The 69040-nt window shown below is 60.0% G+C and overlaps 3 protein-coding genes across 6 annotated transcripts in view; 2 read left to right on the forward strand and 1 right to left on the reverse strand.

Annotated features, from left to right (window-relative positions):
* LOC117649049 (protein patched homolog 2-like) overlaps window positions 1-244 on the reverse strand; it is a 5325-nt gene extending 5081 nt beyond the window's left edge. The window contains exon 1 of the mRNA XM_034391428.1: window positions 1-244. This exon is cut by the window's left edge and continues 27 nt beyond it. The gene's annotated coding sequence lies outside the window, so the exon portion shown is untranslated.
* A 13276-nt stretch (window positions 245-13520) lies between these two features.
* On the forward strand, window positions 13521-39948 carry LOC117649409. 4 transcript variants are annotated; one of them, XM_034392181.1, is made up of 5 exons: window positions 13521-13798; window positions 27029-27184; window positions 38997-39067; window positions 39146-39218; window positions 39758-39948. In XM_034392181.1, exons 4-5 carry the CDS (start codon window positions 39161-39163, stop codon window positions 39901-39903), a joined length of 204 nt encoding a protein of 67 aa, XP_034248072.1. In that variant the 5' UTR covers window positions 13521-13798; window positions 27029-27184; window positions 38997-39067; window positions 39146-39160; the 3' UTR covers window positions 39904-39948. The 4 variants fall into 4 exon arrangements, with proteins under 4 accessions (XP_034248072.1, XP_034248073.1, XP_034248076.1 ...); XM_034392182.1 differs by having other exon boundaries at window positions 27029-27179; XM_034392184.1 differs by lacking the exon at window positions 13521-13798 and adding an exon at window positions 19687-19772.
* Window positions 39949-45206: 5258 nt separating this feature from the next.
* LOC117649550 overlaps window positions 45207-69040 on the forward strand; it is a 241660-nt gene continuing 217826 nt past the window's right edge. The window contains exon 1 of the mRNA XM_034392435.1: window positions 45207-45302. The gene's annotated coding sequence lies outside the window, so the exon portion shown is untranslated. The remainder of the gene's footprint in view (window positions 45303-69040) is intronic.

The following is a 69040-nucleotide window of genomic DNA, read 5'->3' on the forward strand; positions in this document are numbered from 1 at the left end:
ACAAGAGGAGAGCAGGGCCCGGCTGGCGACGGGCCGACGAGCGGTTTTCAGGACATAGCCGCCACAGGGTCCTTGCAGCAGCTCATCTGCCTGGCAACGGCAACCCTCTATCCTGCACCAGGACACCGATCCAGACTTGCCCGTCACTAAACGGCACACCCACACAAATCAGTTTCTATCGGTCGGTGTGTGATGCCTCCTTCCTCCTTCGCCTCCTCCTTGCTCCTTGTTTGTTGTTGTTTGTCCTGCTAGACAGCAGCGCTCTCTTGCGGCAGACAGCGGAAGGTCGCAGTACAGTGGGCGCCACTTTTGAATGTGTACGTACTATGACCGCGAGAGAGATAGTGCGATGAAAACTACTGTTGCACAGTGGGCCAGAAGACCGGTGGAGGCGGCCAAAACTCTAGACGCGTTTTGTGCTCCAGAGTCGCTAAACAGGACTCGAATGGAACGTGTGACGTGGATTCCTCGTACGGAGAGCAATCCATTGGTGGGGTCACACGTTCGGTTCGAGTCCTGTTTAGCGACTCTGGAGCTCAAAACGCGTCTAGAGTTTTGGCCGCCTCCACCGGTCTTCTGGCCCACTGTGTGCTGCTGCTGGCGCGGCCACCTCCGGCCCGATGCAGCCCGGCATGCAGGGAACGGAGGTACCCGACGATCACTCTGTTCATTCATGGATGAGACCCACTGCGTCCGGGAATCCCAGAGGCGCAATCGGATAGCGATACCGAGGTTGCGAGTTCGAGCCTGGTTTGGGGCAATATTTTTCATCCACGTTTTCTCTGTTTTTCGTACGAATGTACAACAACAGCATCACCGCCGCAGTTTATTTTTTGGCAGAGGGCCTGATGGCGTGCGGGCCGCGGGCGGCGTTGGCCCGTCATCACCACCTCGCACTCTCGTCGACTGGGCCCGCGCGGCCCCGCCGGCCCCGCCGGCCCCGCCCCGACGCCGATGGCCCATAATGCCCCGATGGCGCCGTAATGCCGTTTTTCGGCCGCCAAGCGTCCGGAATGAGCCCCGCGGAATGACACTGGCAGGCAATGGCGCTCGGTGTATCGCGGCATGAATGCCTGCCTCGCACAGTGGGTCAGAGGACCGGTGGAGGTCGCCAAAACTCTATTCACAGTTTGAGCTCCAGAGTTGCTAAACAGGACTCGAACCGAACGTGTGACCCCACCAATGAATTCCTCGTGCGGAGAGCAATTCCTTGGTGGGGTCACACGATCGGTTCGAGCACCATTTAGGGACTCTGGAGCCCGAAACGCGTCAAGAGTTTTGGCCGCCTCCGCGCCGGTCTTCTGGTCCACTGCGTGCGGCCCCGTGTCGAGTGCCGCCCCCCGTGTCGAGTGCCGCCGAGTGCGGGCCCACTGTGGCACACTGGCACACCCTGAAGGACGTCGGAATAATCGAATAAAGGGCCACTCGTCGGCACTTTGCGAGAATACGGCCGTGCCATTATTCTTTCATCATCATAATTTTGCCTGCTGTGCAATTAATGTTGTGGGCAGTAAAGCCCGCGGCCGGACCACGCAGTGCCGGACCGGCTCTCCCGCGCCACGAACCAAAGCCAAGTTTACATCCGGGAGGTCCGCGAGGTCCTATCCCGGTGGGATTACGTTTGGCGCGAAACCCGGTGATCCGCGCAACGAAGCGCGCTTGTTCCTGCAGTCTGATTCCGAGAGTCAGTTTCGTCGCTCCGTCTCTCTCGCACTCATGGGGCGTCCGGCTCGGGTGCGAGAGAGACAGAGCGATGAAACCGACGACGGCATTTGACTTTCAAAGCTGCCGTTGCGGCGAGGACGGCGAGGACGTCAGGAAGGCCGGCGAGGCCGCAATTAGCAGGCGGTTTTATTTCTCTGATGAAATTCATTTGGCCATCCGCCCCGGCACGCCACTGGTAGAGCGGGCGCCGCGCGGACCAAGGCCGACCAAAGGCCTCTCCGGCTCCAGCCAGGCTCCAGCCAGCCGGCAGACTTTGACTGGAGAGGCCTTCGCCTGGTCGACGACGTGCAGTTTCTCCGGGCGTTCCGGCCATTGGGTCTCGGCCAAGCGAACTTCGTCCTACAAGGGGGAGGGGGGGGGGGGAGGGGCTGGGGCTGGTCACCCCCCGGGGGACACGCTGCCCGGAACGAGGAGCGACCGAAGTCGCCGTCCTTCGAACCTCCCGCCTGACCCTTGCCCCGCCGAACCGCGTGCATCCAGGCGGAGGCGGTCTCGCGCCTCCACGCCACTCCTGACACTGTAGAGACCTGGAGCCTCTAGGTCTCTAACTCCTGACTGCTGCCTTCTGCGGGCGGCTTTGTGTTGGGGGGCAACATTTTTGTTGCTTTCCGCGCAGTTGTAGAGTACAGACTTCCCCTCCACCCTCCCCCTTTCTGTTCCACCCCAGCATGATAACCAAGTTTATTCTTCGCCTCATCGTGACCCACATTTAACGGGACACGCTGGGGCTCTGCCGGCCCTGTCGTCCGCCCTGCAGGCGGGCCGGGCCCTAAAAAGTATTGTAGAGGCAAGGGGGCGATACCGCCGAGGCCGAGTGCTTTTAAGCGCCCAACCGCGTGTGACAAGAAGCTTCCTTCCTCATTTCCATTAAAACGTTTTTGCCCGTCGACTATCCCACCGCCTCCTTGATCGCCGTGCTGCCGTGGAAGAGTCGTTTCGTCGCTCTGTCGCACTCGTGGGGCTCTCCGTAAGGCTGCGAGAGAGACAGAGCCACCAACCGATCTTGAATCGCTCGCCTGCCGAGGGATGCCTTGCCAAGGGGTACCCAACTCAAGATAATCATTGCACGTCTAGTTGGTAGTGAAATAATCAACATCATCCAATGAAATGACAATCATACTTTCGGGGATTCAATCACTTTTGACCATATTTGCGAGACCACTGCTCCCAAACTATCAGCGGTCAAAGCCTTCCCGAGGCGGAACATAAAAGAGTAGGGTCTTCAGAATAGTAAGGCGTCGAGGGAGACCTTTGACCGCAACTAAATTGGATGCAGTGACCGCTCAAAGTCAGCAAAAACGGTGATTTTCTGAAATTCATTCACTTTTTGACCATTTTTGCGAGACCACTGCTCCCAAACTATCAGCGGTCAAAGCCTGCCCGAGGCGGGGCATGAAAGAGTAGGGTCTTTAGAATAGTAAGGCGTCGAGGGAGACCTTTGACCGCAACTAAATTGGATGCAGCGACCGCTCAAAGTCAGCAAAAACGGTAATTTTCTGAAATTCATTCACTTTTTGACCATTTTTGCGAGACCACTGCTCCCAAACTATCAGCGGTCAAAGCCTGCCCGAGGCGGGGCATGGAAGAGTAGGGTCTTCAAAATAGTAAGGCGTCGAGGGAGGCCTATGACCGCAACTAAATTTGACGCAGTGGCTGCCCAAAGTCACTAATATTGCAAAACCCCAACCCCCACCCCGCCCCTCCTCCACCGGAGGCCGCTACGCGCCACGGCCCGTCCTCCGCTCGGCGCCGAGAAAGTAATCGATTGTAATTCTCATCGCTTTATGCTGCTTTCAAAACAACGGTAGCCGAGTGCTGCTTGCCGGAGTGCCTCGCAGCGCCCGGCAAGTCCCGTCACGGCCGTCACGCCGGCAGTCCCCTTTTATCGCCGAGGAAGCGTCTCGAGGCCGGGCGGGCAGGCAGGCAGGCAGGCAGGCCGGGCGGGCCGGGGCCGCGGGGGGTACTTGGCGGTACTCCGGCGGCCTCATGCCACGGCTTATGCGCTTAGTTTGCAGGCCGGCACCCCGTCAACCTTCCGTCCCCCTCCACTTGGCAGGCGGGTCACACCCCCAGTCTGCATTCTCTCTCTCCCTCCATCCCTGCTTCCCTCCCTGCCTCCCTGCCTCCGTCCCTCTCTCCGTTCCCCTCTCCCTCTCTCCCTCCGTCCCTCTCTATCTCCCTCCCTCTTACCTCCCTTCCCTCCCTCCCTGCCTCCCTGCCTCCCTCCCTGCCTCCCTGCCTCCCTCCCTGCCTCCCTCCCCCCTTTCCCCTCCCCCCGCGTGGGGAATTCAGCCTTGGGTCCGCGGGGAGCCATCATTCGCACCGAGGGCCCTGCGCTGCGCCGCCCTGCGCGCTATTAGCGCTGCAGCAGCCCGTCGGCGCCGCCACCTCGCCGCCTGAAATATCGGAGGCGCCCGTCAGAGGGCTGGCGCCAATTAGCGGTGCCGACAGGGCCGACACTGGCCGACAGCAACAAAACCAAGAAAATGACTAAAACACCCGCGCTCGCCCGGGTTCCCAAAATATGCGAGAAATGCTCCAGGTGATGGTCGACGCCCTCCTGGCGAGCGAATCGTTTTTGTGTCATGCTGTAGTGAGCCGAAACCAGATTAAAAAGTTGCGAGCAATTTGCGAGTTTCGAACCGCGGTCCTCACGGTTGCGGGACGGCGCCTCTACGACCTCGCCTACGGTGGCGCGCGCCCCGCTTCCGGGCGAAAACATGGCCGCTAATTGAGCTTGCGGGTCGGACCGCCGAAATTGGCAAACTCGCTCTCCGGATGCGGCGTGCCGGCGCGGTGGCGTGGAGGAGGCCGCGACCCCCTGGAACTTGGTCGGTCCTCGCCGCCGTTCTTTTGCATATTGCATGAGCGCCGCGCCGCCGCGCCGCCGCGCCCCGCGGAACAGCACCCCATATATGGAAAAAGAGTTTGGCAAAGGTCGCCGCCTCGCCCGCCTCGCCTTCTCAATCAAGTGGATCTCCTCCCGGAAGGACGTAGTCGCCTTCTACTACGACTTGGAAATCCACCGGGCGCGTTGGCGCCGAGCCCCGCCGCGCGCTGCTGCGGTACATTGCCTCGGCGTGCTTTATTATCTTGTCGACGGCCCGCCCCACCTCGCCGAGGGCCAAGGGCTCGACCAAGGGGCTGGCCGCAAAGGGCGCCGTTCGAGGTGCCTGGAAGTTGGAGGGCGGCCGGGGCCTTGGCCGGCCACATTCTCCGCACATCGTGCTTGTCGTGTTCCTCCTGCACGACGCGCACGGCCGCGCCGCCAGCCGCCTCGGGCGGGGACTGCTCGCTTCCCTCATGGACAAGGGCGGGTCCAGAGACGGGTTCAGAGGTGTGTTGTGTGGTGTGTGTGTGTGTGTGTGTGTGTGTGTGTGTGTGTGTGGCGTCTGTGTGTGTGTTTAGGTAGGTGTGGTTTATGAAGGTGTGTTCAGGTAGGTGTGTACAGGCAGGTGTGTTCAGGCAGGCCAGGTGTGTGTTCAGGTAGGTGTGTTCAGGTAGATGTGTTCAGGCAGGCGAGGGGGTAAACACTTCACGAAATCGTGTACAGACTACTCGGTATTACGCTGTATTACGGGTGTATTACACGTGTATTACGGCCCTAAAATGCCAAAATTTGGCACATTTGACCCAAAAATGGTATTACGATCACGTGTATTACGCGTAATACACGGTTTTTGTGTACAGGGTATTACGCGAGTGGTTACCCCCTCGCAGGCAGGTGTGTTCAGGCAGGTGTGTTCAGGTAGGTGTGTTCAGGTAGATGTGTTCAGGCAGGTGTGTTCAGGCAGGCGTGTTCAGGTAGGTGTGTTCAGGTAGGTGTGTTCAGGTAGGTGTGTTCAGGTAGGTGTGTTCAGGCAGGTGTGTTCAGGTAGGTGTGTTCAGGTAGTTTTGGGTGCGCCGCCTGCCTGGCGTGCCTGACCGGCCAGGCCTGCCCTCCTTCGCCCATCCTGAGACACAGAGAGGCGGCGGACGGCGGGGCGACGTCGACGGCGCCACTAGTGCCTCTCCCCCGGCACCGCTTTCGCTTTGCAAATTCAATTTGTCCCGGCGGATAATGCCAGCCAAATTGCCTGGCCTACCTCACAAACTTCGCCCGGCAGCTTGACTCCGATCCGAACGGTGCCCTCGTCACTCTGTCTCCCTCGCACTCATGGGGACGTCGCGTGGGGGTGCGAGAGAGACAGAGCGACGAGGTCACTGTTTGGAGAGTGGCGCCGGTCTGCCCCCGACCCGCCACGCGCCACGCGTGTGTCCCTTTGGTCCCCGCAGGCCACCGGGAAAGGGGGGGGGGAGAGGGATCCCGGAAGGAACAAGGAACCTCCCGGGGCCGCACGAAGAAACTACCGCCTGACGGAACCGCACTGAGCGGCTTGCCTCGGCTTGCCTGGCCGGGATCGCCAGGCCACTGCCATCCCTTGTCCCGCTGCAGGCGAAGCAGCACCCGCTCCAGCACTCCAGCCTGGCCGTCTCCTCCAGGGCCGACGCCGTCTCCAGCAGACTGATTCCGAGAGTCGTTTTCGTCGCGCTGTCTCTCTCGCACCTGACGCCACCGCGAGTGCGAGAGAGACAGCGCGACGAGGACAGACTCTCTGAATCCGTCTCCAGGGCTCCCAGGAGCATGCTGGCAGTGGGTCCCGGGGGACGGGATAAAAGCGCACCGCCCTCGGCGGCGAGTCTCGCCCAAAAATACACTTTCAGCGGGATTTGATTGAAAGGAGAGGGGAGGGGAGGGGGGGGGAATCCAGGCGGCAGAATGAAGAGGGAAGCTCGCGGTTCGCGAACCAGCCACGCCGGCAGCGGTCTTCTCCGAAAGGCTGTGTGTGTATGTGTGTGTTCGTGTGTTTGTGTGTGTGCGTGTGTGTCTACGCGTGTACGTGTGTGCGTGTTTGCGTGCGTGTGAGTGACAGGGCTTGTGTCGCTGTCACGTGGTCCGTCTGTCGGCTTGGGGAGTTAATAACAGGTGCGCGCGCCGGCGTGACTCGGGCCTGACCGAGAAGGGCACCGCGCACGTGTGTGTGTGTGTGTGTGTGTGTGAGAGAGAGAGAGAGAGAGAGAGAGAGAGAGAGAGAGAGAGAGAGAGAGAGAGAGAGAGAGAGAGAGAGAGAGAGAGAGAGAGAGAGAGAGAGAGAGAGTATTTGCGTGTTTGCGTGCGCGCGCGTACGTGTGTGTTTGTGCGTGCGCTCGCTAGCAAGTGCGTGTGTTTGTTTGTGTGTGTTTGTGCACACAGTCCGGGAACGGCGACAAACGCGCCTTCTCCACACCGGGCGGCTTTACACACATCGCTCCAGAAGCAAACTTCCCCAATCTCCGGTGCCTCCAGCCGCCGCAGGACGGCGACGCACCGCCAGGACGCTTCCGCCGACCCGTCAGGGCGGTTCGGAAGAGTCGTTTCGTCGCTCCGTCTCTCTCCCACCCGTGGCGCGTCCCGCGTCGGTGCGAGAGAGACAGAGCGACGATTTCGGACTCCGCCAGTTGTCGGATGAGTGGCAGCGGCGCCGAGTGAAAGTTGATATCGCCTTGATCCCATGCCGTTCCCGGGGCCTTCGCGATTCCCGACCGCCGTAGTTGGTATTTTTCTCCCCGCTCGGCTGCTCGGCTGCCCCTCTCGAGCGGACGATCGTGTTTTGCGTCCCCGATGGCCACTAGGCGCCGCTAGACCGGCACGCCGGAGCGTCCCATAAATTCAGGCCGCTGTCCCCAGTCCGCCGCCGGCCGGCCCAGTGCGGGCTCATGCCGGCCCGACTGCCTGACCGGTGCACACCTTTTTCTGCTTTCCCTCTTCCGGTTTCGTTTTTGATTGCTTTTGCAGTGTGGGCCAGAAAGAGCGCCCGACGAGCGGCGCATAGGCAACATGCTGGACTTGCGCGGATGGCGGGCTGGCCTATGCTCTGCACTGCAGGCGCTCTCCACGCGGCCGGTTACCATTGTTGCTATATTAGAAGGCAAACATTCCCATCATGCGCTGGAGTCGAAAGGGTTCCCAACCCTTTGCCTGTCTGAGGTACCAGGGAGGTACCGGCTAAGTATGGAACTAAGGTAAGTTAGTTACAAGGGTATGATCTCGGGAAGTTGCCTTGCAGGCCAGGTTGGCAACCCTTTCAGCACTGGTGCATTGTGGGAATTTTCGTCTCCTCATGTGGCAACACTGCCGGGAGCACGATCCCTGCAATCTGGCAAAGTCGCTTCGCGCCGCATCATTCGGTCCCGGATTTCGCCAGTCATTTCGTCCGTTTTCCAAATGAGCGAGTGCCTAGTGGCACCCCTATGATTGGACCTCTTTAAGCGGATCGCATGAAATCCCCCCTTTTGTTGCCCCCCCCCCCCGAGCTGATTGATGAACGAGCCTCATAATATTCAGAGCCAGATTTTATTCCGACAGAAATATGAATATAAAAAAAATGACTGCGCATAAAAGTCGGGTCCGTTTGTCGCCGTGGTGCGGGGCCTGGTGGCGAGGCGGCGTGGTGCGTGGCGGACTCGACGGAGGCGTTTTGTTTTATTCTCATTGCTGGCATTCTCGCCAGGATTGCCCCACCCTCGGCCACCGCACCGTGCCTAGCCAAAATGCAAAATCACAAAAAATAAAAAATAAAAGAAAAGAAAAAGGACGCGGCCAAATTGAACCATTTGTCAAAGTCTGCGATTCAATATAACGCCGAATAAATGTTGAATCGTTAGCACTGCCTCTATTACGTGGCAACCCCAGGCCGCGGCCCGCCCGGAGTCTGCGGAGGTACACCGCTAGCGGAGCGTCCTTGTTGATTCAACCGGCGCTCGTCTTTACACCAACACCCGGCCCTGTTTACATGGGCTGGGTGCAATAACAGAAACAGTAAGTACCCGCCGTGATCACGTAGAACAAACACGCTGAAATCACAGTTATTTTTGCTCGATAAAAACAGACGGTGCAATGGAGTTCCTGGCATTTTTAATTTTTAAAAAATAATTAATTGTTCTTGATTTTTCTTTTCTTAAAAAACACATTTTTCAGCGAGACCTGTACCTGTCGCTGTTAGAGGAGGACCCGTCCCGTCAGTCGGCTCTCTCGGGATCGTAAGAAGGTTTACGTGTTGGAGCCAGACGATGTGAAAAGAAGGGCAAAGAGACCTGTCGTTTCTGCGAGCCTTTTTCCTGCGACGCGGCGTGTGTAGTGTGTATGGGGACTCACCTGTCTAGCCTGTTTGCGCACTCCGCTCACCTCACTGTCTGCCTCACTGTCCGCCTCACTGTCTGTCTGCCTGCCCGACTATCTGCCCGACGGTGCACCCGAATGTCTGCTCGACAGTCTGCCCGAACAACAACAAACGCAATTAGTTGGTTAGTTTCGGCTGCACAGCCTTGTTTTCATGTATTCGAACGTTACCGCTACCGCTACCACCGCCGCCGCTTGCACTAAGTGAAAAGTTCCTGTTTTGTTTATTTTGGTCGTCTTTTCCAGCCATACATTATTGCTCTGTACCAGCGCACGCCGGCGGTTCGGGGTTCTAGATCTAGCTCGGCCGGGAGGGCATGGGGATTTTCCCCTCTCCGGGACGTGTGGTGCAGTGTGCTTCGGCCGGGCGTTACGCCCCCCCCCCTCTCTGCACGGTGTGCACACTGTGCAGTGCAGTGTGCAGCACACAACAGGTGCACGGTGCGATACTGGACCGTCGCCGCAAACAACCCCTTGCCGTTGCCGTCCTAGTGCCGCCCTGACGCTGGCACTAGGCGGTTTTAGAGCGCGGCGCGTCCTCGTGTTGTTGGGATGGCGGGGCGGGGCGGGGCGGGGCGTAAGCCCGTGGCGGGGCCGCCCCGCCCCTACCGCGGGGTTCGCTGCCTCGCTCGCCTAGCTGTTCTCCCTCGCTGTGCCTCACTATGCTTACTGTGCGCACAGACGCATGAAGCGTGCGGGGTGCTCCGCCCCGCCCCGCCCCGCCCCGCCCCGCCCCCCGCCCCGCCCCGCCACACCCCACCCCGCTCGGCGTGTTTGGAAAGGGCCTTGCTGCGCGCCCCGCGGGCAAGGACCAAGGACCACGAGGCGCGTGGCGTCGGCGTTGGCCTTGTGCCGATGGCCGTGCGAGATACCCGCCCCGCCCCGCCACGCCACGCCACCCTTCCGGTGGGATGAAAAATTGCTGCGTCTTCTGGGCGCAACTTTGATAATTGGGCAACGGCTTGACCACGGCCATGAACAGAACTAGGACAAAAACCAAGACCACGGTCGCGACCAAGACCATGACCGTCCATGACGATGACGGCGACCGTGAACATGAACATGACCGTGACCATGAACAAAAGACCAAGATCAGGACCGTCGCCGCGACCACGTTGACCACGACCACGGCGCGCATTGGGAACCGTGGCGGGTCTTTGCGGGACCAGCCTAAGTCTGAGTCAGCATCGTCTTGTCGTCGTTGAGCTCCCTGCGGTGTACACCATAAAGAGGGGGACTGTCCGGGGTGATGGGGCCAACAGCCCCGCGGGGCCGGCAGGGCGCAGGGCCGCACGGCGACAACGCCACCCGCCGCCACGCCTGCTTGGTGTCCCGGCGAAACCATCTGCATTTAAAGTGCGAGCGGACGGCGAGCTTGGCGGCGAAGAAGAACTGCGGACAGCAGAGCGATTCCGAGAGTCGTTTTCGTCGCTCTGTCTCTCTCGCGCCCATAGGGGGACGCGTCAAGAGCGCGAGGGAGACAGAGCGACGAAAAGGACTCTCGGAATCAGTCTGGTGCTGCGGCGCGCCGCGATGTATCGCCGCAGCCAACACGAACACGCACTTGGCGGGGTGATAAACGGGAGCTTCTTTCTCCTCGAGGGACGAGCTGCCTGGAGGTTTTCGAACTCCAGGGAATAAATTCATTTTTCTGCCACCCTGCCCGCTTCCCTGCGCACCGGGGGCACCTTCACGTGCATGTGTGGGTGAGTCTGAGCGGGTGTACTCGTGTCAGTACCTGTGTGAGTGTGTACGTGAGAATGTGTCTGTGTGTCTGTGAGTGCGCTAGGCCGGGCTTTCAACAGGTGCTTGGGGGCCAAGACGGAGCTACTCCCCCAGGCCCCCTCGAGTCCCACATCAAGGTAACGCTCATATGTCCCGAGTGCCCCGGCGGTTGGCCTCTAATCACCCTGTTAGAACGTTAGAATGTACTGGCTGCGGGGATAGCGGCACCGGGTTACACTGCAATTTCCGCGTTCGAATCCCTTCGAAACGTTTTTTTTTTCGTAAATACATTTTTGGGACTGTCCCCGCCTGATCCTGACAGTGTCCTGGTCTTGGCCACCGGCCCCAACCCATTCTATAGTTCCTGTTGTCCCGTCCCCGTCGGGCCCAGCCAGGTGGAAGAAAACTTGAGTCCAAGTTGTGGGTGTTGCGTGTTGGCAATGTTGGCGGCGCGCTCCAGCGCAGAGTGGGCCAGAAGACCGGCGGAGGCAGTCAAAATTTCGGACGCGTTTTGAGCTCCAGAGTCGCTCAACGGGACTCGACCTGAGCGTGTGACCCCACCAATGGATTGCTCTCCGAACAAGGAATCCATTGGTGGGGTCACACGCTCGGTTCTACTCCCGTTTAGTGACTCTGGAGCTCAAAACGCGTCTAGTATCGGCCGCCGGTCCTCTGACTCCTGTGCAGCGGTGCGTGGCAGTTGGCAGCGTGCAGTGCGAAGCCGGCTGAGATGAGATTACCAGTGGCGTGCAGTCTGACGCTCCGAGGACGCGATGCTGGACGTGAGCGAGGCCGGCGTGGATTAGGTACAATGGCGACGCTGCAAAGGCTGCACGACGGGCGCGTCCTTGGCGTTGGATTCTCTCTCTCTCTCTCTCTCTCTCTCTCTCTCTCTCTCTCTCTCTCTCTCTCTCTCTCTCTCTCTCTCTCTCTCTCCCCTGCTAGTGCACCACTGACCTCTCCACCACCTTAATCACTTCCAGGCACGCCGAGCGACACAAACTTTTGACGAATCCAGGTGAATCCACTCAACTCAACGCGAGCTTGCGGTCTGTCTGCCTGTCTGTACGTCTGTCTGTCTGTCTGTCTGTCTGTCTGTCTGTCTGTCTGTCTGTGCGTCTGTCAGTCTGTCCGTCTGGCGGCCTGACTGTGTCCACCCACCTTGCCGCGCACCACAAGCGCGGCCGCACTGCTCATTTAAACATTCTTTCTTTCTTTGAGAGAAGTTTCACAATATTCCCGACCGCACGCTGTGGCGCGCGGTGTGTCAGGCAGCGATGAATTAAACGCGAGAAAGACCCCCCATTAAAAAGATGAAAAATAAAAAAAAAATAATGTGGGGAAATAAATGAGCACCGCGACGGTAAAAAGGGGAGAAGGTAAATTGCAGAGGGACAAAAGGAGTTTGAAAGGCTCGGGCAGCAAACAGACTGCCAGCAGCGCTGCCACCCCGGACAAAGAGGTGCTTCTTCCATCTAATTATTTACGTTGTTGACACGGCAGCGCACAACCAGTGCACCTCCCGCGGCGTGAACAGTGTACCAGCACCGACGAGTTCCAGCCGAGGGGGAATGACCGAGGGGTTACGCACTCGTTCGTTCCGTGTACACACCTACGATTCCAGATTCCCACGATACCTGAACAAATTGAGAAGAAAAGTGCGGATTTTCGGGGAATTTTTGGGTTGTGCATGCAGGTTGGCACCCCTGCTGTGATAAGTCGGCACCCCTGTAACAGAGTGTATACACGCGAGATACATATCCGCCGTTTCGACACCGTCATCGTTACCTGAGCCAATGTCGTTTAGGAGTGTAGACTATGTATGTAGATTTTCCAACGTGAGTTTTGCAGTGCGATCCGAACGCCATCAAAACTCCCGACACAAATCCCCCCCCCCCCCGCTGTGCTTTAGCCTCGGCTTTAACAGTGGCGTGCTCGTCTTTCCTCGCGGCGCGCCATTCATTGTTCGCGCAGACAGACATTCACATTCATATTCACATTCACATTTGAAAAGGGACTCTTTTCCATTCTGTTCGCGGTTCCCCTTCCAAAAAGCTGGAAAGTGACGCGTTGCCCGCCATGCACTCCAAATGAACTAAATATTTAATCCCAACAACAACAACAACATGCGCGTCGGAAACTCTCTAAATCTTACCCTCGCCTGCAGCTCAAACGGCAAAAAATAAAAAAATAAGGATGAAACTTTGCGGGACAGGGAAGCTTGTTTGCAGATTTAAAACTTTCCATACTACTTTCGGGGTTGGTTCTTCATGCCAAGGAAGGCAGCCGTCGAGTGTGACGGGGCCGGGCACACTGACATCGAGAGTCGTTTCCGTCGCCCTGTCTCTCGTACACGTGTGGCACGCCCAACGAGTGTGATGAGTCAGAACGATGAAAAGGACTCTCGGAATCAGTCTGCTGGACATGAGCACCAATGTGTACCTCCGCCGTGACGAAAGCGGCCCGTACCCGTCAGCCCGAGTGGCAAGGCGGGTCACAGTGGACCAGAAGACCGATGTGGGTGGCCGAAACTCTAGACACGTTTTGAGCTTCAGAGTCGCCCAGACAGGACTCGAACCGAACGTGTGACCTCTACCAATGGATTCCTCGTTTGGAGAGCAATCCATAGGTGGGGTCACGCGATCGGTTCGAGTACCATTTAGCGACTCTGGAGCCCAAAACGCGTCTAGAGTTTTGGCCGCATCGGCCGGTCTTCTGGTCCACTGTGCGGGTTGGCGGCGCGGTGGCTGGGGAGGGAAGGGGGAAGCGGCGCCGCCGCGGCCCCCCTCCGCCCTGCCTCCCCCGGGCCCCGCCAGCGTGCTGCGAGCCTTCCCGCGGCGGGCTCGCCACCAGTCCTCGCCCAGCACGCGCCGCGCCTTGCCGCCCCACCCGAAGCAGCCGAAGCAGCCGGGCAAGGCGCCGCGACGCACACCCACGCACGCACCGCCAGGGCGTCCTCGAGCACGACAAGGAGGGCCTGGGGCTAGTGGCACCCCGGTGGCAGACGATTCCCTCCTCGCAGTCTCTCTCTCTCTCTCTCTCTCTCTCTCTCTCTCTCTCTCTCTCTCTCTCTCTCTCCTTCGCGAGTGCAGATTTCCTTGGATTACCTGCCCAGAGGCGTCGGGGAGTGTCGTCGGCAGGAGTCCTGAGGTAAGCCCTCCGCGTCGCCTGCAGTGTAGTTGTCGTGTCCCGGACGGACGACGCATGAATTGCTGAGAGGACTCCGATGGCGCTGCGTGAGCGCCAACACGCTCCCTTGACGTGTGTCGCGCCCCTCGGTCTGTCTGTCTGTCTGTCTGTGTCATCCCCAAGGAGACACGTGTTGGCGTCTCAACCACCCACACCTTGCTAATGAGACGCCCTGCAACGCGTTTGCAGTGGCTGGCACAGCGTCATTCGAATTGCGTCAATTACGTACCGGTGTACCCGCCGTCGACAATAAAATATTCAATTGCACTGTTTTTGCAATAATGACCACCCAAAAAGTGCAAAAAACATACTGGGCAGCATTTAAAGAATAACAGTACTACAGACAAGGCTCTATTCTCACTCGCAAAAATTAAGGCGTGGTTGTAACACAATTAGACAAACTAAGTTATTGCACCCGAAGTGGCGGCCAATCGTGAAGGGTTGTAAACTGTGTAAACTACTTCACGGTAAAAATAAAGGTTCCTGGTTTTCCCAAAAAACCTTTGGTAAAGACACGGGCGTTCCCAGCGAAAACCAGGAACCGTTTTTCACCGTGTTACTTTTGCTTCAAAATTTAGGAGGTGACAAACTGAATGACAATGGAAGCGTTGCCCGGAGGGTGTTTCAGTTTGAAGTCCTCCAGGACCGCGACGTTGTCGAGGCGCCGCCTTTTGATGAATAAACCCGCTTGTTTGCCGCGGCGCTGTGAAACTGCCGCCAACTGTTGGCAAGTTTGGGTCGCGCCGCTCCGCCACACTGTGTGTTGGTTATTATTCCGGCTCTGGCCGCGAGCACCCGCAGAATCCACGGAACGCTGATATGAGTGGCGTGGCATGCCTGGCGGGGCCGCAGCGGTCAGGCAGAGTCCCGTCCGTCCGGCCCGTCTGCCGCCATGCACAGTGGGCCAGAAGACCGGCGGAGGCGGCCAGAACTCTAGACGTGGTTTGAGCTCCACAGTCGCTGAACACGACTCGAACTGAGCTTGTGTACCGCACCAATGGATCGATCGTTCAAAGAGCAATCCGTTGTTGTAGAACGCGGGAGTGAGGGCGAAGAGCGCCTGCGAACCGCGGCGTGGGCAGCACGCTCCACGCCAGTGTGCGGCGGGCCTGCCTACCCCGAGCTTCACAGGCGCTCTCCACTCCACAGTGGGCGAGAAGACCGGTGCCGGCGGCCAACACTCTATGCGCGTATTCAGGCTCGGACTGGCCCCCAAAAGGCCCCAGCGGATAAGACCGCAAAAGGCCCCCGATTATCATTACGTTTTTACCCTTCATGACCAACTTTGTGAGGCTAACGCTCCCAAACTATTTGGGTATACAGGGGGATACAGGGCACGAACGAGTAGGGTCTTAAGAATACTAGGGCGTCGAGGGAAGCTTTTTACGGCAACTACATTGGACACAGTGGCCGCCCAAAGTGAGCAAAATCAGCAAATTTCCGAGATTCAACCAATTTTGACCAACTTGGTTGGAAAATCGTTGCGGTCAAAGCCAAAATCGTTGTGGTCAACGTCTTTCCGATACAGGACATGAAAGAGTAGGGTGTTAAGAATACTAGTACGTCGAGGGAGGCCTTTTACGGCGACTAGATTGGACACAGTGGCCACTCAAAGTCAGCAAAATCAGCAAATTTCCGAGATTCGACCACTTTTTGGCCAACTTGGTCGGAAAATCGTTGCGGTCAAAGCCAAAATCGTTGTGGTCAACGTCTTTCCGATACAGGACATGAAAGAGTAGGGTGTTAAGAATACTAGGACGTCGAGGGAGGCCTTTTACGGCGACTAGATTGGACACGGTGGCCACTCAAAGTCAGCAAAATCAGCAAATTTCCGAGATTCGACCACTTTTTGACCAACTTGGTCGGAAAATCGTTGCGGTCAAAGCCAAAATCGTTGTGGTCAACGTCTTTCCGATACAGGACATGAAAGAGTAGGGTGTTAAGAATACTAGGACGTCGAGGGAGGCCTTTTACGGCGACTAGATTGGACACGGTGGCCACTCAAAGTCAGCAAAATCAGCAAATTTCCGAGATTCGACCACTTTTTGGCCAAATTGGTCGGAAAATCGTTGCGGTCAAAGCCAAAATCGTTGTGGTCAACGTCTTTCCGATACAGGACATGAAAGAGTAGGGTGTTAAGAATACTAGGACGTCGAGGGAGGCCTTTTACGGCGACTAGATTGGACACAGTGGCCACTCAAAGTCAGCAAAATCAGCAAATTTCCGAGATTCGACCACTTTTTGACCAACTTGGTCGGAAAATCGTTGCGGTCAAAGCCAAAATCGTTGTGGTCAACGTCTTCCCGATACACGGCCAACCACCACCACCACCACCACCACCACCCCACCACCACCACCACCACCAAAAGGCAGCAGCATCAGCATTAGCAGCAGGACGATAAAACAGGTCGTCATTGTGTGAGCACAGACATCCTGCATGGCCCTGCCGTGGCCCTGTCGTGGCCCTGCCCCGCATTGGTTGGCGAGCCTGTCGATGCCGTTCCAACGACGAACACGTCCCTACACGAGAAAAAAGAAGAACAGAAAAAAGAAAACGGCCAAAGTGAAAAAAGCGCTCGTCGCAGCATCGCCCGGCCTCGGCCGGCCTCGCCAGACTGCCAAACTTGGCGGTGACTTTCGGCCCGATCGTCGTGGCTGGGACCAAGAAAACTGAACAACGATGTAGGAAAATGTCCCACGTTCCTTTTTCTTCCATTTTAGTTTCGCCACTGGAAAAATGGCGCAATTCCAGGAGGGGTCGCTGCTCGGGTCTCTCTCGTGGTCCACGGAATACGCTGCTGTCGCGTTATTGCCGTAATACACGCCAAGTCGCGCCCCGCCCCCCCGCCCCGCCCCGCCCCGCCCGCCCCGCCCCGCCACGAACCGCGGCACGCCCCACCACGCCCGATCTATTGAATCCACCCCGGTGTCTCCGTCCTCAGCAAACGTGGAACTAAAAAAAGCGGGGAGGAGAATGGAGTAAATTTAGCGAGAAGATTGCTGACGTCCGACGTCGGGCTGCGATAGCGGTGGGCTGGCGGTTCACTGTCAAAATGGGTTGTTCAGGTCATGCGGCAAAATCGTTTTCAAAGTCATTGCAAAGTCATTTTTATGACACAATATCGATGAAAATTTTCATCAAAAGTCATATATGCGGCATGAGCCTGACAACAACAAAGTTTCCAAGAAGTTTGATGTCAATCTTGCATTGAGTAAAATTAGCATTGACGTTGTCACATTACGCAACGTCCTTTGCCTCTCTCGCACTCACTGGCAGCCCATAAGGAGCAACAAGGACGAAGCTAAGAGCAGCCTTACGTATCGTGTGGACGGCCCCCGTCGCAGCCGAAACTCTGACAGTGTGGTGGGCAGGTGTCGGGGCCTGATTGGGGACACATCGGCGTGCTGGGCGGAGTGGCTGGCTTTCGTTCGTCCCGCCCACAATGCGTTGCAATTTCAACGAGAGGCAAATCGATCGAAAAAGCAAAAATAGAGATGCGGGAGAAAGAAAGGAAAAAGAGAGGGAACGGAATGTATTATTTGTTGTGCTGCGGGGGCGGCCGCCAGGTTGATTGGCACTGCGAAACGCGTCACGTGCGTGCACACTGGTAGAAAAAAAAGGGACGGAAGGAGCTCGGAACGTTGTCTGGTCAATTGCAATTTTTTGCCTGAACCACACCCTCATTGAAGGAACGTGGCATCACGTTGAGACGAATGTGACAATGGGAGAGAGAGAGAGAGAGAGAGAGAGAGAGAGAGAGAGAGAGAGAGAGAGAGAGAGAGAGAGAGAGAGAGAGAGAGAGAGAGAGAGAGAGAGAGAGAGAGAGAGCGTGTGTGGGCCAGAGCAGGGCCAGCAGCAGTACACACCGGAAGCTCGCTCCCCGATCGTTTCCTGCCCGCCACAGCGCTCAGATTCCTCATGATTTATTAGCCCCTCTCTGCATCCCCGATTAGTGTTGACCTCCCCCACTCCCCCTGTCGCTGCAGACTGATTCCGAGAGTCGTTTTCGTCGCTGTGTCGCTCTCTCGCACCCAAGCGGGACGCCCCGTGGGCGCGAGAGGGACCGAGCGACGTAAACGACTCTCGGAATCAGTCTGCTGGGGAAGGGAGAGACAGGTGCGGGCCGCAGGTGCCAGGTGCCCGGCTACACCGTGTAATTCATTTCGCGCGCCAAAAGACAAACACCCCGGCGGCCCCGCCCACTCGCAGTGCAGGGCCCCAGGCAGCCATCTTGGACGAAACGGATTAAGAGTGATTCCCGGATTAACGAGAGCATATTAGCCCCGCTAATGGAGCCCCACCCCTCCCGCAGTGGTCCTGCCTGCCACTGCTGCTGCGAGGCTGACGAGCGGGGCGAGTCAATCTTCAATAATTATTTTCGTCATCGCGGCGGGGCGGCGGAGCAGCAGGGTCTTCTTCCTGGCTTATCCCCCCCCCCCTCCCCCCTTTCCCCTGAGCAGTCGCCACCGCGATCCTAAATTAATTCGCCAAGTGCGCGGCGTGGCGGGGCGGGGTGGGGTGGCCTTGCCTTGCAGACTGCTTCCGAGAGTCGTTTTCGTCGCTTTGTCTCTCTCGCACCCATACGGGACGCCCCATGAGTGCGAGAGAGGCAGAGCGACAAAAACGACTCTCGGAATCAGTCTGCTGCTGGAGGCGAGCTCGGGTAGCTGCACAACAACACTCCCAGCCCGAGTGTCACTCCACCGCTCTGCCGTGCGATTATGCCGAGTGTGGAGCGATGACGGCGTCCTGCCTGCAGTCCGACTGCCAACACTCGCTCTGTCTCTCTCGCACGCACATGGAACGCCCCGCGAGTGCGAGAGAGACGGCGAAACTGTCGGCGGGCATGCAAAGCAGGCGGCGAGGCGGGCGGCAGGCGGACGCCGTTAAAAAGGGAGTGCCTTGGCGGGGAGGGGATGGGGGTGTTGCCGCCAGTCCGCCAACCATTAGCGCGCCAAAGGGCCTCGGCAGGTAGCCCGATACGCCCTTTCTTCTTCTTGTCCTTCCTGACGTCCTCGAGGGTGGTGGTGGCGGCGGCGGCGGGGCGGTGCTGGCGGCGGCGGGGGCAGTGTTCTTGGGGGTGGTGATTTGGCGGCGGTGGTGCTGGCGGCGGTGGTAGTGGTTGTAGTGGTAGTGGGTACGGCGGCGGCGCGGCGGTGGCGGCTGCGGAGGCGGCGGTGGCCGTCGTGGTGGCGGTGGCTGACGTCTGACGGGGCCGACGGGAAGAGGGTGGCGCGTTTACTGGCCCTAAAACAGCCCGCCAGCGATAGCCGGGCCCGCTGTGCGCTGGACCCGCTGGGCCTGGGTTCACGAGAGTAAAGTCATCTCGGAATCAAGTGCCGCTCGGAGGACGCCGCGGTGTCTGTGTGAGCGATTTTGTGTCTGTGTGTCTGTGCGTCCAGACAGCCATCAAAAAATCCCCCTTTTTCGGGGTGGGGTGGAGCGGTGGAGTATGAGCCTTTATAACAGGGCGCGTGAGCTCGGCGACGCCGACAACTTTTCTTTTCTTGTGCGTGTGTTATTCTTTTCCCGTCTCCCCCTTTTTTTTCGCCTCAGAGACGACCAATAAATGATGCGACGCGGGAGAGGAGACGCTCGCCGCACGGGCCGCCGTCCCACCCGTCTCTCTCTCTCTCTCTCTCTCTCTCTCTCTCTCTCTCTCTCTCTCTCTCTCTCTCTCTCTCTCTCTCTCTACACACACACACACACACACACACACGAGACCGTGCACGTGTGTTCTGTTGCCGGGTCGACTCACGGGTTGCCTCAAGCCCTGAGAGCTCACCATCTTCCGCCGAAATACTTCGGTGTGTAAGTCCTGTGCAGAACGCACACACACACACACACCACCGTGTCGTCCTTTCTCCGTCGTAATGTGATTGGTTTACGAGTCGCGCCCCTGGCTCCTGCCCGGCTGGCGCTAGCCGGCCCCAGGTAAGACTCCTCCGGCCTGCGGAGTTTGGCTCCACCCGCCCGACGTCCCAGGCAAACGAGACGGCCGGCGCGGAGTTTGTTGCGCAGTAGTCGTCCGACCCATCCGTGCCGGCCGCGGCGGAAAAGCCAAAAGCTCCTCTAAACCAACAGCATTCTCCGTCGGTTTGCACGTTCTCACGAAATAAGCGGTGCGACCGCCTGGCAGGGTAGCGCGGGGGAGCCCCCCCCCCCTTTCAGTGGCCGCGAAGGGCATGTTTGATATTCGCGTGTGTGTTTGCGAGCTCGTTCCGTACCACGCCCCGCCCCGCCCCGCCCCGCCCCGCCGCGACTCGTTACCGTGAGATTCAATATATCGGTGATGCCTTCTCTTATTCCGTACCCTTGCGGTGCCCTTGCGGCTCGTCAAGGTGAAGGGGAGGGGGAGGCGTGTTCGTGTTCGCGTCCGCCCCGCCCGCCACGTTTGCCCCCGTCCCTACAGTGGCTAGGATGTTTGCCTACTTACACGGGGCCAAGTGTTTGCCTGCCTAACGGCGCCATGTTGAGTGCCTTGGCCCCAGTGGGCGCGCGCGCGCCTGTGTGTGTAGGTGTGTGTGGTGCCAGTGCCCCCACACCGCTGGATCTGCCTGATAAAGCCGTCGACTCGGGTCGGGCCGGGGTCGTTAATCCAGCCTGTTTACCGCTGCGAACTGGCGGGACAGTCACACCGCTTACCGATAACACGCAGTACAGTACAAGCGCGCCACCTCTCTCTCTCTGTCTCGCTCTCTCTCTTATTCTCTCTCCCTCGCCCCCCCCCCACACTATGTCATGTCACAGCAGCACGTTCATTCATCGTCCACAGAAAGTCTTCCTGTTTTTGTCGTGAAATGATTGCATCTTGGCGATTTGCTCATGAGAGAGAGAGCGAGAGCAAGACAGAGGAAAAGAGAGCGAGAGCAAGACAGAGGAAAAGAGAGAGAGAGAGAGAGGGAGAGGGGGGGGGGGGGAGGGCGCAAGACGACCCCCACCCTCGGCTCCAGAGACAGGCGCCATCCGTCTCCGTTCGACACGCTCCGCTCACGCGTCCGCGGCACCCATTTTTCAGGGCACTCTACTTTGCGCGTTAACGAATCAGGGAGAAGGAGAGGGAGAGGGGGGAGGAAGCACCCGCCGAAATATTCGAGCGAGAGAGACAGAGAGACCCACCGCAAACAGTATAGTGATTCTGAGAGTCGTTTTCCTTGCCCCCCCCCTCTCTCTCTCGCACTCGTGGCGACTCTCGGAATCAGTCTGCAGAGGCGCGCAACCCGATCCGATCCAGAGACCGAGAGGAACGGAGAGGAAGCCGCGGCCCGCGGACACGGCAGCGCGGCGACGGAGCGCGCGGCAGCGGTTGCGACTTTCGAATTTGGCGCCGGCCGGCCGAGGCCAGGGGGAAGATGACGGCGAGCAGCCGCAGGCCTCGCATTATGCAAATCGACTGGCAAAGTGTTTTGCGCCGCAACCTGGCGGCGTAGCAGCAAGCTCATTCCGAGGGTCGCCTTGGTCGCTCTGTCTCTCTCGCACTCACGGGGCGTGCCGTGTAGGTGCGAGAGAGACAGAGCGACGAAAACGACTCTCGGATTCGGTCTGCGAGACGCGCAGCAAGAGGCCCAGCTTGAAGCGCCACGGAGAGGGCAGCGGCGTCGCGACGCCACGGCTTGACTGCCCGCGGCCACTCCACCAGCAGACTGATTCCGAGAGTCGTTTACGTCGCTCTGTCTCTCTCGCACCTGTACGGGACGCCCCCCGAGTGCGAGAGAGACAGAGCGACGAAAAAGACTCTCGGAATCAGTGGGATGGCGCGACACCGCGGGGCTGCCAGCAAAAAGGAAAAAGAGGAAAGTCGCGGTGACAAAGTTTGCTATTCAAACATTCATGCCCCTAATTGGCGTGCCCTTGTCTCCAGCTGTCGGCCCGCCGCCTGAGCCGAGTTGGACGCCGTCCTCTGCAGGATGATTCCGAAAGTCGTTTCCGTCGCTCTGTCTCTCTCGCACTCACGGGGCGTTGCGAACAGTGCGAGAAAGACAGAGCGACGAAAACGGCTCTCGGGATCAGTCTGGCCGCAGGGCAGTGGCGGCACTGTCATACTTCATATCAGTTTCTTTCTTTCTTGTTTTTTTCCACGGGCCGGCCTTGAGCACGCCGTTTCTTCTTGCTCGTCTGCGGGAGAGCGGCTGCGGACTGATTCCGCGCGAGGGTGTGAGTGTGAGAGAGAGAAGGTGAGAGAGATGGTGTGACAGGGAGGCTGAGATAAGTTGAGAGAGGCTGAGAGAAGGTGAGAGAGTGAGATGCGCCCCTCTCGGACTCAGTCTGCTGGCACTGGCCTGCCAGTGGCGCGGAACGGAATAACGGAGCGGAACTGCGTTTTAATGTGACTTGAGCTTCCGCCCGATACGGGCGCGGCACCGCCCTGCCACGGCACTGCCAAGGCTTCGCCACGCCACGGCACAGCGTTGCCAAGGAGGCCCCGGGGAAGGAAGGGGCTGAGTGAGATATAGGCGAGCGACGTGTCCCCCGGAGCCATCCCTCCCCCGGGGCTGTTCCCAAAAGGCGATCGACAGACCTTCTTATTTTGTCGGGCCGGAGATGCGCGGGGCCGAACGAATAAAAAGCGGAGAGTGAAGTTAGTAGTCGCGTGTGTCTGACGGAGTGCGCTTGCTGCTGCAGGGCGCTGCACGTAAATCCCGGCCGGAGTGCTGCGCAGCAACACCGCGCTGTCGCCGCTCTGTCTCTCTCGCACCCCTGCGGGCCGCCCTGCGAGTGCGAGAGAGACAGAGCGACGAAGCGCTGCGCGCAGTCCGGTGCTGCTGGTGCAGCGGAAACGACCCGTGCCTTCGCAAAGAAGAGCGCGCGTTGGGCTTCTTCTCTCGGTCCTAGCCACTGCAAAAAGTGACTCGAAATTTAAAAGCAATTTTGATGGGCTTTTCGTCTTTTGCATTTCCATTTTGGCTTGACCCTGGCAGCGTCCTGCCTGAATTGCATCCTGGCTGGACCTTGTCTCGACCCTGTCTGCATGCAGGCAACGTCCTGGCTGGATCATAACTGCATTCTAGGTGCACTGCTGCATGAAACCGTAAGTGTGTTCTGAGTACACACTTAGGTTTTCAGTGTGCATCCTGGCTGCATCCTGAGTGCATCCTGGCTGCAACTTGGCTTGGCTGCCCGGCGGCACTTCGCCCCACTCGTCCCATTACACCCCGGGTCCGCTTTATCTCACAACACACAACTGGGCACTGTATGAGGGCACCCAGCAGCGCCACTCTCTCTGGGCTTCCTGCTCTTCGTACCCCCGAGAAGACGCGCTTCCGCTCCCCCTATCCTTCCTTTTCTCTCTCCCTCCTCCCTCCCCTTCCTTTCTTCCCTCCCCTTCCTTTCTTCCCTTCCCTTCCTTTCTCCTTCCTTTCCCTCCCCTCCCCTCCCTGCCCCTCCTCCCCCTCTCCTCGAGTAAGCCAGACGCATGTCTTCCGAGCCGCCCATTGCGGCAATGCAATATTGAGAAGGCATTAGCCTGGCCATGGCCATCGAGGGGGAGGCGGCGGTGTAGAATCGCCGTGAAAAAAAAGCGACGCGCCACTAGTTTCGAATTAGCCGTCCGCAGAAGGAAGCGGCGATTCTGCACACTTGTTTTCCCCGGTTTTCTCTCTCTGTCGGAACGAGAGAGAGAGAGGCGGTTGGCGGCGTGAGACGCGGTGGCGGTGGCGCGACCGCACAGTGTGAACAACGTGGGATTGGCTGCGGCTGGGAACTGCGGCCGCCATGGCCACCAAGGCCGCCGAGGCCGACGACGTACTTTGCCCGCTGAGTACGGACCACCAGCTCCTTAACCCGCTCTGGGGGAGTTCCACGAGTGTAACAAAGGAAGCCATCGCTGGTCGGACTGGCGAGCACACTGAAAGAAAATAAGAGTTCTGAATCCGAGAGCCTTTGTATCACGTGAGGAGATGCTCTGGGAGGAGTTGAGAGCAGTCCATCAATGTGGTAAAAAGAACCCTTTTTTCCAGTGCAGTTGAACGGCCGCTGGGGAAATATGCAAGGCCGCTGCAGCCCACGGACCCTGCGGGCGGGGCGCGGCGTCGCGGCAGACCGCAGCCCTGCCTCAGCCAGCCACCCCCTAGGACGCCAGGACGCCCGGCCGAACAGCCTGCAGACTGATGCCGAGAGTCGTTTTCGTCGCTCTGTCTCTCTCGCACTCACGGACGGCCTGTTTCGGTGCGAGAGAGCCAGAGCGACGAAAGCGACTCTCGGAATCAGTCTGCTGGCGCCACGCCGCGCCGCGGGGCGCTTCGCGCGACTGTACAGTGTACACGTTAATGGCAGGCGACCGTTTGCTCGGACACTGGCTTTTCAGGCGCGGCCTCGGCCGACTCCGCCGCCTTACTGGAACTGCCCCGGCCTGGCCGCTTTGCCGCTTCCCGCAGATGGCCCTGCACCACTGTAAAGGCCTGCCGCCACTAGGCCAGTCGGCCAGTCGAGCGATTTCGATGCGTGCACTCCTCGCTCTGTCTCTCTCGCACCCCTATGGCGCACCGCATGAGTGCGAGAGAGACAGAGCGAGAAGAGCGGGCATAGCGGAATCGCTCGACAGCACTGCAGTTCCCAGGAACAACCGCAACAGCGTGTTTGAGCGTGATGCGATGCGCCAGGTGCGGAGCACATCGCACAGTGGGCCAGAAGACCGGCGGAGCGGCCAAAATTCGAGACGCGTTTTGAGCTCCAGAGTCGCTAAATGGGACTCGAACCGAACGAGTGACCCCACCAATGGGTTGCTCTCCGAACGAGGAGTCCATAGGTGGGGTCACACGGTCGGTTCGAGTCCCATTTAGCGACTCTGGAGCTCAAAACGCGTCTCGAATTTTGACCGCTCCACCGGTCTTCTGGCCCACTGTGCATCGAAGCCCGCCTCGCGTCGATCGATTTCTCGAAACACCAAAAACAATATCGAGTAATCGAAGTTCCGCCTTCTATCGTTGTGCATCGAAGGCCGCTCAGGCAGCGCGGGGGCCAAACCGACTCGTTGAAGGCTTCTTGATTGGCGGGAATTGGATTTCATTCGGGCTCAAGTGGCGGCGCGACTGGCGCGGTGTGCGGTTCTTCCAAGTGGAATTCAGCCACGGGCATCGGGCCCATTGGGCTGTATGGGGCCGTGCCGTGCCATGCCGTGCCGTGCCGCACATTCCGACTTGAGGACCGCAGGGCCACTGGCTGGGTCCGTTGGACCGACGAAGAGACCGACCAAGGGCGTGGACAAAGGGCCGGCCGAGCCCTACAGGGCATGAAGGGAGTTTCCCTTGAAGGGAATTTCCCTCGAAGGGAAGCTGAAAGTTAGCGAGATGGGTAGCGACTTTCTAATGCAGCGCCCTCCTCCTCCTCGTCCTCCAGGTCATATGAGGGAGCTCTGAGGAAATTTCCCTCAGAGAGAATTTTCCCTGAAGGGAATTGCTCTTGAAGGGGAGGTTGAACTTTGCGAGAAGGGTAGCGACTTTTCAAACGCAGGTACAGCTCCTTCCTTCCACACCTTGCACGCTGCGGGCAGCACCGGCGGAGGAGCGCGGCCGAGCTGATAAGCTGCAGGATGATTCCGAGAGTCGCTTTCGTCGCTCTGTCTCTCTCGCACCCATACGGGACGCCCCATGAGTGCGGGGGAGACAGAGCGACGAAAACGACTCTCGGAATGAGTCTGCAGGCCCCCGGCTTGATCCACCTGGAGCTCCTCATCCCCGTCACGGCCAACTCGAAGCACCAGAACCTGCTGCTGCGCGTGAGGGAAGAAAAAAGAACCCGCCGGGAAAAAAAAAGTATTTTTTTTCTCAGCCAATCTCATTTCCGAGAGGCAAGGATATAGTTTTGCGAGCCGCGCGTTTTCGGGATTCCCCCGGCACAGCTGCCGCCACCCATGGCGCCCCGACCCAGGGCGAGGCCCCGGGGCGCGGGCTGGGCCGGGCTGGCTCGGCCAAAGCTCGGCGAACAGTTCCAGAGGGCAGCGCAGCGCAGCGCCGGGATGCGGTGTAGCAGCGCTAACTGTATTCCCTAGCGGCATGCTCGCGCTCGCTACGCGCTATCTGCGTGACGCCACGGCACGCCACGCCCCGCCCCGCCTCACCCCGCCCCGCCACGCCCCGCCTCACCCCGCCACGCCACGCCCCGCCCCGCCCGGGGGTGTGCGCACAAAAAGCAGCGAGTTGCCAGAGTGCCGCATATGCGTGTGTGCGTGCCCGCACGGCTCAGTTTGATTGTGTTGGCGTGCTTGTGCGAGTGAGTGAGCGTCGAGCGTGTGTGCCACAATGGACGTTGCCGCCACAGAGAACCTCTGCTGGAATGAATGGTGCACCTTCCCCCGACGGCCCGACCGGCCCGACCGCCCTACCCTCGTCTCACTGTCCCCTCGGAAGGGGACGCCGCCGGCGACCCGGTCACTCGGATCGGATGAATTGGGATGAAAACAGCCCCCTCCCCTTCCCCCTCCCATCCGGGTCCTTATCGCCCCTCACTCGGCGGGCCAGCCAACGGAGGCATGGCGTCGTTGCGATGAATGGCGTACGCTTTCATTAGGCTGAACCGAACGTCCTTGCAGGCCTCTCTCTCTCTCTCGCACTCATGGGCCGTTCCGTTGGGGTGCGAGAGAGACAGAGCGAAGAGGTGTCGTCGTCATTCGGAGGCAGCTTGCAAAGGGTTCGGCCGGGCCTCGGTCCGGGGCAGCGTGGGGTCGCGGGGGACGCGTCGGGGCGGCATTGGGTCATCGGGGGCACTGATTCCGCACCATTAGTCTTCCACGTGGAAAATGGTTTTCTTACCTCTGTGTGTGTGTCTGTCTGTCTGTCTGTCTGTCTGTCTGTCTGTCTGTCTGTCTGTCTGTGTGTCTGTCTGTCTGTCTGTCTGCCTGTCTGTCTGTGTGTCTGTCTGTCTGTCTGGGTAGCACGCCGTGCGTTGGAGTTCGCCATTTGACACACGGCGAGGTCCCTGCGTGTTTGTAGGAACGCTTGTTCCCAGCGATCAAAACAAAAAAAGCAAAAAAAAAAAAAAAAAAAAAAAAAAAACAAACACGCGGCGAAAACGAATCCTGTTTTTTTCAGGAACTCCCTGGTAATCGCTTGTGTTTTTACTTTGGTCAACCTGCGGAAACCAGGGAACCTTTTTTGCCAGTGACGCAGCGCAGTACGTTGTCGGCGGACGCACGGTCTTTGAAAGATGCCGATGTTGCGAGTTCAATACTTAACCTGCGGCGTTTTCTTTTTCAGTGTTGTATTGAGCTGGCTGCTGGTACCAGGCGTGCTGTCTGACACGGCTACAGTGCCCCTAAAGATCCTGAAGCATCCAGAAGGGGGCCTGAAGGACGCGAAGACCTCGTCACACGTGGGGCCACCCTGCTCCCGGGGGAAATAACATCGGGTAAGGTGAGCTCGAAACAATTTACCTCGCCCCTAACGCGTTGGGCCGGGCCAGCGCTCGCAGTGCAGGCACCAAAGTGACAACAAAGCGCCACAGGCACGCCACGCCACGCCTCGCGCGCACCGCGCTCTCTAGTTTGCTCAAATTAATTGAGGCGTAAAGTTACCGGGAGAGACCTGTTCGAGCCGAACCAAAACGGTCGACGAGTAGAGGCGGGGGGAGGGGGGACCGCCCTGAACACGCGCCGCGCCCTTTGCCCCGCCCCACCCCGCCGTAATGTAATAACTCAGATCTCCGGCCATTATTCGCAGTCGGGATAAGGGGCGTATGCACATCCCCTGGGCTGACGAGTGGAGCGGCCGAGCCGAGCCGAGCCACCTCGGTGGGCGCTGCTTGCCGAGCCGAGCCGGGGCGGCGCGAGGCGTCCCACGGCGCGGAGTGAGGAGTGCAAGCACTCTGGTGCTGCTTCAGCCGCCTCGGTTTTCTTGTACCCTCCCCCCCCCAATCTCTGTTGCTCTGCACCGAGTAAACAGTCTTTCCGTCTCCGTCTCTCCAGGCGTGTCCAGGTTCGTCCAGCTGGAGTCTGTCGGCCTGCTCTCCAGGCTGGACAGCAGGACCGGGAGTCGTTCTCGTCGCTCTGTCTCTCTCGCACCCATACGGCACGCCCCATGAGTGCGAGAGAGACATCGCGACGAAAAGGACTCTCGGAATCGGTCTGCGGCCAGGACGCTGCCCGCAATATCCGAGCTGTCCCGGCCGGCCCCGGCCGCGGTTGATCTGTGTCCTGCGGTGCTTGACGTGGTGGACGGCGACGGAGGGGTGCCTGTCACAGCGACGCCATTCCCCCGGACACACACACACACACACACACACACACACACACACACACACACACACACACACACACACACACACACACACACACACTCAGGGTGTCGGTCGTTCGCTTGGTGGTAACCCCGCTGCGGGTCGACATGGGAAATTGGCATCTCCGTGTTCCCACGCGTCTCTTTTGGGCTCGACCGGCAGAAAGAGGGTCCCCGTGTGATGCGCGGTGGAGACACTGTCGGTGAAGTCGTTGAAGAAAGGACGAGTGAAGAGGAAGAAAAAAAAGATAAATGCGCCTCCTCGACTTGACTTTGCGATGAGGAGGCCGTCGCCACAGCCGCGACGCCGCCACCCGATTCGCTCCAACGGACGCACTCGCTTGACCAACACACCGAAAAACCCGCTGACCCAAAAGCGGGCGACAGGAGTAGTAGTTGACGACGCACTAAATCTTTGCCGCGCGAGTGTGGTCCTCCTCTCTCGGTCTGTCGAGGCGGTGGTGGTGACCGCGAGGCGAGACCAAAGAAGAAGGCCACTGGGAAAATGCAGATCCGTGTGTCGTCGGGCGCAGCTGTCTCTCGAAGGAGCCTTCTTCTTTTTTGCCCCCGGTCGTATTTTCAAGGGCCGAAAAAGGGGCGCTCACGCTACGATGCACCCAAACACGTGGCAAGGCGCGCCCAGACACACACAAACACACGTTCACAGACACAGACGCGCGCGCACACACACCCTGACACAATCGCAAACAAGGCCAGACACGCGTCTGTTTCCCTCGCTCTGGCATTCGCCGCGGAGGCATCGCGGTCCGTGACAGAAAGAGGCGGACAGGGACGGAATGGAAGGCGCCCAAGTTTGGACGCGCGGAGATTCCGGGCCTCGCGCCAAAGACTGATGATGGCTTCCTCGGCCCTGGCGGTGCAATCGGTAAGCGCGGTTAGCGCCCGTGGCAAGATTTTGCAGGAGCGTGTGCTCAAGCGATTTTTCAAACAATTTCTATGAATTTAAATTAGAATTTATAAATTTAAATTTGGTTGCACGGATAAATTTTTTGGAGCTATCTGGTCTAGGAACTGGGACCGTCGATCCGAGCCGAGGTGGAGTGGGTCCTGTCATGTGCAAGGGGACAATCCGGGATTTCTAGGAGGCTCCTGGACAACAGACCCGTTTTCCAGGAGGCTCCTGGAAATCAGACCCCTTTTTCCAGGGCTGGACCTGGGAACCCCAGGCACTGATTTTGCCGTGTGGGCGCGCTGGGGTCGCCGAATCTGCATTCAGCGCGGCCACCTTGTCGGCCTTGGCGAGCCGCCCCACTGTAACCCGGATAACCCTTCCCCGGATATCAGGGGTCGGCTTCCCGCCGGCCGGCCGGCAGTCGCCATGCGTCTTCCGTCCACTGACGTCGGACCAGCGCGCGAAGCACCCGGTCAGCACCGCCCCAAGCACCGAAAAGGCGGAGAGAGGCGGTATTCGAACCCCGCAACTTTCCTGCAGCAGTGCGGACCCCGATGATGGTGATAATAATCGTGGTAATGAAGGTGATAATAATGGTAGTGAATAATGGTATGGTGATGGTCATGATGGTGGTGTTAGCTATGGTGGTGGTGGTGGTCATGACGGTATGGTGATAGTGGTAGTCATGATGATGACGGTGATGAAAATGGTATGATGGTGGTCATGATGATGACGGTGATGAAAATGGTATGATGGTAGTCATGACGATGACGGTGATGAAAATGGTATGATGGTGGTCATGATAATGATGGTGATGAAAATGGTATGATGGTGGTCATGATGATGACGGTGATGAAAATGGTATGATGGTGGTCATGATGATGGTGCGGTCATGATGATAACAGTGATGATGGTGGGGGAGGGGAGGGGGCACGTTTTGGGCCACGTCAGGAACATGTTAACGCCTCGGCAGTGCCACGTGGGCGGGGCGGTGTCGGTCAAGGCCTCGGACACGGCGTGACGAGGCGGCGGAGGCCCATGGCGTTGGAGGCCCAGGCCCACGTCACGTCACACGCCGTAATCGCCCCCGTTACCGCCTCGCCTCCATCATGTCGGCCAACTTGGCGATGAAGGCATTGCCAGCTTTGCAGCTTTAGAGCCGCGCTGACGGGGTGGTGGCCCGCTACGGGCACGGCCGTCCTCTGGAGGAAGGTGGAGCGGAGGGTGATGCCAAATAAGTAAGCGAAAATTCCTACGACGTACCAGTCTTGACAGGGCTGCCAACATGCCCACCAGGCTACATCTGGGCTCCGCTCTCGAGAAGTAGCTGTGGCTAGTAGGCCGGTTGAGGTTGGCAATCCTGTTACAACTGGAGCATGGTGGGAATTTTCGCTCGCTTTTTTGGCAAACATGTGCAAATCCGCCTGGAAGGTGAATAAATATGTTACTTTTCAATCCTGTAAGTAAGTAGGCAACTATTGCGACGACATGGACCTTCTTGATCCCGACTCTGGATCCGCCCTGGGGGACCTCACGTGCCAGGCCACGTGGGCGACGACTTCCCGATTACGCTGCCATTGTGAATCAAGGCTGTGCGTCATGCGCCGGCCCGTGGGGGGCATGGCAGAGGGATGCTCTCCGAACAAAGGGGAAGGCGGGGGTCGTAACGTATGATTGGTCGTGGACGTGACTGGGGCGCAAACGCAATGTGTCTTGCTAGCGATTGCGCGTTCGATGTACTACACTACCCGCTTCGTCCAAGTCCCAGCGGCCCGCGCCACGCCGGATAAGCGGACGGCCTCGGGGAAAGAAGTGGTCGACAGCCTTCCTTTCGCGAGGCGAGGTGCCCGCCGCTCGGCCGCTCGCCCCCGCCTCCATGCCGTAATTTGTTTTTCCTTTGACAGTCGCCGGTTTCATTCTCCGAGGCGCCGTCGGGCCGCGGCCGGCCGGCACACTGATTCCGAGAGTCGTTTTCGTCGCTCTGTCTCTCCCACACCTGTAGGGGGCGGCCCACGAGTGCGAGAGAGACAGAGCGACGAAAATGACTCTCGGAATCAGTCTGCAGGAGTGCTGGCTTTGCTTTGCTGGCCGGAGGAACATTCACTTACTTCCGGCGGGGACAGCCACCCCGCCGCGCAGCGCTCCGCTCGGGCATGGCGTCTGATCTCTACTCAGTCACATTTTAGCGACAGATTTCGTCCTTCTCTCTCCTCTCTCTCTCTCGCCCCGTGGGCCGGTAATGCCTGCTGCGTGCCTCGGCGGCTTCACCGTCTTTCGCTTTCCCTCCAAACTTCATCGCGTAATTGAAAGATATTACCCGCAGGCCCGCGACGGAAATGAGAGAGAGAGAGAGAGAGGAGAGAGAGAGAAGAGAGAGGAGAGAGAGAGAGAGAGGAGAGAGAGAGAGAGAGAGAGAGAGAGAGAGGAGAAAAGCACGAAGCGAAACAATGCCTTTCGTTCCACCTAGAGAGCACATATTTTTGTCATGCTGTTGTGCTGGCTGCTCCAGGGTGTTCCAGATTTTTAATTCGCCTTTCACGAGTGGCTTTTGCATGGCCAGTAGACTGTTTCGGAGAGTCGTTTTCGTCGCTCTGTCCCTCTCGGACCAACTCGGAACGGCCCACGAGTGCGAGCGAGACAGAGCGATGAAAACGACTGCGGAACCAGTCTGCGCAGACCGACGCCCAGCAATGTGACGCATTACCGCCAAACCGGTGCGGGCCAGCAACTCACCTTTTGTACGTCAAAGCAGCGGCGTCGCGTACCTGCTCCACGCAGCCCGCGCAACGCGCGCGTCGCCAGACAAAGCGCCCCGCCCCCCGCCCCGCCCCGCCATGAAAAAGGCCACGTTTCCGTCCCCACTCAACGCGCCCGTGAATCGGGGCCGAAGGGAAAGGCGGTGACTCAATCGCAGAAAATGTTCGCCGCGCCGCTCGAGGCCGAGAAGGCCGTGAAGTGGGACCGTGCTTCGACAACATGCACTGTTATGGCTTGGCTAAGGCGAGGGAGGGAGGGAGAGAGCGGAGAGAGAGAGAGAGAGAGAGAGAGAGAGAGAGAGAGAGAGAGAGAGAGAGAGAGAGAGAGAGAGAGAGAGAGACGCGAAACAGCCCTCGGAGGGAAAATCCGCAACGCTTATTTTGAGTCGTTGGCGTCGTCGGCGCTGCAGCCTGATTCCGAAGAATCGCTTCGTCGCCCTGTCTCTCTCGCTCTAATGGGGCGTCCCGTGGGGGTGCGAGAGAGACAGACAGAGCGACGCGGGGCGACTCTTCCGGCTGGGCGTCGGCACCTCTGCCAAGCTCTTCCTCTAGGGCGCCAAACGGCAGCCACTCCGGCGATCGAGGCGGGACGCCCGGCCCTGCGGCAGTCATGCATATTTTATCGGACGGGCCGTCCCTCCGTCCACGGCGTCCACGCGGGTCCTGTCGAAACTCGGTGACCGAGGCCGTCAGGTCGCCCGTCCTTGTCTCGCGTTTTCTCTCTCGCAGTCATGGGGTGTGCCGTTAGGGGTGCGATAGAGACAGAGCGAGGGCAGCGGAATCGCTCGACTGCCGGCGGCGCCACACTGAAAACTTTATTGTGTACCGAGTGCACGTAGAGATCACTTGACTATGTACCGAGTACACACCTCTGAAGGACTCAAGTGTGAATTCTTCTCCAAGTTAGGGTTTCAGTGCACTTTCGACGGGCTAATTCGCTCTCGACTTGAAACTGGAGCCAGCCGCGATGCCTTCTGGAAGTCCATGAGTCTTCAAGTCTGGAAGTCTCTGGAAGTCTGGAAGTCTGGAAGCCTCTGGAAGTCTGGAAATCTGGAAGTCTCTGGAAGTGTGGGAGTCTCTGGAAGTGAGTCTGGAAGTCTAAGTCTCCGGAAGTCTGGAGGAGGAAGTTTGGAAGGCGAGACGCTGACGTCGCTGAGGTGCTGCTCGCTACACGAAAGAGCCATCCTCTGAGCGTCTTTTCCCTGCCGCCGCCCCCAGGGCCCCGCAGGCCCCAAGGCCGTCTGGCTGGACTGGTGGACTGGAAAGGTCGGCACCACGACCGCGGCAGATTGATGTTCCGCCTGCTGGAGTCTGGGCGAGGGGGAGGGGCACTGTAAGTAGATCGACGGCCGGGGCAAACGGGACACGCTGCCGGATAGACAGCACTCCGAGCGCCTGCCACGCGTCGGATAGGCAACCCGCGACGTCAGCGCGCTCGGCGGGGGTTGGCCGCGCGGCGCGCCAAAGGCGCTACCACACACTCGAAGAGTCTTGGACGCCAAAACAAAGAATTTGTTGTACCAACGAAAATGGATGTTAATTTTGGAATACTTCGTTGGTGCTGCTACGCCATAAGACGTTCAGAGTCCGCCCACAGTGGAGAAAAAACTCAAGAAAGGAACTGTCTTACAGCGCGGATTGCAGAACCCCTTAATGGATCACAACTGGGGCCCTTGTTGGTGAACTTGAGCCTCCGAAAACCACCATCGGTCCCCGGAGAGCTCTCAGCCGGCACAGTTAGCGCAGCCGGCAGCTCAAGAAGGGGAACGCTTTTCAATCACAACTCCCGCTGCGAAAATCTGCGTCTGCGCGCCGAAGAAGAGTCGTCGCCCCGGGAGAAGCCCGGCCCTGCGCAGCCCTGCAGGCTGATGCCGAGCACTGCGCTCCGTCTCTCTCGCACTCATGGGGCGTCCCGTAAGGGAGCGAGAGAGACGGCCTGCTGCCGGCCGCAGTCGTTAATTAAGGCGGAGGATGAGTCAGCGTTCGGCGAGGCCGAGCCGGCCGAGGCCCGCGGGGACGGAGCAGTGGCGCGGCGCAGCGCACCCGTCGCGACGCGAGCACAGAGGTCTTGGCGGCGTCAGACCCCTAGGCCTCGGACTGATTCCGAGAGTCGTTATCGTCGCTCTGTCTCTCTCGCACCCAAGGGGCGTGCCGTACAGGTGCGAGAGAGACAGAGCGACGAAAACGACTCTCGGAATCGGTCCGCAGCACCGTGATCCCTCAAAGGCATCGGCGGGGATTACCGGCCTGGCCCCTCGGGGCTTTACACTCGAAAGGCTCACTCGGGTGGAAAGAGGGGCGGGCTGACACACTGCACCATTATCTCCCCAATTTCGGATTGCACTGCACTGCAATCACTCGAGTGGCCCGTGATGCACACTGCTTTCCGCTCGGCAGAGTAGTAAGTCAGGACACACACACACACACACACACACACACACACACACACACACACACACACACACACACTCGCGTGTGCAGCGAAGCAATGGGGCAAGCAAGTACACTCCTTGGCAAAGAGGCGGAGTCAATAATACGCCGTCCTTTCGTTCCTCTGCTTCGTCCCCCAGCAGGGGCTTTACGTTTTCCTCGTGTTGGAGTGCACACACACACACACACGAGGACACAGGGCGCCAATTTCCACATGGAGGAGCTTGTACTGAGCAGGCGTGGCGGGGCGTGGCAGGGCGTGGCGGGGCGTGGCGGGGCGTGGCGGGGCGTGGCGGGGCGTGGCGGGCGGGGCAGGGCGTGGCGGGGCGTGGCGGGGCGTGGCAGGGCGTGGCGGGGCGTGGCGCTCTTCAAAGTAGTAGAACAACAGAGACAGGCGCCGCCCATTACGGAACTCTGCCGCTCTTTTTCAAATGCTGGCCGCCTTAACTCTTCCTGATTCCGCCCCCGGGCTGTGCGGGGCGGAGGCAAGGCCGCGCTGCAGACTGATTCCGAGAGTCGTCGCTCTGTCTCCCTCGCACTCATGGGGCGTCCCGCGCAGGTGCGAGAGAGACAGAGCGAGACTCTCGGAATCAGTGTGCTGGGCAACACTCCTGTGGACACGGTCCCGTGAGCATTGGACTTGGCGGGGCAAGGCGGGCAAGGCGCCGCTGGCTTGCCGCCTGGCTTACACGGTCAGCAGTTTGTTCGCCACGGCCAAGTCCGCAGCGCTGCCCGGTCCAGGCCAGCCAGAGGCCAGCCAGCCCTCTCGCGCAGGTGCGGAGAGGGGCCCGCCAGGACCGGCAACGCCATGGCGCTGTGAGAAGTTGCCAGAAGACCTCGCAAAAAGAAGCCCCAAACACACAGGTGCGTGGCAAGCTGGATTTCCTCCTGCCTTCTGTGCGGTTACTCTCGACGCCGTGAAAAATCTTTCAAGAAAATGGCTTATTTTTTGATGATTTCCTAGGTAATGTCCGATAATTTTGTTTGGTCAAGGTTTTGGTCGTTTTGCCTCATTATTTTTTCAACCGTGGGGATGGCGCCAAGCGTCCCTTGCTGTGACGCGGGGCTGGCGGTTCCGAGTCCAAGCGGAACCGCGTCCGCTAGTACACTAGTGAATTGTTCCCTCGGAATTCGGGTCCCGTCGGCGTAGTTGTTGTCGTGGACTGTCACGGTCGGCACGGTGGCCTCGGCGACGTGCTAGAGGGCGTCGCACAGTGGGCCAGAGGACCGGTGGAGGCGGTCAAAACTCTAGACGCGTTTTGAGCTCCAGAGTCGCCAAATGGGACTCGAACCGAACGTGTGACCCCACCAATGGATTGCTCTCCGAACGAGGAATCCATTGGTGGGGTCCGAGTCCTGTTTAGCGACTCTGGAGCTCGAAACTTGCCTAGAGTTTTGGCCGGCGGCGCCGTCTTCTGGCCCACTGTGTGGCGGCCGGCGGCCTCGCGCCCGATCTCGGCTGCCCCGGGGCGAGTTGCCTGCCCCGCCCTGCCGAGCTGACGAGGATAATTAGTTTTCCACCGCCTTGTGGAGGAACCCGACGCCAAGCGGGAGGGCGTCATTGGCGCGGCGGGCAGATTAAGGAAGGCGTCGAGGCCAAACCCGGCCAAACCTGGCCAAACCCCATTTTGGCCCCGCCAACACCGTGCACCACCGTGCCTGCAGTGCCTGGAACCTGGAGCTTGTTCTTGCCATCCTTACGCAGAGCTATCCTGTTGGTTGTAAGCAGTGTTGGTTTTGTTCTTCGAAAAGATATAGGTAAAACAGAAAGGTTTGGACAGGAAAAAAAAACAGTTCGTCCACTTTTCATTCCTTTTAAAGCCCCCAGTCAATAAGACATGAATCAAAGTTCCCTAGTATAGATTTCGAAATTTGGAGCATTTTGAAGAAAAAAAATAGCCGCTGAAAAAAAAGACTAAAAGTATTGCCTTGTTTTTTTTTTCATAGTTCCAACAACACATGTAAGATGAGAAAACATAATTTCCCTCTCTGAAAATATGTGGCGGTGTGCGGCGTGGTAGGGAACGCACTTTCCCGCCGGAATTTCCCGCCCTCCATGAGGGCTCCCCGTTAGTTCGCCCGCAGGCTGCGATCTCGCCACTTTACCAGTCTTCTGTGGGCGGCCGGGGCGGGGCGGGGCGGGGCGGGGCGGGGTGGAGGCACGACAAGCTTTTACCTGGCCGGGGAGAAAAGTTGCAGAGCGTTCCTCCGCCACTGTGCTTCTCGCCCGCGTGCAAAACCAGGGCGTCCCCTGCTTCCCGCCGCGGCCTTCCTCCCTCTCCCCCTCCCCTCCCTGCCTCTCTTCACCTCCCCCTCCCCTCCCCTCCCCCGGCCTCTTTGATCTCGTGGCGGCTAGCAACCGCCACACACCGACGCGGGGCGGCCGCCGCCACCCGAAGGGCGCAACACCCGCTTCCTGGAACGTTGGTTGGGCAGGCGACGAAGCGTGGACAAAATGAGCAATCAACCGACTGGCAAAAAACAAAAGACAAACAACGACAAAAAACAGAGGCGATATTTGAATTTTAATAACAATTTGCTGGCGTGGGAGATTCCGTGAGCGCGGCCGGGCGCATGATGGAGGTGTTCCAGCAGCGGAGGTTGGAGCTGAAATCGACGCGCGGAGCCTCACGTTTTTCCACGCAGCTCTCTCTCTCTCTCTCTCTCTCTCTCTCTCTCTCTCTCTCTCTCTCTCTCTCTCTCTCTCTGACTCGTGGGTGCAATCTGGGGGTGCGAGAGAGACAGACTGACGAAGCAATGTTCGGAGGCCGCATGGTCATTCGATGATCGCACTCCGCCACCTAAAGACTGATTCCGAGTGCCACCTCGGTCCCTCTGTCTCTCTCGCACCTTTAGGGGATGCTCCGTGAGTGCGAGAGAGACAGAGCGACGAAAACGGCTCTCGGAATCAGCCTGCTGTGGCAGACGCGAGCACGTGTTGCGAAGCGGTTTTCCCTCCACGCAAAAAAGAGGCGGACTGACAGTGGCTGCTGAATGATGCACACGGAGAGGCGGTCAAAAGAAAGAGAAAGACAGAGTTGCAACAAGCGCTGCGGGGCGGCGGTCTGCGCGGAGAGCGCCTGCGAAGCTCGGGGTAGGCAGGCCCGCCGCACACGGGCGTGGAGCGTGCTGCCCACGCCGCGGTTCGCAGGCGCTCTCTCGCTCCCACTCCCGCGTTCTGAGAGCCGAGCGGGCCACCGCCGCGAAAAGGCCAGTGCCACTTCGCAAAAATCGCAATTTGAAAAGGAAGAGGAGGAGGAAAAAGCTCAAAGGGCATCCCGGCCTGAGGCCTGTTCGCATAATTCATGTACTGCCACGGTGTTACTTGACTTCGGAATTGCTTCGGTCCGCTGGCCCTTCGCGCGCTTCGAGCCGCGCCACTGTGTGTCTTTGCCCGGGGCGTGCCGACTCGACAGTCATCGAGATTTTGGGTGTCTTCATCCCCCGGCAAACGACCAGGATTACAAAAACATGCACAGGACGACACCAATTGAATTGAGTTATTATGCACAACATTTTTCCTGGAGCCGTTTACACTCCACAAATTAACTTTAAAATTTTTAATTTTGAATGCTTTGCGCGCGGGCCTGCTTCCCGCTCCTCTGCTTGGCTTTCGCCGAAACAACAATCGACTTCTCTTAAATAAACAGTGGTGTTGGATGAGCAAGGCGGCAACACGCCACGCCTCGCCTTGGCTTGGCGTGGGCGGTCCAGGGGCGGTCCAGGGGCGGGCCGAGGGCCGCCTCGCCTGCACGAGGCCGGCAGCTAGGCCCTCCCAGCCTTGCCCTCCTTCATCGCCCAGACCCTTCTTATTTCTCGCCCGAAGCACCCCGCCCCCTTTTTCGTACTCACCCCCTTCCCCTCCCCCGCCTCTCTCTTCCCCTTCCCCTCCTCTCCACCGCTTCCCTCCCCTCCCTCCCCCTTCCCTTCCCCTCCTCTCCCCTCCCCCTTCCCTTCCCCTCCTCTCCCCTCCCCCTTCCCTTCCCCTCCTCTCCCCTCCCCCTTCCCTTCCCCTCCTCTCCCCTCCCCCTTCCCCTCCTCTCCCCTCCCCCTTCCCTTCCCCTCCTCTCCCCTCTGAGACGGAGATGGACACAGGCCGCGGAATATAAACCGGAAACAAGCGGGGCTCTCGGCTGGAAATGGGGCCGTGTGTTTGAGGACGCACTTGGCGACAGCGCCGCCCGGGTTTACTCCCGGGTTTGCCTCGGGTTTGTCCAGGGCTTGTCCCAATCTCGTCCAGCTGCTGTTGGAGCGCGCGGCGACGCAGTCCCTCGAGGTGGAGCGAGTCCGAGGAGGAGCGGCGAGCGACAAGCAGTGCAAAGCTGCGTCACACCACTGGGGAAACTAGCGTAGTATTTACGACCCTCTGCCTTCAACATCAATTCACGCTTGGAATCGAGCGTGACGGGCCAAGCCGCTCAGATCTCCCCTATCTAAATGCATGGGGTAGTTTCTTAAGAATTGTTTATGCAATAAACAATAAACAAATGCAACAAATAACAATTGTTTATGCTTCGATTACACTTAAGTTTTACCAGTGAACTTGCGTCTTCCCTATCTGGCCAACATCCTTCACTTTAACTACGGATTTCAGTGAAATTTATTTTATCCCGCGGAAAGGGACGGAACACATGGTGGTCAGTGAATTTAGTTTTTGTTGCTTCGTTTACTGGACATATGGGACAGGTCAGAGAGGGTCGCTGTGAGGTTTAGCACGTTCAGCAGAAAGAGGGAACGCGTGGGAAACGAAAACAGAGTTTCATTCAGCGACGGCTGTTTTAATTGCGAGTTGGCAAGTGAAGCGTCCAATTTTATTCACGCAACGATTTTTTTTTTCTCTTTGCTGTTCCAGAACGACGGCGTCGTCTCGCAGAGGGAGGAGTCCGGCCGCGGGGAGATAACATCAGCGCGAGGAACACAAAGGCAAATAATGAAGACATTCTGGAGCTAAATTGAGAATGCGGCCATTCAATGGAACTCACTTCAATATTCTGTTTCCAGAATCTGTGAGCCACCATGCCCGTGGGAGGTCGCGTGTCCGGGAAGGTCGGCATCTACTCCAACGTCCGACGGAGTGAGTACACTGGCGACTGGCTTCGTTCAGAGCACACTCATTCCGTTTTCGTCGTTTTCGTCGCTCGTCTCTTTCGCACCCATACGGGACGCCCCTTGGGTGCGAGAGAGACAGAGCGACGAAAACGACTCATGGAATCAGTCTGCAGCGCCACTCGCAAAGTATGCATCTGTGAGATTCTTCAACGAACTCGGTTCAGTACGTCGGGAAGGAGAGTTCACACTCCGATTTTTATAGGTTTCTACCTTCACTGTGCTGTCATAACCAAAGCTTTTTGTTTCTATTATGAAGGGAAAGCTCAGTAGAATCTTGGGAGGGTACGTAAATAGTTTGGAACAAGGGGATTAAATAGCTCCAGCCAAATTTTGTACACTAAACTTCACAAAAAATTCAAAAGTCTCAAAAATTCAATTATTCTCAAAATTCATCAGTTTTTCCCAGAAATTCATCGAAATTCAACTGAAATCCATTGGATTTGTACATAGAAATTCACAATGATTTCCCCTTGTTTTGGAAAGTGAACCCGTGCTTGTCCGCAGGCGGCCACCACAGCGGCATCAACGAGGAGATCATCTGGGTGAGCATCGGCATGGCGGTGACGATCGCGGTGCTCATCACCATCGCGCTGTGCTACATCGCGCGCGAGAAGTGGCGGCGCCGTTGCGAGATCCGGAAGTCAAAATGAGAGTTGCTGGGGCGGTCCAAGAAGTCCGCCCCCAAGGCCGTGGCGACGGTGACCACGCCGTGCGGCGTGGGCACGGCCGAGTGCTACCCGGTGCTGGTCATCCCGCCGCCGGGCGCCAACCCCGCGCCGCCCGGCCAGTGGCCCGGCCCGGGCAACTTCCGGCGTGGCGGCCCCATCGCCATGCCCAACCACGGCGCCGTCGGCGTGCCGAACCACGGCGCCGTCGGCGTGCCGAACCATGGCGTCGTCGGCATGAACCACGGCGCCGGCTCCGCCGCCGCCCACGCCGCGGCCGTGGACGCCGCCACCTGCAACTCCACGACGGCGACCCCGCACCGCACGCCGACCGCCATGCCGACGGCCATGCCCGCCGCCGTGCCGTGCCACAGGACGCCCGTGAGGACCCCGGCCAGGACGGCCGCCAGGACGCCGCCGGCCCGGACACCGCCGGCCCGGACGCCCGTCAGGACGCCCATCCGGACAGTGCACAACAGCGTGGCGGCCTGACAAGAGTGGAGCCCCGTGTACTCGCACGGGAGGTTCTCGCCGCCCTAGGCCGCGGCCCGGCCCACGCAGCGGGCTGATTCCGAGAGTCGTTTTCGTCGCTCTGTCCCTCTCGCACCTACAAGGGACGCCCTTTGAGTGCGAGCGAGACGGAGCGACGAAAACGACTCTCGGAATCAGTCTGCAGGCCACGCCCTGCGACCACACTGCGAGTGCAGATTTATACTAATTTCCAGTGCGGGTCCTATGGGTATGGGCGGCGCGTAGCGGTCTCGCAGGGTCACGCTCTCTCCGTCCTCTGTGACTTTCCGAGTATTCCTCTCCGGAAAATGGTGACTTTCTTATTCCAATCATCGGAAGCAATGAAGCGGGGCCAGAACTATTGCATTGTTCCAAAAGACTAGTCGTACGATGACGTCACTGAGTCTCGGTGGCGCCTGCAGTGCTGTGGACGCAACCGGGCCCAGTCGTCGTGGTGCTACGTAGAAAGTGCATGTGATTTTTAGTGTTACCTAATTGTGTTATAGTTCCTGTCTCGAAACGAGATCCCTCTACTTTGTTATGTGTTGTGTGTATGTGCGCGCGGTGTGTTTGTGAGTGAGAGAGAGCTAGCGTCTGCGGCGATACTCCTCGCAAGAGTTTCACCACCCCTCGCGAATACGCCACGCGTTTCCAGAGCCAGGAGTATTTCACATGCGAAACAGACGGAACGCTCAACTCTAGTCGTCCCTCTTGACTGTTAAAAAAAGAGGATTTCAATTATAATCAAAATGTGCAAGTGTGTTGAGACCCTTCTAGATGTTACACTACCCCAGAACCAATAAGATTTAACGCTATTCTAGAGAAAATTGTTAATGCATTGCAGCATGTTTCTGATTTCCAAATGAAGGATTTATCCTCTGTTAATTACTGTCACGACCGTGGGGACCACGAAAACAATAAAGACATCCCACATCGTCTGTCCTTTTCTTCTCATTCTGCACCCGCTTTTACGTTTCGTCGATACTCCAGGACGAGCACCGACTCTATGACGGCGATACTCCACGACGGCAGCAACATCATCCCCCACTGTGGGGCGTACCTAGCACAGTCCAGCCCAGCCAGCGTCGCTACACCCTCCGTGGGAACTACCCCCTGCGTCGCCCCACTGCAAGGGGTAGCGCCACGGCCAGCTGACTTATTCCGAGAGTCGTGTCCGTCGCTCTGTCTCTCTCGCTCTCATGGGGCCTCTCGTATAGGTGCGAGAGAGACAGAGCGACGAAAACGACTCTCGGAATCAGCCTCCTGTGCCGGCCCGTGGCTAGGGGGTAGCGCCACGGCCTGCGTCACAGTGTTAGTCGCGCGGCTTCTGGAGAAGGTGACCGTGACTCGCCAAAATCCATCCGAACCGATAATTAATGAACCGTTCGCATGGGGGGAAAACCAGAATACCAGTAGCAGCATTGTTCACCTTCGATGTAGACCAGGCCGGCCGCGCGTTGCCATGCCAACTGCAGACTGACTCCGCGCGTCGTCTTCTTCGCTCTGTCTCTCTCGCACTCACGGGGCGCGCCGTATAGGTGCGAGAGAGACAGAGCGACGAAAGCGACTCTCGGCATCGGTCTATGCTGGTCGGTCGGGTTGTGTTGCGTGGGTCGCGGGGGGTCACGCAAAAGCGAGAGCGAGCTGCGGCATTATTCAGCAGTAGTCATGCATAGTCCAGCCAGCCTCTCGGCCGGCTATTTCCAGCTGCCCTATTACCCCCCTCCCCTCCCCCCCCTTTCCCTTTTCCCCTCCGGCCGTCCCCTCTGCCGTCATCGGCACGTCCGCCTCAATGGTCCTGTAGGTGAAGCCATTTCAAATTGATGACAGCACTGTGAAGCTGCGCGGCGGAGCGGAGCGAGGGGGAAAGGGGGAGGGGGGGGAGTAGAGCGCGAAGCTCGCCGCCAGGCGTGTGGTGGACTGTTTTGGTGGGTCCGAGTGAGAGAGGCTGGATTCGGGCCGAGTAGGAGTGAGAGAGGCTGGGTTGGAACCGCGGACCTGTAAGCGCACTGCAAGTCTATTGACAAGTTTCCTCCTTGGCGCTGAAGCTCCGTAAAGCCAAAATTCCGCTTTCTGGGCGTCGCATTGCCCCAGGAGATTGCCAAAATCTGGCACTTCAGCGGCCTGGAGCGCTAAATTCTGGAGACCCAGGGCCAGAGGGCCGAATTTTGGCATGCAGAATGGAGCGCAACCAGAGTGGCATAGCAAACTACCAGCGGATTCGTAGAGTAGGGACCGAGTGCGAGTGAGTGAGGTACAGTGTGCCCGTCCGGCCCGGACCACCGCGTTGCCGCGCGAGGCGAGGCGCGGCCAGACGCGCAGCAAAAGCAGCCAGGAAAGCAGCGCCAGCTTCCATTGCGCCGGAGTGGCCGGATGAAAAAGCCACAGCAATGGCCTTACAAGACAGAGGAAAGATGAAGCGAAAAAAGTTGAAAATGTTCCTACCCAAAAGAAAATTGAGACATTTGAGACGGAAAGAAAACGTATTCTCCCCGCCCTCCATATATTTTTCGAGCTCCTTTCTAATCCACTTTGCTGATCCGCTCGGTGCTGGTCTTTCGCCCTGCACTCCCTCGCTGTCAACTTACTGCCAGCCCCGATCCGGGCGGCAGTGGAGTGGCGAACCGTTTCCACCGCGGTCCAAATTTGCCCGCATTTTACGGTGGGTCGTGACTCTTGTTACGGCAATACCGGCCGGCAATCGGCATTGACCTGCTTCTGTTCCTGCCAGCAGACTGATTCCGAGAGTCGTTTCCGTCGCTCTGCCTCTCTCGCTCTCATGGGGCGTCACGTTGAGGTGCGAGAGAGACAGAGCGACGAGAGCCACTCTCGGAATCGGTCTGCTGGCGCGCCGGCTGACTGGTCCAGGGGGGCCGCTGCCGCTACACCGCTAGTCCGTTAGCGGGTCGCAGTTATTGGCCAACTTTTATTCCCGTGACGTCACACGTGGGCCGCGGCGTGCAGCGCGGCGGACCGCCGCCGCCGTCTCCCTCGCACCCATGCGGGGCGGCGCGCGAGTGCGAGGGAGACGGAGAGCGCCCTTTGAGCGCGGAGTGGATAACGTCTTTGTGCCACGCCGCGTGATTACACTGGCACGCCTCAAACGCCGCACGCCCAGCACACCGCACGCGCCGCTCAAAGCGCTTCATTGGCCGCGGGGAGGCGAGGCAGCCCAGGCGGAGAAGGGAGTCCTCGTTACAGTGTGGCAGCGCAGCGCAGCGCGGCGTGATGCCGGAGAGGTGAGACGGAGAGAGCGATAGCGGGACCGCGAGCGAGAGCAGGAGAGAGACAGCGAGCACACAAAGCACCAATCTCGGGGACCGCACCGCACCGCCTCGGCCGGAGCGAGAGAGGAACAGGAGATTTCTCGGCTTTCCTCATTTTGGGGAGAGTGGAAAAGTGTTTGTCTCACTGTCTCTCTCGCTCTCGTCGGACGTCCCGCACAGGTGCGAGAGAGACAGAGACGACGCCCGGAATCAGTCAGCTGGTGCGTAAGTGCCCCGACTCGCCGGCGGCGCCGCGGCTAACGAGTTCGTGACAGGGTTTTTGTCGTCGTCAGGTCGCCGCGGAGCCACTGCGTTCGGGTGTTGCATTCCGTGATCGCAACAGCTGCTCACGACAGTGGCGCGGTCACGCTAACACGCTTTTCATCACCACTGCACTGCACTGCATCAGACTCGATGCCCGCAGGAGTCATCAGGCACACTCAAAGGAGAGAGAGAGAGAGAGAGGGGGGGGGGATAAAGAAAGGGAGGGGGAAGGGGAGGCGGAAGTGAGCTTCCTTTGTTTCGTGGTGGAATAAAGCGGTTGGATTTGGGAATTGTGCTGGTGACGGGAATAAAAGGGTCCTGCTGCGGTGGTGCTGCGCTGGCCTGCAGACGGGTTCCGAGAGTCGTTTTCGTCGCTGTCTCTCACTCAGGTGCGAGAGAGACAGAGCGACGAAAGCGACTCTCGGAATCAGTCTGCAGTCGGGCAGGCGGAAAGGCAGGCAGAAAGGCAGGCAAAGGCTGCTGCGCGCTGCGCCTCGAGAGCCGCATTCCTCGGCCCTTGCCCGGTCTGCCCCCGGTCTGCCCCCGGTCTGCCCCCGGTCTGCCCCCGGTCTGCCCCGGTCTGCCCCCGGTCTACTCGTCTACCCGCGCGCTGAGGGTGCTCGAGATATCCCCGCGGTATTTCGACAAGCACCGCCGCTGGATTCCAAAGGCGGAGGCCTTTCACCTCGGAAAATAAATAAAATCCAAAGCCGGGCGTAATTGAAGAAAAAAGTCGGAATCCTTTCTCATTAGAGTTAGTTGTCTGGGGGCCCCACCGGGGTGGACACCACGGCCACCAGGGCGGGTCGGGGTCGGAGGGGCCGCGGGGGCCGCGGGGTGGCCGGCCCGCCGTCGGGAGGGTGGCCGTGGCTGCCGTGGCGGGCTGACTGGTGGCCCAGAAGGACTGAGGATGCCCCACGCTGCTGGGGCCCTTGGAAGGTCAGGTGGTCGTTTGGTGGGAGGGGGTGGGGGCGGCGCGTGCGCCCTGCTGGCCTGCGGTGGCCCGCCTGGTGGGGCCCGGTGGGGCGGTGGGGTGGGGGCCCACTGGTGGGGCGTGCCGGCATGCCGTGCGGCGGGGCTCCGAGGGGCGGGGCCCGCAGACCTCGCAGACCTCGCAGAACGCATCCAAGCCTGGCCAAAGGGGCGTCGTCGGCCACCTCGCCCGCCTTGCCTGCACCACGTGGTGTCCGCCGCGTGCCCGCCGTGCCGCGTGCCGCCGTGTCGCGCGCGACCGCGTCGCCGAGTGTGCGTGTGTGCGTGTCCCAGTGCTTGCCCTCCCCCTCCCGCCCCTGATTGGATAATTCGCCTTCGCAGCCGCTGGCGGCACCAGCTTCAAAGCAGCCGGTGAGTGAAGGGAATTCCCCACAGTGCCGCGACCAGCGCGCCGACGGCCGGCCAGTGGCGGATCCAGGGCAGGGCAGCGCTCTTTGCCTACTTACAGTGGCAACGTGTGTGACGTTTTGCCTACCTCCCAGGCGGCTGTCTAGTGGCCAAGGGGTGTCAATTGTCCCTCGCCCTCGCACTGGATCCGGCCGGGCAATGGAAACAAAACGGGGGCAGATCGAGGCCGGGACCCCGTCGACCCCGTCACCGCGCACAAAGGCGGCGAGCACTGCGAGGCACTGCCACCCATCATCGGACGGCCATTTTTCACGCGATTGAGCCGTGCGGGAGAACCATGCGGAGCGGCGTCGCTCTGTCTCCGTCGCGCTCACGCGGCGCTCCGTGCTGGTGCGAGAGAGACAGAGTGACTCTTCGGATTGGCCGCGCAGGGCCATCCGTCAGGCCTCCGGACCTGCAGGCTCAACCAATAACGACAACAACACCGGCGACCTTTTCTCCCCGGCCAGGCCGCCCAGGGCGGCTCGCACCGCCGCCCCCGCGAAGCCCCGCGCGGCGACGCGTCCCGGCCCCTGCAGGCTGATTCCGAGGGTCGCTTTCGTCGCTCTGTCTCTCTCGCACCCACACGGCACGCCCCGTGAGTGCGAGGGAGACAGAGCGACGAAAGCGACTTTCGGAATCGGCCTGCTGATTAAAAATTAAGAGGGAGAATGGTGAAAAATGAAGGGCGCCGGACAAAGGCGCTGATACGGCGCGTCGCCGGGCCTTTGGGACGGACACTCTTCCTTCCCGCGGCCCCGGATTAGGCAGTGTGGGTCCTTCGCTGTCGCGCTGGGAATTAATGATGCGACGCTGTTGTGGCAAACTCGCGCGGCGCGGTCGGTCCCGACGCTGTAAAGCAGAGCGGCCGTCGCGGGTTCGCCCCCCGACGACCGCTTAGGGCGGAAGTCCCCTCTTTCCCTCGTTTTGATTGAAACACTGTCTCGCTACCGAAGTCGCGGCCCGCGGCCGGAAACGGAAAGCCCGCGAGGGAAGGCGCCCCGCGGACTTTGGCGTCGCAAATCAAGAAAGTCGCCGCGAGGGCGACAGGGTTTCGTTTTTCCTGCGGACTGATTCCGAGAGTCGTTTCCGTCTCTCTCGCACCTACGAGACGCCACCCATGAGTGCGAGAGAGACAGAGCGACGAAAACGACTCTCGGAATCAGTCTTTACTGGTCGCCAACAACAAGAGCCTGACGGCTGCTTCCGGCGGGACGGAGCTTATGATTTGGTCCTCGTGGGCGGGGCGGGGCGAGGCGGGGCGGGGCAGGGCGAGGCAGGGCGGGGCGGGGCGGGCTGCCCACCGGAAGTGCTATCGCTGTACGACGACGCAAATGACGACCGCACAAGTTGGCCGGGGACCGGTTCCCTATCTCCCTGCCCTGCTGCCCCCAGGATGGGCCTCACCCTTCCGTTGTTCGCCCCCGCGGCCTCGGCCGCCCCGCCTGCCTCGGCCCGGCAGCGTCTCGGGCGAGCCTAATGCTAACGCACTGTTGTTAGTGTCCCGGTCGAATAACGGCTACCATCTGGCCAGAGGGAGACCTGCACTACTTGCACTGTAAACAGTTTTGTACATGCAGTGAGTTTGGGAATGCGCTGGAATGTGTGAGATTCCCGGCATGTTTGCCCTTTATGTTGACTACTTACAGGTGTTTTTGTCACCTGAATGCGGAACGTGATCAAATTTGGTTCAATGAATGTGAAGAACTGTCCGCCCTCGGAACGTGCACAAATCTTCAATTCATTGGCCGTGTGACCTCGAGGGGGTGAAAGCGCTTCCAGAAATCGTAAACAAACTACCGGTACTCGGTGCCACGCTGTATTACAAGAGCTTTTACATGTGCCAAAATTTGGCTCATTTGACCCAAAATGGTGTATTACGTACACGTGTATTTTCCGTAATACACAGTTTTTGTGTAAAGGATATTACGCAAGTGTTTACCGCCTCGCGTATGACCTCATACGGCAGTGTGGCGCACAAAAAAAATCTGGTGAGTGCCGGTTTTTTGTTTGGCGAGTGAAATTGTCAGGGTCTGTCAGTCACACTGGCGGCCGTAGAAGGAAGCTGGGACTTAATATGCATGAGGGTTAGCGTACCGTGCCGGGCCGTGCCGCGCCGTGCCGTGTCGTGCCTTAGACTACATTAATAGTTTTAACAAGCTGCTCTGCCTGTGACAGCCCGGCGGCCGGGACGGAAAAAAATCGGCGACATTTACAACGACGTCGTGCCCGTCGGGACGGCAGCGCACTGTTAGCCGGGCGATTGAGCGATCGGGACTCTGACGGCTCAATGGGGGGCAGCCCCAGGCGCGGCGGACTGATTCCGAGAGCCGTTCTCGTCGCTCTGTCTCTCTCGCACTCACGGGGCGTCCCGTATGGGTGCGAGAGAGACAGAGCGACGACTCTCGGAATCAGTCGGCAGGCTGGCCTGGCCTGGCGGCCTGGCGGGGGCCGCGCGTAAAGTCTGGCGAAGCGGCGACGAATGGCGCCGCGACACGCCAAGGACAGCGCGGCCTTCTTCGCGGCCCCGGCCTTCCGCAGACTGATCCGCGCTCTGTCTCTCTCGCACTCGTGGCGCGTCACGTGGAGGCGCGAGAGAGACGGAGCGATGAAACCGAACGGCATCAGTCTGCCGCTGCGGAGACTCCTTCGGCGGCCGCCACGCCACCGTCAAAGCCAGCCCGTTGTTGTCGTTCCGCCGGGCGGCGCGCCTAACCCCTTTTTCCGCGCCATTGCTGTCCCGGCTGGATTTCTGCCGAGGGGGCCGTGGACTGCCCGGGGCTGCAGCCTGATTTGTCGCTCTGTCTCTCTCGCACCCCCACGGGGCGCCCCACGAGTGCGACGAAGCGAGCCTTCGGAACTAACCGGCCGGCTGGCCGCAGGAGGAGTCTGCGACTGCGACTCCAAAGAGTCGCTGTCTCTCTCGCACTCGCGGGCCGCACCGTGGGCGCGCTGGAGAGACAGAGCGGCGAAAGCGGGCCTCCGGGAATGGGCCGCAGGACGGCGGCGGAAATAAATAGTACGCGCGAGGACCGGCCTGAATGAAGGGAGTGAACGGGGCGGCGAATGATTCAATGAATGAATGAATGAATGAATGCACGGCGCAATGAATGGCGGCGCCGATGAATGAGGCGGGGGCTGAAGAGCTTGCCGCCCAGGCCGTCTCCGTTTGGAAGTAGTTTTCCTTTCGCGCAATACCTGCCATGCCGTCCCGCCCGGGGGATGAGGGAAACGGGGCTGGGGGTTCGGGGGGCTGCCTCGCGTATCTGGGAACGTAATCAGGCCCGGCAAAGTGTAACACTCAATCAAACGCTTCCATTCCGGGCGGGTTGAGCCGGGCTGGCTGCCTGGCTGGCTGCCTGGCTGGCGGGGCGACCGGGCGGGCCTGGCTGCTTTCGCACCTCCCGAATTTAGACACTGAAAGGGCTTTGTAGGTGGAGACCAGAAAGGCCGCCGGCGTGGCGGGGCGTGGCGGGGCGGGGCGTGGCGTGGCGGGGCGGGGCGGGGCGGGGCGGGGGGCGGGCGGGGCGGGGCGGGGCGGGGCGGGGCGCGGGATTCGAACCCCTCTCCGACGCGTGGAACGCCACACGAACGGAAACAAAACGAAACAAAACGGAGCGAGAGGACGTCCCCGAATTCCCCCGAGGTGTGTCTGAGTGACGGCCCGACCGAAACTGAATTCGTCTCCACGTGTGCTTGAGTGTCTCTCCGAAATGGGCGTGGCCCCGTCCCGTCCAATCAATCCTGGGAATGCTGCTCGCTACGCGCGAAAAGCAGAGGTCATTGCGGGAGTTTTCGCGTTTTTCCAGTGTGGGTTTCGCTTGTCTTGTGCCTCGCGAGCAATGTTGGGAACAATAATTCGCGAGAGCGTCTGCTCTTGATAGAGTGGTTCGCCCAAAGTGTGGAAGGAGGCTGTGGTGCCCTCACCTTGCCTCACATTCACATTGCCCCGCCCCGCCCCGCCCCGCCTTGCGCGTCGTTCTATTGCGAGACGCTGGAGTGGGACCGGCTGCCTCAATCCGGATTCAAGTGCACCTTTCAGCGCGCGCCGACCTCGACGGATGGCGACATAAGCGGGACAAAAATGTCTCCGCCCCCCCCCCAAAAAAAAAGAAAAAGAAAAGAAAATTGCGTGACAGGATTCGAACCAGCACCCTTTCACTCGAAGCTTCCCTTCGGACGTCACACTGGTCACTCATGCTCTCGTTTGCCGTCCGTCCACAGTCAGCGCTCGCCGCGTTCGTTTTGGCGGCCCGTTTTCGCTCGTTCTCGCTCTATTGGTTTGATTTAATGTGACTTTAATATCGGACGTGGGCGGGGCGGGGCGGTGCGAGTGGGCAAAACAAACACACGACGACGACGACACACCAGAACGGCGAGTCTGTCTGTCCGAGCGGCCCCGTCGACACGCCAAAAGCGATGTGCGCGCACTCCGCCACCCAGCGGGCCCGAACGGGCCCAGCGACACACACCACGCGCGTGCACTCGCCGCCCGCGATAAGATAAGGCTGTTGCGTGCAGAGATTCACGCGTGTCATGACGTCACGCGATACCGCGGCGCGGCACGGCAGGACAGGCCGGGGCACGGCACGGCACGGCACGGCACGGCCCACTTACATGATCGACGGGCTGTCGCGGACAGCCATTACCCATCCTCGAACGCAACAATGATAGCAACAACAACGTCACAGCCTGCGCCAAGTACGACGGAACGGCGTGGTCGCCGGTGAACTTCCAACGAATCACCATTATTATAATTATCATCGGCAGAGGATCATTCCCGGTCAAGCCTATTATCGTGCTTGTGCTCTAATATTACCGCTGCGTCGGGGAGTCGGTGGTTCGAGACCCGCCTCCGGGAGAGGCTGCATCAGTGGCCCCGCCGCCCACCACAACAAGTCCATCAGGGTGTTATTGGGGCTGCGCCGGGCTGCGCCGGGCTGCGCGCGTCGCGACGGCCGGCGCCCTGGACAAGTCTAATTAGGTTGGCCTGCCCCCGGAGTGGCCCGGGCCTCGAGTGGAGGCCTCGAGCTCCCCCGCAGCGCCGGCCAGACCGCCACAGTGCGGCCCACGTGACGCGGCGCCTCCGTGCTTGCCATTGCCACCAGGGGCGGATCCAGGATTTTGCCAAGGAGGGCGGTGCAGTAGTGCGCGTTCGTCAGGCGTGCGATCGGAATCGGGTCGTGTCGGGACGAGCCTGCCTGGATATGGCGGCGGCGAGTTTCGCCGACGGCGGAATTTGTCGCCTCATCCCGCATTCCGGCTGCAGCACGTGCAGCGCCACGTGACGCGCTGCAAGGAGTGCACGTGCAGCATCGTGCAGCATCGCACAGCGCAGCGGCATCGCCACGAAAGGGGCCGCCGGTCGTATTCGAACCTGCGCTTGCTGCTGCCGTCTTCGTTGCGCATTCGACGCACGGCCGCGCTCACGTCTGCAGGTCCCCCCGCCCCACTCCCTCCCGGCCCGGGGCCCCGCCGCGGCGCGCCGGGTTGGGCCGTGTCCCACTTGTCGAGCAGCCGGATTAAACAATTATTTGGCGGTGTCGTGGATGCGGCACGTCGTCGTCGTCGTCGTCTTTGTCTTCGACGCCGTCGCCCTCGGCGTCGTCATCCTCGACGTCGGCGTCCCCGACCTAGACGTCGGCGTCCTCGACCTAAACGTCGTCGTCGTTAGCGTTTAGCGTCGTCGTCGTCGTCGTTCTCCTCCTCCTCCTACCTCGGCGTTGGCCTCTTTGTACGTCGTCCTCGTCGTCCTCGGCGTCGAGGCCCTCGGGTCATCGCGTAGGCGGACGCCCCGCGGCGCAGCGCTAATCTCTCGCAGAGACTAATCGGCCATAATCAAGACTTCCGGCGTGCACGACTTCCGGCCTTCCGGCCTAGCCTCGCTCCGGGCCACGGCGTGCCCCGTGCTTCCTCCTCCTGTCGCCGGTGCTGAGAAAATCGGAAAAAGTCGTTTTGCGGCAGGATGGCGTCCGTGGTGGCGCTGGCTCGAGCGGCGTTCGGTGTAGGGCACTGTAGGCGCCTCGGGTTCGTTCGACTCCCGATTTACCGGTGTTCCGGCTGGCATATTTTCTCGTTCCCTCTCCGCTTCCTCGCGTTTTCCTTGGGCAGCGTTGCGATTTTAAATGTGTGGGCACTCTTCTCCTGACTGGCCACTTCCGCCGTCCTCTCCCGCGGCGTGGCACGCGGAATTGACTTGACACAAAGATTGAACACTGTGGCCTATGGGGCTAAAAAGGGCAGTACGGCGAAGCCCTCGTTCATTTTGCACACGGCGCCGGCCGCACGCCAGACCCTGGCCAGCCCCGCCAAGACCGTCATCGGCGAGCCCTTGGCGAGGCCAACGAGTCCCCGCTCGAAGCCTTTGGTAATTTACGAGTGGGGCTCTGCAGACTGAATCCGAAGGCCTCCCTCTCTCTCTCTCTCTCCCTTCCTCCCTCCCCACCCCTCTGCCCCCTCTCTCTTGCGGTCATGGGGCGTCCCTTATGGTTGAGAGAGAGAGAGAGAGAGAGAGAGAGAGAGAGAGAGAGGCGGCACCTCTGCCCAGGCGTTGAGGGTGGCTGTCCGGGGCACGGACTGGCCCCAGGGACGCCCCCACCTCCTCACGCACATTGACGGACGGACGGACGCTGCCGCGTGGGTAATTTTTAACGACCCCCCAGGCTGCGCGGCTGTGCCTCGCTGCGCCAGGCCGCGGGGCTCACTGGCCGAGGCGGGCCGTGTGCTGTCCATGCGCCTCGGCCGGGGCCTCGACGGGCTTAAGCGCTGCCGTGCCGCCGTGGGCCGCGGATGGATCAACGCCGTGTTCGAAGATCCCTCCCTCGATACATGGAAGCAAAAAAACACCATACAGCAATGGCACGCACCTCCTCAATTTGCCGTTCTTCTCTCCCTTTTTTTCACTTTTTTCGCCGAGCCGGCGCCAGGTCAAACGGGCGTAGGGCACGGCGGTAGGCCACGACCCTTTGGAGAGGAGGTGGGGCCGGGGAGGGGGGGGGACGCCCTCCAGCACGCAAGGAATCTTGGATTTGGGAAAAGGGCGGTGGGGTGACGGTGCGGTCGAGTGTAGTACGTGCGCTGTGTGTGTGTGTGTGTGTGTGTGTGTGCGGGCATGGGTGTACGCCCGAAAGATTTTCTCTATGTGTGTGTGTGTGTGTGTGTGTGTGGCCCTCTCTCAGGAAAAGAACTTTGGAATGGCTAAAGCTCTCCCTTACCTCACACTGAAATCGCACCTTGTCCCCAATCTCACGTTACGGTGGTACCTTTGCGGCTCAGTTTCGCGCTCGTGCGAGCACGTGTGTGTGTGAGAGTGTGTTGGTGAGAGTGTATGTGTGTCCCGCCCTGACGACCTAACTTTGTCCCCGCTCGATCCGCCGAGATACGACACAGCCCTGCGGTCTTCCGGACTTCTACCCGCCAAACGACAACAGGCGTCTTGTCCTGGCGGCTGCCTTGTCCTCCTCGTCTTCGTTGTCGACGTTCTTCTCGTCCTCCTCGTTCCCCTTCTCGTCCTCTTCCCTCTCGACCTCCTCGACCTCGTCTTCCTCGCCCCCCTCAACGTCCTCACCGTCCTCCTCCATGACCTCCTCCACGTCCTCTTCGTCCTCCTGCCCGTCGTGACCCTCACGCCCTGCCCGTCGTCCTCCACGTCCTCCCCCACGTCCTGCCCGTCCACGTCCTCCTACGTTCTCCTCCATGTCCTCCTCCCCGTCCTCCTCCTCATCCTCCTAATCCTTCTCCCTGTCCTCCCCCACGCCCTTCCCGTTGTCCTCCACTGCCTCCTGCACGTCCTCCTTCTCCGCGTCCCCCTCGTCCTCGTTGGGCGTGTCGCCGCGTCCCCTGTTGCGCGTCGTCCCCGACCAGGACCACGGCCATGGCCGCGTCGAGGACTGCACCGCCCGGCACCGAGTCGGAGTACTGCGCGGCTGCCGGACGCACGGCGGCGGGGCCGGCAGGGCTGTCAGTCAAGTATCAAGGCCGCCAGCGCGCCAGCGCGCCAGCGCCCACGTGCATGCTGGATGTGCTGGAGGGTGTAGTGTATACAGTATGCCGCGCACGGCGGGGCGGGGCGTGGCGGGGTGGGGTGAGGCGGGGTGGAACGGGGCGGGGCGTCCCGCGGCCACGGGTTTCGAGGTTTGCTTGCGAAGGGGCCGGGCAGGGGGTGGAGATTCCCTATGCATTGCAAATTGGCAAGGGCTGCGCCGGGCTGCACCGCGTCGTGCCTCACACGCAACACGCTGCGCGGTACAGTATCGTCGGAATAAACAAACCGGCCCTGATTCCGTTTTTTTTTTCGCCCAAGAGGCGCGCTGCAGACGGATTCCGAGAGTCGTCTTCGTCGCACCTGTAGGGAACGCCCCATGAGTGCGAGAGCGACGCAAGACTCTCGCTCGGACTGCGCGCTTCGCTCAAGCGCGGATCCAAGGGGGGGGCACCGGGGGCGAGTGCCCCCCCCCAAAACCTCAGACGCGCATGGAAAAAAAGGGAGAGAAGGGAGAAAGAGAGGAGGGACGAAAGAGGAGAGGAGAAGAAAAGGAAAGAATGAGTAAAGATAAGCGGAAAAATTGGAAAGTTTGAATTTGAAGTGCGGAGCTTTCAGCTCGCTTCGCTCGCAATAAGGAACAGGCTTGGTGCACAAGTAATTGCCGGTTCGGTCGAAGTCATAGCCTTGAAACGAATAGGAATATAGAATAGTACTGGTGGTTTGATGCGGACCTGGGTAGCTGGTTCTGCTATCGGGAAATTGTTTTAGTGTTTCATAAGAAACCTCTTCAACTAAACGCCAGTCTAAATTTGAACGGCCCATGGCTTGGGGCTCGCTTCGCTCGCAAAGTATCTGTGTTTCTCTTTGCTTTTTAGATTAAAAACTTTGGACTCTTGTTAAAATTGAGCCTCGATTTTGAAAAAGTATGAAGCTTGCGGCTCGCTACGCTCGCCGGCAATGACTAAATCCATCCTTTAACCCATAAACAAACCCGTAGGGTTACTTATTACCTTTCTAGATATAATAAAACGCCACTCCTAATTTTAAAACATCAGTGGCTTGTGGCTCGCTCTGCTCTGTTTTCACATAAAAACCTTAAAAAAGATCAAAAATTCAGCCCAAATTTAAACAAGGTCGGTAGCTTGCGGCTCGCTTTGATCGCCGCAAACCACGCGAGTTGTATAGTTCAAAACCTGCTATCCACTCACACTTCGATTAACAGTCTTAAGAGTATTCAAATGCGTACTTTGCTGCGAGAATGGCCCACTATACTCTTTTAACGGTCAATGCGGCGGAACGTCTCAATATCGGCGATCATGCCCCTGTAGGTAGGCAACCTGTGATACACATCTGCCAAAAGTGCCCCCCCTAAACGGAAATCCTGGATCCGCGCCTGGCTTCGCTTCCGAGACTGCTGCCCTCCGGCCGGCTGGAGGCCGACACGCCGCCATTTGATTCCTGACGTTTTGTGCACACAGTGGTGGGAAACCGCTCGAGTAGACAAATGCCTATTAAACTTTCAGCCCCGCACGCCGCACTCCCCGCCGCCGCCGCGTCGGGGGTGGTGTTGTCAAACACTGGGAACGGGGAAAAAAGGAGAGACAAAAACAGGAGCGGACCAGCAAGAAAGTCTGGTAAAAGTTTCCCTCTTTGAGGACCTGATGCAAAACGAGTTTTCCTCCTTGGGTCGCCTTGCGGGGCTCGGAGTCTCGGTCGCATGATTTTGGGTGGTGCGGTGTTGCGTGTCGGACCAGTCCCACCTCTGGAGGGCCACCAGGCCCCAAGGCGGACCGTCTCGCTCCGGCGCCCCGCAGGCAAAGGCGTCTCCGTCGGACGGTGAGAACGACGCCGCCAGCCAGCACACTGAGAGTCGTTCGCACTCTTGGGGCGTTCCCTGTAGGTGCGACAGAGACAGAGCGACGAAAACGAGTCTCGAAATCAGCCTGCAGCCCGCCGCAGAGGGGGCTCAGCGAAAAGCCGTCTTGCCGAGGGTGCGGGCGGGCGAGGCAAGGCAGGCATATTGCCCGAACACAAAGAGGGAGAAAGTAAACACAAACAGGAAGCGTCGTCCCAGTGATATGAGACGGCGGGGAGCAGGGCGGGGTAGAGCGGCGTGGCCTCCGTCGTGGCGGCGCCGACGTCCTGGCGTCCCCGCGTCCCGCCGTCCCGCCGAAGTCTGGAGTCCTGGAATCCTGGAGTCCAAAAGTCGCAAAGTCCTGATGTTCTGATATCCTGGTGTTTTGGTGTCCCTTTAATAGGCCTGGAGTCCTAAAGTCCTGGTGTCCCAAAGTCCTGGTATCCCAAAGTCCTTGTGTCCCAAAGTCCTGATGTCCCAAAGTCCTGGTGTCCCAAAATCCTGGTGTCCCAAAGTCCTGGTGTCCCTAAGTCCTGGTGTCCCAAAGTCCTGGTGTCCCAAAGTCCTGGTGTCCCAAAGTCCTGGTGTCCTACAGTCTTGGAGTCCTGAAGCCCTAAAGACCTTAAGTCCTGAAGTCCTGAAGTCCTAAACTCCTGAGGTCCCAAAGTCCTGAGGCCCCATAGTCCTGATGCCCTGGTGTTGTGGTCTCCTGTAGTCCTCGCATCCCCAAGCCCCATCCTGGAGCCCAGGGGTCCTGGAACCTGGGCGCTTCTTGCCGGATTCCTCAGCACTGGATCGCATCGCATCAACAAAGCGGCCGGGGCGCGGGCGAGGCACGGAGCGGGCCGCCTTTTTGCAGCGGCGTGGCGGGGCGGGGCGGCGGGGGGGGCAAGCCAGGATTATCCCACGTCGCCGTATCGCATTATCGCGCAAAATGATTCAAAGGCCGCCTGCCTGAGGCCCCGCCCCGCCCCGGCCTGCCCCACCCTACCCTACCCCGCCCCGCCCCACCCCTCCGCGCCACACCGCTCCGCCACGCCACGCCCCGCATCGTCCGTCTGCTGCTCACGGATGCAGATGCGATTCCAGTGAGGCAGGTGCGGGTGGTGGCCTGGCGGGGCGGGGCGTGGCGGGGCGGGGCGGGGCGGCAAATTGGCAAAGATGAGCCGGCCGTCCCGTCGGCCTGCTGGTCGGCATGCAACGCACTGCCCGGCCCGCGGCCGACGACGCCCCTTCGTATCGACCCAGCCCCCCCGGCATCGCTCGAACGCTATCTTTCATTACGAAAACTAGCTGATTATGGGGGATATTCCATTCAATATCCTGCCTTTGGAAAAATCACCTGGTCTCACGACTATTCAATGAATCCGCCTGAATAATTTTTCATATTTTTTTTGCGAGTTGGAACGATATTTCCGCTTTGAATCTCTCGTTTTAAGTTGTCGCGAGGAAAAATGTCCCCGTCAGGAAACGAAGGATCCGGCTGTGACAATTTGCAGGACTGCCTGCCGGGCTGCTTCACATCGCGGCTGGGCTGTACGCCGACCTGCCGACTGATTCCGAGAATCGTTTTCGTCGCTCTGTCTCTCGGCCTTCTCGCACCCGTGAGGCGTTCCGTCAGTCATGAGAGAGACAGAGCGACGCAAACGATTCTCGGAATCGGTCTGCCGGTGGCCAGGTGTGCCGGGGCGTGGCGCTGGCGCCGAGGACCCGAGACCCCCGGCTGCCCTCAAACGATGACTAATGTCGGCATGGCGAAGGCTCGGCCAAGGCTCTGCCAAGGCACGGCCAAGGCGCCGGCCGCCCCGCCCTCCTCACACCTTAACCCCCGTAAGTGCATGGTCGTGGGTGTCGGCCCGACGGCCCTAGGCCGCCCCGGCCCCGGGCCCACGCCCTCAAACACGGCGCCTAGTTCGTGTCGGCCGGGTGGACGGCCGGGCGAACGGCGCGCTCCCACAGTGGGCCAGAAGACCAATGGAGGCGGCCAAAACTCTAAAAGCGTTTTGAGCTCCAGAGTCGCTAAATAGGCCTCGAACCGAACGTGTGATCCCAGCAATGGATTGCTCTCCGAACGAGGAATCCATTGGTGGGGTCACACGCTCGGTTCGAGTCCTGCTTAGCGACTCGGAGCTCAAAACACGTCTAGAGTTTTGGCCGCCTCCACCGGTCTTCTGGCCCACTGTGGCTCCCCTACCATCCATGTCTAGGCGCTATCGCCCCTGGCTCGCCCTGGCTGCACCTACCTCCGGGCCGCGCGGGCAAAAAAATGGCGAAAGGACGAAAGAAAGCGCTTACTTATTAAGGTCGATCCATCACTGACACGGGCACCTTATCCACCCACCGCGTCCGCCCGGCCGCCATCTCCGACCCGGACGCCCCGGCCGCCGCCGCGCGGCCGTTGGTCAAGCCGCTGTCGCTGTCGCGTATGCACATCGGCCAGCCCATTTATTATTTACCTAATCCGCCGTATCATCGTTATTTTCCGAGAGGTCGACTCGAGCGAAGCAGGATTATGCGGTCGATACATCGAACTACGTTTCAGACGGTTCAGGGTACAATGACACGCACTATCGCGCCGCGGTGGCAAGTGCGGGGTGGCAAGGGCGGGGTGGCAAGGGTGGGGTGGCAAGGGCGGGGTGGCAAGGGCGGGGTGGCAAGGGCGGGGTGGCAACGGCGCGGTGGCTGGGGCGGGGCGACAAAGGCGTGGCGGGCGGGCTGGGCATCGCGCATCGAACGCAAAATGCTTATCTGCGAGCCGCTATAACAACAGCTGCTAGGCCCGGCCGAGGCCAAGGACGCCACCCTTGACGACATATTTGTCCAACACCAGAGGCTGTGAAAAGCAGCTCAGCCAGCTGATCGTGCTTGAAGGGCGGCGAGGCGAGGCGAGGCCCTTCCCCACGGCGTCAGCAGCGCTTCAGCCAGTGACGGACGACGATGATATCGCGACGAACGGGCGGCCATCTGGCGGCGCGGCGGCGCAATACTCTGGGATCGAAACCCGGCGTGGCCGGCCAAAGATAAAAATCATGGGATGGGATCACGAATATTTTTTTCCACGAATGCCCTCAGCCGCAGCCGTCATCGTAACCGTCATCAGGATCATTATCATAACCATCGTCTTGATGATCATCATAACCATGTCCGCGATCGCCGGCGCCACCTTCCCCCGGCGGGCGGTTCGTTGCGCAATCCCATCAAGTCGAGTGCCTTGCGGACCTGGTTCGGGACTCGGCCGCACCGACCGCGGGGATAATTTGGCGGATTCGGGACGTTGTCGGGACGTGTCCTCGGCGGCCCTCTTCTTCATCATCGTAAAGTTCCCCAGAGCCAGCTCGTCAGGCGGACAACGGACAATGGGGGTCCTCGACTCGACCGCCTCGGCCGCCGCGCTCTCCCGCAAGGCCGACTGGCTGGCCGCTGGCGGCGTCATTAATTCACGCCTCACGCCATGACGCGACGATGAGGCGCGGCGTGGCGTGGCGTGGCGCGGCGTCGGTGCTTTGCACAGTCGGATCGGTTTGCGCCGTCGCCAAGTAGTTTTGTACCGCCACGGAGAGGGTACTCTCCCCTCCTTCCCCCCTCCCTTTCTCTGTCTCTCCCTCTCTATCCCCCTCTCTCCCCCTCTCTCCCTCTCCTTCTCTGTCCCTCTCCCTCCCTTCCGCTCCCTCCCTCTCCCTCTTTCCTACGGTGCGATTCGCGGTGAGATGAATCACCCAAGTTGGCGGACGGGTAGAACTGGCTGCCCCAATGGGTGGCTTCAGTGGCACGGCTGCACCGCCACTGCACCGCCACTGCAACGGGCAGCATCAGCAAGCCGAGTGGCGGTGTGCCTACCCGTCAGGCGCCAGCCCGGCCGGCCTGTCCCTCACAGCGCCCTGCCTGTCCGTCCGACTGTCCGTCTGTTTGTCCGTCCGTCCGCTTGTCCGCAGCGTGCAACAAACGGGCGGGCTGTTGCTCGGAACAGGACCCTCTTGAATGGGCTCGGCGATGAAAGGAAACTAGAAGTGACGCCCCGGATAAGGACCTCCAGCAACAAGGAAGGAGCGCAAAAAAAAAGAGAAGTTGAAGGATGCAAAAAGAAGAGTGTGGAGAGTCCGCCCGCTGGCCGTGGTGGTGCTGGCGAAGCTTGCTGGAGACTGTTCCGTGGTACCAGCGCTCTGATTCCGAGAGGCGTCGCTCTGTGTCTCTCTCTCGCACCTCTCAGGGAAACCTCGCGACTGCGAGAGAGACGGGGCGACGAGACGAAGACGACTCTCGGAATCAGCATGCTACGCGGCGCGCTGCCGAGGAGGAGTGACTCTTAGCACGCGCCCCGCGGCACCGCGGCACTGCGCGCACGGCGCCATAGCTTCGCCGAGGCGGCGCTTTTGTAATGGATCCCTTTACGCCAGAGTATGCAGGCAAAAGGGGAGAAAACGAGCAAGAAACAAAGAAAGAAAGTGGCGGGAAAGGGGCCGCGGGGAGGGGAGAGGGAAGGACCGAGTGGAGGAGCAGAAGAAAAATGATAGATGGACAGCGATATCCCGTGCCAAGCGTCTTCTTCTTCTTCTTCTTCTTCTTCTTCTTCTTCTTCTTCTTCTTCTTCTTCTTCTTCTTCTTCTTCTTCTTCTTCTTCTTCTTCTTCTTCTTCTTCTTCTTCTTCTTCTTCTTCTTCTTCTTCTTCTTCCTCCTCCTCGTCCTCGAGGCCTCGTTCTCGAGGCCTCGTCCTCCTAGGCATTCGTCGGCGTGGTCTCCGGTTGTCCCGGCTGCCTACAGTGTGGGCCCCACAGCCTGGGCGGCCTGGGCTAGCCGAGTGAGGCAGCATCTGCAGCCGACTGCTGTCGTTGTTTGCCCGGCCCGATGAAAAGTAAATTAGGCGTCTCGAGTTTCGCAGCGGAGCCGAGAGAAGCCCGACGAGGCCTTCTCGCTGCCGGGCCGGGCGGGGCGGACTGGCGGGCCGCTGTGGTGGCCGGGAGCCTGACGGACGGGCCGTCTCGCACCGCCAGCCGCCGCTCTGTCTCTCTCGCACTCACGGGGCGTCCCGTCTCAGTGCGAGCGCGACAGAGCGACGAAAACGACTCTCGGAATGAGTCTGCGGCCCGCCAGGCAGCGCCACGCAGGCAGGGGACGATTCTTTTTATCTTTTTATTCCTTTGTTGCTCTCGATTGGGGCCGCTTTTTCAGCGCCGCGCCCCAGACCGAGGCCGCCGAGGCCGCCGCGCCGGGCGTTGGCCCGTTCGTGATGGGATGGCCCCACTCAGTGGCGCCGCCACACTGCCAAGTTGCGTCAAATGATAGCATAAAGGAGAAATTATTCCGTCAGGTTTTGACAGGCTTTGAGCGTCCAGTGCTCCCAAACTATAGCCTTGGTCAAGGCGTTTTCATAAAGGGTATCAGGCTGTTAAGGGATTCCTTTGGATGAAGCTAGATTGAACGCTGCTACCGCCTAAAAAGTCAGCGGGGCATGAAAGAGTTGGGCCTTAAAAGTACTGTAGGACGTCTTTGACTGAAGCTAGACGCCACCAGTGGCTGCCCAAAGTCGCTAACTTTCGCTCAATCACTGTTTGACCGACTTCGCGAGGCCGACGCTGCCACTTCACTGCCAACACAAGTCCAGCCGTCGGTTCCTATTTGTCCTGCACTCTAACAGTCGTATAAAGGGATGATTCTCCATATCATGGTGGCGCAGCTGGCTTTGCAACAAACCTTTCGTACTATTTTTCGAAGTTTATTTTGGGGAAAATGTCGGCGCACCATTACACCCACGCAACACAATAGGCATGACACTACGCTAGTGAATTTTCGAGGTTTCAAGAGGTTCCGACAAGGACCCCAATTGCCAAGGGGCCCGATTGATTTTGAGCGATTTCCCCTGAATTTCGCTCTTTTTGCCGTGTGATAAGCAATCACCGTGACGATCCCGGCTAATACAGAAAACGAGCGCTATCGCCTCGCCTCGGCCGCCCGCCGCCCATCCGCACGTAGTCCGCTCCGCCCAACCCCACCGGCACACAGTGGGCCGGAAGACCGGTGGAGGCGGCCGAAACTCTGAAAGCGTTTCGAGCTGCAGTGTCGCCTAGCAGGACTCGAACCTAGCGTGTGACCCCACCAATGGATTCCTCGTTCGGAGAGCAATCCATTGATGGGGTCACACGTTCGGTTCCAGTCCCATTAGCGACTATGCGGAGGTCTAAACGCGTCATTTTGGCCGCCTCCACCGGTCTACTCGCCCCACTGTGCCGCCGCCTCGCTGGAGGTATATATCACGGAGGCGACAGGTTTTCCCGACAGACACTTTAGCGGAGGCCTCGGCAAGGTCGACAAAGCTTCGCCGCGCCACGCTGCAGCAGTGCCATGCCATCTGTCCCAATCGCTTCCTGCTCCCGAAACACGAAAATCTCTCCCTGTGTGTGTGTGTGTGTGTGTGTGTGTGTGTGTGTGTGTGTGTGTGTGTGTGAATGTGTAAGCCGGGAGGCAGCTATGCCCCGCGGCGCTGCATTAGTAACAGTGTGACATCCCCAATTGTGCCGCTGGCTGGCTGATTCGGCGGCGCATGCGGACGGCAAACGAACTCGGTGTGTGCGCCGCACGTTATACACCCGTTGCAGCCCAGTGCGCTAGTTTGTGTGTGTGTGTGTGCGTGTGTGTGCGTGTTTTGCATCGGCCGTTGCACTGCGCGGCTTCACATAACGGCCGGGTGGCTCGTCCAGCAGCCCCGTTATGGCCAACACATGCAAAACGCGGACCGTGTGGCCGTGGTCCCCCCCCCCCCCCTCTCTCTCTCTCTCTGACAACGCAGCGCGCCGTGCCGCCGACCGTTCCGACACCGGCAAAGTGGCGTGGAATGGCTAATGATTCGGTCATGTGTGTCGGCCAACACCTCGAAAAACGTCGCAAACGTGTGATGAAAGGCTTAGTGCACACTACATGTTCATAAAGAATTTCATAAGTGAAACTTGCACGATTTTGTGGATACGTGCATAAGGGGAATTTGCATGACAAAAATGCATATTTTTTTTGCAAATTTGAGCACAATTTCATGCGAAACGTGACACAGGTATAAAATTATGCCTCACCACGTACAAAATTGTACATAAAGATTCACAAGAAATCCCCATGCGGCCGCAAACGGCCCGTGGTGGGTGGATAGCGAAAGAAAGGCGGAGGAGGAAGTTTTGACGGGCGGCGTCGCCTAGTCGTGTTCATTAATACCGGCCCCGCGTTGGCGAAGTCATTACGCCGCACGCGCCGCGGGGGCGCGGCTTTTTGCCGGAATCCACTTTGGCGCGGCTCGGCGCGGCTCGGCGGAGTCGCGGTGACGGCGCGTGGCTCCGATTAGCTGGCTGACATTTATCGGTCCTCCTCGGTCGGGTAGCTCGAGCGGCGCGCCCGGGCCGGTGTGGGTTTTTGGGCCTCTGCCAGCGGACTGGTTACGAGAGTCCTTTCCGTCGCTCTGTCTCTCTCGCACTCATGGGGTGCTCCTTCTGCGCGCGAGAGAGACAGAGCAGCGACAGCGGTGGCAGGCCGCGGTACCCGCCGACTCCTTGTCGGACTGCATGAGGCGGCACGGCGCTGTGGACTGATTCTGAGAGTCGCAAAAAGCCACGCTTTGCAAAGAGTGCTATTTTGTCCGTCCCTCGCGCTGGCCGTGCATCCGCCACACCGCCCCGGGCCGGGCCTTGAGGCCGGGCCGCCGAGCCGGCAAGCCGTCAAGTACAGCGGGGCCGCCGGAATGGTGGGTCGTGGCGGGGAGGTGGCGTCGCAGGCCCGCGGGCTGAAGGGCAGCAGGGGCGGGCCGGGCCGGGGAGAGATGTCCCACATAACAAATATCATCCTACATGGCTCGGCGGCACGCACGCCCGGAGAATACAGAATGCGGCCCGCGAGGGAGTGATGCGCGCCGGCTGTGGTGGGGCGGGGCTGGCGGCTGGCGGGGCCGGATGCGGCCCGTCCGCGGGAGCGATGGCGTCGGCGGGATCTGTGTGTGGGCGGGGCGTGGCGTGGCGGGGCGGTAGGGCCCGCAGCGATGGAGGCTCTGTGAGCACAGTCGACACAGCGGCTCCGCGTGACCGCAGGTTCTCAAGTTTAGGCCCTCCGCCGGGCCGCCTGCCCCTTTTTGCGCTCCGTCGTCGTGTTTGAACCGACGGCGGTCGGCGGCGGCGATCTGAAGGGTGCGTGGGTTGGCTGGCTCGCCTGCGGGCTGGCTGCTCGGTCGGGGCGGCGCGCTGCGGGGGTGTGCTAGAGGTAAACACGCTGCCTGCCGACTGCGCACAGTCCCCCGCGGGCCAACTCTCCTTTTACCTTCTTCAACAACCTCCGACCAACTGTCCCCACCTGGATTCCTCGTTCGAGGCCTCCTTGGTGGGGTACACGTCGGTCGAGTCCCGCTTAGCGACGTAGACACAACAGCGACTAGAAGACCGCCTCACAGCCAGCACGGAGAAAGTGTACGCCCGTCTGTTAGCCAGGCGACAGTCGTGAACACGCCTCGCATTTTGGAAGGCTGTTTGCTCTCTAGATCAACGCGCCTTCCTCCTCCGTCTAACGAAGTCCAAGGAACGCAGCCTGCCGCCGACTGCGGCGACTGCGCACAGTGGGCCTGAAGACCGGTGGAGGCGGCCAAAACTCTAGACGCGTTTTGACCTTCAGATTCAACAAACGGGACTCCGACCAAACGTGTGACCCCACCAATGGATTCCTCGTTTCGGAGAGCCATCCATTGGTGGGGTCACACGTTCGGTTCGAGTCCCGCTTAGCGACGTTGGAGCTCCAACAGCGTCTAGAATTTTGGCCGCCTCCACAGGTCTTCTGGCCCACTGTGCTGCGTGGCTCTGCGCTTGTTGGTTTTCCCGCGCTTCCCTCTCTCGGAACGCGTCGCCGATGAAAGAGCGCGTGGGTTCGCCGGTTTGGCGCCGAAACTTCGCAGACGTACTCCGCCGTTCACGGCTCGGTGCTCCGGCGGCCGCGGAGGGCGCGTAGGACGCCGACGTCGTTGTTTGGGGGCACGGCTGTGGCGCCGCGACCCCCCCCCCCCCCCTTCCCCCTGCCACCCCCCGGCCGCCGCCGCGTGACCGCGCTGAGACGGGGCGTCGCCGACCTCCTTTTGTAAACAAACACCGTCGCCGCTGCTCGACTAAGCGCGGAGCCCGCCCGCCCAGCTGGCTGATTCCGAGAGTCGTTTTCGTCGCTACGTCTCTCTCGCACTCATGGGGCGCCCCGTAGAGGTGCGAGAGAGACAGCCAGAGCGATGACAACGACTCTCGGACTCAGCCTGCAGGGTACTTTGAGCGGCGGCGCCCGCGAAAGACGCATTGGCCGTGGGAACGACTTTGCCGTTGAGTTCGGTCGGCCCTTTGGGGCGAGAGCGAGGACCGATCCCCCGCCTCGATGCAAATAATTCGCGATCCGAGTGTGCTTTGGTGCTTCCCACAGTCTGTCTCTCTCGCACTCATGGGCGCCCCGCACAGGTGCGAGAGAGACAGAGCGATGACTCTCGGCATGAGTCCGCTGGCTCGGGTTGAATTTTACAGCGCCGGCCGCCTCCCCAAATCCCCTCGTCCATCAGCCCTTTGCCTTCACCTGGCGCCGCCCCCCGGCCCCACCCCCGTTTTTCCAAATTGCTATTAAAAGGCGCTCCGTCTCTCTCTGGCCCGCAGTCCCGCTGGCGAGCGGCCAGTGGGCCTGGCAGGGCCTGGCGTGGCCCGCGGGTAGGTCTCTGCCGGCGCAGAGTGGGCCAGATGACCGGTGGGGGGAGGGGGGAACTGTAGACGCGTTTTTGAGCTCCAGAGTCGCTAAACAGGACTCCAACCGAACGTGTGACCCCATCAATGGATTGCTCTCCAAACGAGGAATCCATTGGTGGGGTCACACGTTCAGTTCGAATCCTGTTCAGCCACTCTGGAGCTCGCAAAACGCGTCTAGAGTTTTGGCCGCCGGCACGGGTACGGGTCTTCTGGCCCACTGTGCGGCAGCCCCATCCCAGCCGGGGGGCGCGTGGCTAGTGTTACGGGTGGAGGCCCCGCGCCTTGTGCAGGCCGACCCGCCTTGGCTGCGGCCCCGCATAGTGGGGGTGATAATGGCCGAGGGGCGGGGGAAGTCAACAATGTTCTCACACACACACACACACACACACACACACACACACACACACAGGCGGAGAGAGTGCGGCCGACGCGATGCCGGCCGTTGAATGGGCTTAGCAGGCACGCCACCAGCAGACTGATTCCGAGAGTCCGTTCTCGTCGTCTGTCTCTCTCGCACCCACCCGGGCCGCCCCATGAGCGAGAGAGAGACAGAGCGACGAAAACGACGACTCTCGGAATCCGTGAGTGCAGTATGGGGGATGGAGAGACAGTCGGACCGGCAGGCTCGGCTCTCGCTTCCCCGAAGCTACTTCTCCGGGTCGGAGCGAGCGGGGCCCCGATGTGTTGCCGAAGTCAAATTCGCGAAGGGCCGGAGTCAGCATCGTCGGCAAACGCGCGCGAACGCCGCGATATCCCGGTGTGTTTGATCAGCCGAAGCCAAGGCGATCCGAGGTGCCTCTGAATGGCGGGCTGGCACCGCGTCCCTCGCAATCTCACTCAGCGGCCCGATGCTGCAAAGCCTTTCTCATCGTTTTCGATTCGCTCACCCCCACCCCCTGTGCTAGTGCAGACTGATTCCGAGAGTCGTTTTCGTCGCTCCGTCTCTCTCGCACTCGCGGGCCGTCCCGTGTGGCTGCGGGGGAGACAGAGCGGCGAAAGCGACTGACTCTCGGAATGAGTCTGCTGGGCGTTGGCACTGCGCGCGCTGGTCATTTTTGGCGCGAAAACAGAGCCGCGTTCCGCGGGGCGCCATTCCATTCCATTCCGGGTGGAGCTGGCACTGGCCCCGTTCCAGGTGGCCGTGCTGGATGCACGTGGACCACGACGTGGAGCACGACGTGGAGCACGACGTGGACACGCAGGCCGTGTTGGCCTCAGTTATATCTGGCCGCGGCGCGCGGGGGAGTCCAGGGCACGCGCCGCTGCCTCGCGGCGTGCCTCCACCCTGTACACTGATTCCGAGAGTCGCTTTCGTCGCTCTGTCTCTCTCGCACCTGTACGGAGCGCCCCATGAGAGCAAGAGAGACAGAGCGACGACTCTCGGAGTGAGTCTGCTGCGGCGCGCGTTTGTTTCTCCATTGCTCTAAAAATAAATTGATAAAGTTGGCGGGTCGCGAGAGAGGACTCTCACTCGCACGGCCAGTCGGCCGGTCCCGTCGTGCCTCGTCCCACTTTTCCCTCTCTTCGGCCCCAATAAAGGATGGGGCTTTTTACGACGGCTGAGCCCATTGGCCGGGCCGGTTTCTCGAGTGTGTGCCGGGGAATATATTACAGGCGTGGGAGTGTGTGTGTGTGTGTGTGTGTGTGTGTGTGTGCGCGTTGTGTGTGTGACTGTGTGTGTGCGTGTGTGCGTCGCCCTCTACTAACCCCCTGCGCCACTCCGGAGTTGGCAAGAGCGGTTTAGCGTCGGTGCTGCCAGAGTCGCAGAAAGAGTTTGAAAAGGGGAGAAAATAATGACAAAGGTAAAAAGTAAAACGGGGTACATTTAACGCCTCCCCGACTTCACAAGTGGGTCCTTTTTCCCCTTCAACCACGATGGCGCATCAAGCTGCGCTTTTCTAAAGAGTGCTTTTCTGCCGGATCCAAAGAACCGCTTTTGAAATAAAAGTAATCCCTCGTGGGGATTTGAACGCCAGACCTGTCCCGCGCCGAGGAAGAGCCCTCGGGCTGTGCGCCTCGTCCACGGTGGTCATGGATTGTGACCCCGTCAGGCTCTCGTCCCGACCATGCATTCCCCGGCGGCAATTTTTCGGCCCGTAATTTATCATCCTTGCGAAGGAAAAATAATATCTTGCCACGCGGCGGGCCGGGCCCTCGGCCGCCGGGCCGCCGGGCGTTTGGCCTTTTCATCGGAGTGGGTGGCAACCGTGGCGGTGGCACCGCCAGGGCGCGCCAGGCCCGCCAGGGTCGACCGGCAGACACGATTACTCGCGTACGTCCCCTTGCGCCGTGGCGTGCCGTGGCGTGGCGTGGCGTGGCGTGCCGTGGCGTGCGCCGTGCCTGTCATAACTCTCTTTCCTTTTGAGAGTCTCTGGTGTGAGGCCTGCTGGATGCGGCCTGCCCGGCCTGGCCCCCTCCCGCCACTTCGTCGATGGCGGTTCAAGTAACTTCAGCCCTCCTCCGGCCGAGCCGAGCCTTTGGCGCACCGGGGCCTGCGCGCCGAGCTCCCACTGCACAGAGTCGCTTTGTCTCTCTCGTGCATTTGTAGGCCGCGCGGTGAGTGCGACGGAGACAGCGCGACGACGGCGTCCTCGGCATCGGCCGCTGCCAGCGGGGCGGCAGTGGCGTGGTCATGGCCAAGTCCAGCCGTGCAGCCGTGCAGGCCGTAAAAAAAATGGAGCTGCAAAAAAAGGAATCTCTCTCCACACACCTTTCCTTTTCCTCCCCCACAATCAAGCCATCGATCTGAGCAGCGCCACGGCAACGCCACGGCAACGCCACGGATCCCGCCCCGCCTTCTTTCCCTTACGGCATGCTCGTCCCATACCGCGGTAGTGCGCTTTACCCGGCCGTGACCTATCACCCCACCCCGCCCCACCCCGCCCCACCCCGTCCCGCCCCACCCCACCCCCAGCCCCGCGGGACGGGAGGCATCTGGCGCCGTCCCCGCCGTCCCTGCCGAGCGATTGTCGCTCCGTCTCTCTCGCACTCGTGGGGCTCTCCGTAAGGGTGCGAGAGAGACGGAGCGATGCTTCGGAATCAGTCTGCTGGTCGTTCGCAACCCGACCACGCCTGGCCTTCCCGCCTCTGCCCGCCTGGCCTGGCCTCTAGCCTGGCCGGGCTGGGCCGATGCCCGGGGCGTCCACTTCTGGGCCTAAATATTGTTATGGCTCGGCCGGCCCGCCGGGAAGACGCCGACGCCCCCCCCCCCCCTGCCCCGCCACCCAACCGCGCAAATTCAGTTTGGGCGTGGCGATGGCGTTGATGGCGTGGGCGACGGCGGCGCGGCCAGCTGCGTGACGTCGCGAGTGAGCCGTCGTCGACGCGGCGGCCACCGCCGCCGATGAACGATGCCGAGGAGTCGCTCTGTCTCACTCGCGCCCTTATGGAGTGCCCCGTGAGTGCGAGAGAGACAGAGCGGCGGAACGACTCGGGGATCACGTGGCCAGCCTCGGAGCCAGCGGTTTACGAGCGCCGCGTCGTCAAGCAGCGCTGCCAGTCCGCGAGGTCAGCGAGGGAGTGACGGCGAACAGGCAGACTGATTCCGAGAGCCGTTCGTTGTCGTCGCTCTGTCTCGCTCGCACCTGAGCGGGGCGCGCCATGAGTGCGAGAGAGACAGAGCGACGAAAACGACTCTCGGAATCAGTCTGCTGCCGAGCGGCCCGCGGAAACGGAAAGTCCGGAAAAATGATCTGGGGAATCGGCGCGTTCGATTGGCCCGGAGTGGCTTCCGGGGACAGGACTCAGCCAGGCGGAATCGTAATGGCTCCCGGGGGCGGCTGGCCCACTGCCTGACTGCCGGGCCGCGCGGGCTGCTGTCAGCGAGGTGCTCAGGATGCCCGCGGACGGAACCCCCACTTTGGCGATGCAGCCCGCGGGCGCTGGCGCGGGCCCTGCAGGCTCAGGCCGAGGGCGAGGTCTCTCTCTCTCTCTCCTCTCTCTCTCTCTCTCTCTCTCTCTCTCTCTCTCTCTCTCTCTCTCTCTCTCATGGGGCGTCCCGTATGGGCGTGAGAGAGACAGAGCGACGAGACTTCCCCCTCGGCATCAGCCTGCTGGCGCCAAGCCTTGCGGCGCAGCGCGGTGATCTACCGATGTTTTCTTCGCGAGTCCCACGCCGCCGCCTTTCAGACGGGGCGCG

This window comes from Thrips palmi, unplaced genomic scaffold (assembly GCF_012932325.1).
Source record: "Thrips palmi isolate BJ-2018 unplaced genomic scaffold, TpBJ-2018v1 HiC_scaffold_4, whole genome shotgun sequence".
Lineage (NCBI taxonomy): Eukaryota > Metazoa > Arthropoda > Insecta > Thysanoptera > Thripidae > Thrips > Thrips palmi.

What these genes read in the sequence shown, in the direction of transcription:
- LOC117649409 (XM_034392181.1), top strand. Translation starts at nt 39,161, where the DNA reads ATGCCCGTGGGAGGTCGCGTGTCCGGGAAGGTCGGCATCTACTCCAAC. An exon ending in CTACTCCAACGTCCGACGGA is followed by an intron (nt 39,219 to 39,757) that starts GTGAGTACACTG and finishes GCTTGTCCGCAG; the next exon opens with GCGGCCACCACAGCGGCATC.